Raw genomic sequence first — 72,089 nt, 5'->3', positions numbered from 1 at the left:
GAGCTGCCTCGCCGGGAGAAAACAATCCAAGACATGGAGAATCTGAAAGGACTCCGCGCTACCCTGGAGAATATTCGGAAGGGTAGGAGACCCGATGCGTCACCGGAACCTGCAGCGGCCGCGTCCGATGCATCCTACACTGTACCTGCGCCGGCGGCGACAGCAGAGGACAGCGATTCGGAGACCGAGGGCCTAGGTGACCAGATCGTCCGTCTGGAAGAGAAGTTGCGGGAGCTACGCAAGATTGCCACCGCCAGGATCCAGACGCCGCCTAAGAAGGAAGAGGTAAGGGTGCCTGTCTCCACCCGTAGGCCACCTTCTGCTACCACCGCTCCGTCGGGGCCCCCAAGAAGGCCCTCTAACCCTGTGACTTGCTGCGCAGAGTCAGTCATTCCAAAGCCCACCGGACCGCTTGCGGCGGCGGTATCTAATCCAGCACAGCCTACCATAATCATGCCTGGACCGGTGCGGTCCACAACTGTCCTTACCCCTAGGCCTATGGGGCCAATACCTATTAGGGGTCCCTTCATGCTGCAGCTGCCCCCTGATACTGTAATGTGGGCACATCCACCTGTGGAGAATTACTACAGGCCTTATTTGCCAGCAGAGCCGGGTGATTATGATAAGCCCTTGTGAATTAGCCTGCTAGGCCTTTGATTTGCTTTGCCAAGGGATTATTTTTGAAAATTTAACCCTTCCAGGACAGGAGTCCTTTGTTTTGGTCCTTTGTTGCTGCTGCCAGTTTACCCACGGCTCAGTGGTAGTGGTCACCCACTGAAATAAGAATGTCAGCAAAGCCATGTGTGTTTCCAGGACCTCCTGCCTGCTTCTACTATCCCACACCAAGTTGTGCCTGTTCCTTTGTTGCACCTTTTACCCTTAACCCCCTTTTCAGGTTGATCAGGGGTATTTCAGCATTCGTTTTTATACCATTTGAAAGTGTGGACTATCTTCCATGTGCTGACATTTTATTGTGCAACGGAATTCTAAGAAATGTGCCCAGAGATGGACTCCACTGTAAGAGAGCCTCTGTGATTTACTCACTTTAAATAAGAACGGAACCTGGGTACGGACTCATATTGGTTCCTTGAGCCTCCAAGAACTTTTAAATTGTTTACCTTGTTTTGCTGTTCTATTAAGGACAATTTACACATATGGACTATCCTGGTAGTAATGTTACGCTGCGCCAGGTCAGCGCCCCTGTTCCCTCATATGATCCTGAGAGAAGAGACCGACGCCCCTTTTCACCGGTACTTGTTCCTAAGCCAGTGGAACTGCCTGATTTGTGCATGTAATGTGCTTCTGCAAATGTAGATGTGTTTTTCCTGCTTTGCTGTTTGGTCTCTTTTTCAGGTGCAGTATCCAGCTGGGCAGGGCCCCTCCATGTTGCGCCGAGGTCGGGCAACGTTAAAGCGTGGGGGTATGTAGTGTCCCCACTAGCTAAGCGTGGGCACTACACGAGGGTCAATTGGGGTGTGCGTTACTTCTCCTCACTAGGGACAGGGATGTTATCTCTTATTGTGCATTTTATGTAATTTATAAAGTATTGTTTGTATGCAATGTTTCATCATCAGGCCTAGTCTTTGTAGTTAGACATCCCATACACTAGAGGGAGATAGAGAGCCCCTAGTATAAATATTCAGGCCCAGACAGGGGAGGGGGTTCAAGGTCAGGAGTCTGCAGAGACAAGTTAGAAGGCACCAGCCAGAGCCTTCTCCTGACATGCAGCTGGACAGCCCGGGCTGTTAGTTGTAACCAGGGGGCTAGAAGAGGGATCCTAGCCTACCTGTGGATCAAGAGAGCCTTAGTTAGCTCTGAAGACGCCCCAGTTGCAGGATAGCACCTCCTGGGAGAAATCTGCAGTTACCATCCAGCTGAGTAAGGACAATACCAGGTCAGATAAGTACCCTGATGGACAGAGATTCCATAAAGTACAGCAAGTGCTGATATTGGAGAGAATTGCGATACCAAGGATAAAAGCCAACAGTTAGGCATCCGGGCCTTGGGAGCCATCTAGCTAGAATAGCTGAAAAGGATGGAGCAGCGTAGCACTGCAAAGCATTAACCATTGTGTCCTCCAAGCATCTTGCCTGTTTATTTCCTGTCGCCATCTAAAGTCTACCTACTTGGGAGGTATTGTCTAAGGGACTGCATGACTATCATAATCTATTGTCACTGTATGAAGTAAGTTGGACTGAGTTCATCAAGTAAAGAAACGTTTGGTTTACCCACTGATTCCTCAATTATTCCACCTATCTCTACACGGTGTGCCACCGTTCAATTGGCACTGGCGTCACGTACTTTAAAGGGACCTTGCCCCAGGCACATAAAGCACCTGCAACATCCAGGGCACCTCATCCACCACCAGGCCTGGTCCCTAAATACAGAGTGTGCCCCAGAGGACTCTTGTGCCAGCCTCTCCTTCACTGCTGTATGCCTGCCCAGGGTTTCCCTACAAAACTGTGAGTAACCCTCGCTTGCCATTAACCGTGACCTCACAATCGCAATACCCTGCAGGTCTGGCGTACCGCATTACTCCAGCTACTATGGCAGTTTTAGAGACCTCTGCTTCTTTAGCGGCTTTTTCCACTTCGGCCGCGGCTCCCTTTGGCTTAACTTTGGTCTCTGTAGAACCTGGGGACTTCATGTCAACCAACATATCGGCCTTAACTTTTTCAGTCTTTGTCTTCTTGAAGTCTCCAGTCTCTTTGACCGCCTTCTCATCCTTCTCGGACATGGCACCATACACTTGCCCTGTTAACCCCTCCCCCTCTTTCTCATTGAGGCAGGAGGCACCAGGGTCTTCAGCAGACTCCTCGTCTTCTGTCATTTTCTCCAGAGGCTCACCCAGGACCCTGTTCTCATTTTGTGGAGGAGTCAGGAGATACAGCCCATTGTAATAACCCGGATCCGAAAACTGATCGTTCACCTCCTCGTACTTCTTCCCCAGCAGCCTGATGGCTATTTGGAAGGCCTTGTATCCAGAGGGGACGTCTTCCAGGCCTAGGCTACACGCTACCACGGGTCTGTGGTCTTCGGCATCCACATCAGCCCCATCATCTGGTTTAGCAGAAGCATCTTCCATCTTCTCTGCCACAGCCAGCACCACAGTGCCACCCTCTCCAGTCCCATTTTTAACAGGCTCTGGCTTCTTGACATCTTCCAGAGAACTCTCCTCTTCAGGTTTCTCACCTTCCACCTGCTGTTTGAGAGCACACTTAGATTTCTCCAACTCATCTTTTAAGCTCATGAGATTTTCAGTCTCTGCTCTGAGTTGCTTGTTCAGCCTCTCCAATTCAGCATGCTCCTCAAGCGCTTTTTCCAGGGCTTTAGCCAAGGAGAGGGCCTTGGTCTCCTTTTCCCAAGCATCAGTCTCTGTTTGGTCACGTTTTTCACCATATCGAGCCGAGATGTATTTCTCTTCAGCTAGGAGCCAGTCACACTTCTCCTGTTTCTTCGCTGGATTAGACATAACTTGCTTCTGGTGGTCCAGGTCCACCATCAGATCATCCAATCCTCGCTGAAGTTTGTTCTTGGTTTTCTCCACCTTTTTGTATGTCACACCCTGTTTCTCCAGGCGCTGAGCCACCAACTCCATGTTTTTCAGTAGTTTCTTTTCAGCTTTTTGCACAAGCTTGTGGGAAGTGCCCCGCTTTTGGGCCTCCGGTTCCAGCTGCTCCTTGCTCGGCTCTGCTGCAGCAGATGTAGGAGTATCACCATTCTCTTTCTTTGCCCTTTCTAAAATTTTCTTCAGTTGCTCTGTAAAGACAGCTAGTCCCGTCTCTAACGTTTCTAGGGAGCGTGAGGAGAGAGAGAGATCATCCTCCTGTTTGCAGTTGTACTGTCGTGTCAGGTCATCTACAACTGTCTGGATATGGGCTTCAGACCCTAGGCTGATGTCACCCGACTTAATTGTCATCTCGTCAGATATAACTGTCTGGTCGCTACTAGTAACCACCTTTGTTTCACAGGACCTTGACATGGTAGCTTCATTCTCTGGGTTGCTACCGGTCACAGCACATACGTCACCTATACCGCTCGTGTCATTATTAATTCTGACCTCTAGGGGCACCGATGAGCTAATCCCCACCTGGGACACTTCCTTAGTAACCAACCAACATTGTGGAGACTGCATTTCCACCTCTGGTACGTGCGGTACACCCTCTAGCCCTATCATATTTTCCTGCACCTTCAAACACTGAGCTGGAGCTGGGCTTTGCTCCACACTACTTATATGCATGTCTTCAAACTTTTTGATTACGTCATATCGCGCTTCATGAAACATAGCAGATGCAGAAAATAAAGTTTCATCATCATTTACATTTTTACCACCAGGGGGCGCTTCTCCCCTGACCACAACCTGCAACGGAAAAGTTATATCACTGTCACCACATATTTCATATGACATCATATTTTCCTTATGCATTTCCGCACTTTTGTCACCATCACTTTGCACTTGACCAGCACCATTGTTTCCAATGGTCAATATTCTTTCCCCATGCAGGTCAAAGTGCAGCTCCCTTAGATCCTCACTTAAAGGGACAGGTACAGGTTCTGCAGGAATTTCGTCACTATCTGCAGAAGTGTCTACCTTACCCCACAGCAACAAACCGATATCACGGCCCAACACTCCCTCATGCATGAGCGTATCTGTAACATCAAATTCATCAGTCTCTGTTCTCATTGGAGTCTCACGCTCAGGGAAAATCAGCGGATAGTCCTTATCCGCACGACTGTCCAGCACCTTTAATATTTTACCAGTCTCAGGTTTCAATATTGTGCTATCTCTTACCCGGGCTAGCATGGGATCCCGGATCCTTGTCATCCCAAAACTAGCTTTGGTCATGGGAAACTGAGGTAACACAGAAACCTTCTCCCCTGCAGGTTTCTGCGAGGGAGCGATCACAGCAGGCTTGTCCGCCTGTCCAGACACAGACTTATTACCTACCGGCCCAGCAGGTATCCCCTGCCGCCGGCTCCCTGTAACTGGGTCTGCTACATAGTTAATAACAGGAACAGTCTTACCCTTTGCAATCAACCATTCCGGTAAAGCAGTGCCAGTCTCTCCCGCGGACTCATCAAGGTTGTGGTTGCTCCTAGCAACAGCTTTACTGCACCTCCGCACTTCCTCTCTAGGACTCCGGACACAGTCGCAGGGAAGATATGCACTCCTGAGAACCGCACCGCTCTCCACCTCTTTGTCTTCCCGACGGTTGCCCTTGGCAACGGCATATCTTTGCCTTTTATCAGGAACTCCGCTCCACAACTGCCCAAACAATGGAAAGTCCTTGCCCAGTACAAATTCCACTTCCAGTGTCTCACATTTTAACAGCTCCCATTGCACAGAGCCATAGTCCGTCACAAAGGTCAGTGACACCGTAGTTTTTGTCTCTGGCCCCCTTGTTACAAAGTCCAGAATTTCAGGCAGGACCCGAGACACTTGCTGGCGGGAGTCTAGAATGACCCCCAGCGGGATTCCGCCGATCACCAACTCGCAGGATTTCTCCCACGGGCTATACCATTTTGCAGCCATTTCCACTGCTCAGTCTCTTGTACTGGGCTTCTGGCCCTTTAAATCCTGCACTGTTTGCACCACAGAAAAAAAAAAAAAATGTCCAGTTTAACACCAGCAGTCTCTGCTCTGCAAACTAGCAGGCTTCCAGCATTTTTACTTATCAGGAGGGACACCTGCCCGCATCCAACACCAATTGTAGGGGGTTCACTCTTCACCGGGGGTCATTCTCACAGATACGCCTTTAGGACACCAGGTTTAAGGTCCAAACAGTGCTTTTTTTGTTCAACACCAGCAACAATAAAATGACAAAATAATAAACACTTGCCCGTCCGGGCTCTAACTAAACATAAAGTTTCCTGACTCACCTAGGTCCCAGTTCACACCCTGTGAACTCATGCGGCTTTGTCAGCCAATGTCCCACAGCCTCCTGGCTGTACAGAGCACAGTACGCCCACTGTCTCCAGTCCAGTGTTTCTTGTGGGGGATTGGGGCTCAGTAGTCTGCCTGACTATGGCCCTGCGACCCTCCCAGGCGTCGCTGCGTCCCCCAACTCCAGGCTATCTCCCAGCCTTGTGGTCCCTCAGCCTTGCCCAGCTGAGACCACACAGACAGAGCCTGCAGGCCTCTGTCCACAGGTAACACACTACCCCCTTTCTGACACTCTGGGAGGTGCCTTATGCCAGGCTGATTACCTCCAGCTTCTCTCACCTGTGGTGGAACAGGGGTGTGGACTGCACTATCCACCCCTTCCTTGCCTCTAACCTGAGTGAGACCTGTCACTGTCTCACACTGGGTAACCTAAGGTGCCTGAGCTTTAGGTTTCCTAGTCTCTAGTAACTAGCAAAGGTGTATTCTCTGTCTGACTACCTATGTACCGTACTCCAGCCTGACTACAGACTCTTGACTTTTTGCCATCTCCCCTGACCTTAGCCTGTTTCTCGGATAGCCCTTCTGCCTCTGGCCCTGACCTCAGACTTGTCTCTCAGATACACTCGTACGCTGCCTGCCCTGACCTTGACCCTTCTCTAGACTATACCTATTGTCTGATCCTTCTGTGCTTTGCACTGCTGTCTCTGACCCATGTGGGTCAGCTGTCAAGCACACCAGGACTATCTCAAGAGGTAGCAGCCTGGTGGTTCCTTCACAGCAAAGTCAAGATCCCTGTATAGGAGCTGAAGGGTGAATACCTTAGGACTGACAGGATAACACCTTTAAGAGTTAGCCCGGTTGGTTGGTAAAGTGGGTCTAGACCCAATACCCGTAACATTTTTGTAGGAAACTGCAGCTACCGTACTTCTCTAAGCTGGTGGTAGGGTCAGCATGCATGTTTGCCTATTTCTAACTCTGTGTATGCTGCAATGTAATATGAACACAATCTCTTCGTTCACAGGCACTGTGATCTCTCCTTGATGTAATGTTTGATATTGTCTATCCCCAGGGGGTTGAGAAGCAGGATGCAGGACTTGAAGATCCTGCAAAAGGAACTTCATTACAACCGTCTGATGCAAGCATTCTGTATATGAAGAGATAAGTAGAGAATATTATCTAGAGTTCGATAGCAGTATTGGAGCATGACCAGGTCAACCAAAAGAGGAGCTGTAGCAGTAGTTGTGCAATTACTAATGTAGCCTACAAAGAAGACTACTGACAAAATTAAAGAGCAATGGTTAGGAAGGTCTTGTGGGCCCCTCTCAAGTTTTTCTTTGCTTTACCTGGATCATGTCTTAAGGAGCGTAGAGCCATACTTAAAAATGTCATAGAAGCAGAGATAATTCACCTGTTCCAGAAGATAACCTGCTGCTCATTTGTGAATCTCTATACGACCCACCATGGTCATCAGAGATGGTGGCCCTCCTTTGTTAAACCCCTGTTGATAACAGCTGGTCAACCAGGGTTTCTGAAGTCAGACTCACGTCGATCATCTGATAAGGTATACACTTTATCCGTAAATAACATCAAAAGTTAAAAAGTTAGATAGATAAAAATAACTAGTATATTCGCCTCTTTGAAACCAAGGAGTTAAAAGAAAATTGACATTTTTTTTGAGACACAAAGTGCGCCCCTTGTCTTGAGATCCTCGTTATATAAAATATCTCTGGCAACAGCCAGTTGCCATAGAGACCTTGAGAGAGCATGTTTATTAGACATCATTATGTTTTTCCTTCAATCCTTTTTATTGTTTTTTTTTCAATATTTTTTTTATTTATTTTTTTAGGATTCAAAAACTGCCAGAATAAGTATGCATTATGTATAGGAAATGGAGATAAAACGAGAGATCAAAAAAAAAAAGAAGAAAAATCACCCTGTTTACTTAATAGATGTATAATCCTCCGCTGTCACTTTGAGCCAATATTTTAAGGTACAACCGGTGATAGCTACGTTAATAGAAACACTTTTTTTTGTTGTTGTTAATGCATTTGCTCAGAGCAATTTATGGTAATTATATTTCTTTGTTTCTTTTTTATTCTGTCTTTTTTGGAAGCTGTCTAGAGGAAAAGTGAAAACAAGTTGTAAAGATGGTTCTTCCACATTACACTCAGGGCAAATTCATTTCAGTAAGGGCTGCCCTGACCTTAGGCCGTCCGTGCCCGTGATGCGGATCGCAAACAGCGGGCACCGGTGGTGTGCATTGACTTGGATGGGTCTGCAATCCGCAAGATATGGTGTGGTGAGAAACGGAGGCACGGATCGGAAGCCCAGGGGAGCACTTCCATGGGTCTTCAGGTCCGTGCCTCCACACCGCAAAAGATAGAACATGTCCTATATTGCCGTATATTGTGGAATGCGGAACCATTCAAGTCATTGGGTCTGCACCTCAATATGGGATTCACATGGCTGGATGGGCAGCACAAGCACGGGCACACACGGTCGTGTGAATGAGCCCTTAGTATGAGGAAATTAAAGGGGTTGTCCCGTCTACAGATATTGAAGACCTATCCTTAGGATAGATAAACAATATCAGAATTAGAACCCCAGCATTCCCACCAATCAGCTGTTTTGGGCAACCACCGCACCCAAAATTATACAGTGTATGGAGCCGAAGCCGAAAGCACCCTACATTTTGTAATTTCTGGCACGGGCGTACGGCAACTGCAGTACCCAGCACAGCAACACCACCGTGTATGGAGCCTTCTGCTTCCGTCTCCCTACAGCTGATCATCTGAACATCTGATATTGATGAGTATTCCTGAGGATAGTCTTCATAGTAATGCGTGTTAGCAATGATCTAGCAGTGTAAGGCCTCATGCACACGACCGTTGTTTTGGTCCGCATCCGAGCCGCCGTTTTTGCGGCTCGGGTGCGGACCCATTCACTTCAATGGGGCCTCAAAAGATGTGGACAGCACTCTGTGTGCTGTCCGCATCCGTTGCATCGTTCCGTGGCCCTGCAAAAAAAATATAGCATGTCCTATTCTTGTCCGTTTTGCGGACAAGAATAGGCATTTCTACAAAGGGCCGCCCGTTCCGTTCCGCAAATTGTGGAAGGCACATGGGCGGCTTGCGTTTTTTGCGGATCCGCGGTTTGCGGACCGCAAAAAACGGCATGGTCGTGTGCATGTAGCCTAATACTGCTGCCGATTACCCGATTACCTTGGCAATCCTGATATTTAAGCACGCTTCAAAATAATTGTTTGCCAGCAGCAGATGGTGGTGTCTAATCATGATCTGCTGCTGACAAATAATGATTGAGTATAGGGACAAGCAATGGCATTATACAGGGGAGGAGATCGCTGCATGTAATAGCAGCGGTCTCCTCCGCTAGCGAGCAGGCGATTGCCAGGAAGGAACGCTTCCCTCCCAACAATCATGAGCCACATCGTTAAATGTAATACAGCCCTAAGTCTTGGAAAAACCGTTTAAGATCTTTTAAGGCCTCCTGGTGCTCAAGGCAAAAGGGTCTGAATATACCCCACCACCCACAGTCCCCGAAGTTCAGCATAGTAGTTGTCAGATAATCCTTCATTGAATTGCCCCATTGTACTTTCTTGCACACTAATCCCATTGTCCTCTGCCCTGGTTTTCAATGCAGGGCTGGCTGACCAACCACATATTGTAGGGTCTCATGGCTCTTGCATATTCTCTCTTAGCTCCGTTCTTCATCGGTATCGCTCTCTTCAACCTGCCGACTAGTCGTGATGCGTGCCTGAACGGCAAGTGACCACTGAGGCTCAACAGTCACGTGCTACTGCTGACACATCACCACTCGGGTTTTGCAGCTTGGCCCAATTAACTTGAATGAGACTGAGCTGCTCCTAGTCCATGTGACCCATGAATGCTGCAGCGCCCACCGGAGCCCCGAGGTCTCTTTAAAAAACTGATTGTTAGCGGTGCTGGGAGTTGCACACCCACCAATCATATACTGATGACTTATCCTGAGGATAAGCCGTCAATATCTAAATCCTAGAAAAGCTTTTAAAGCGGTTATCCATGCCTGGGCCCCTCACAAAGGGTGGCACTTACCTCGCTCCCCGGGACCCACGTTGCTTCTTATGCCTGCGCGGCTGCCGTTGCATCTCCCCGTCTTGTGGATAAAAAAATCCGGTGTCGGGGGGGGCAGCCAAAGCAGGCTGCGATGGGAACGAGCTGCTAGGGAGGCCCGTTCCCGTTGCAGCCTGCTATTGGCTGCCCCCCCCCCTCATCACTGGATGTTCTCCAGCGGCGTCAGAAGTAACGGTGAGGTAAGTACACCTCTGTGAGGGGCCCAGGCATATGTGGGGCATTATAGCTTTTTGATAACCCCGATAAGTTGCAACAAATTTTATTAAAAGGGGCGCACCTTTTCTTATTTTTTGTGCAAATCATTCTCATTGTCTCCTTAGGCTGCTTTCCCATTAGCGTTTTCAATTCCGCTATTGAGATTCGTCATAGGGTCTCAATAGTGGAAGAAAACACTTCAGTTTTTTCCCATTCATTGTCAATGGGGACAAAACTGAACTGAACGAAACAAAATGCACCAAAATGCATTCCGTTCCGTTTGGTTGCAAGCAGCGTTTTTCTGTCCGCGATGTGGTGCCGAGCAAGACGGATCCGTCCTGACACACAATGTAAGTCAATGGGGACGGATCCGTTTTCTCTGACACAATAGAAAACTGATCCGTCTTAAACACCATTGAGAGTCAATGGGGGACGGATCCGTTGGCTATAGAAGACATGATACAACCGGATCCGTTCATGACGGATGCATGCGGTTGTATTATTGTAACGAAAGCGTTATTGCAGATCCACGATGGATCCGCAAAAAACGCTAATGTGAAAGTAGCCTGGGCAACTCCTTCTACTTTTTTGTGCTATGTGTAATATTTTATAATATCTTACATAAGTAAATGTATATCATGTAGTGTGTTAGACAGCGCAGTAAGGAGATGAAAGAAAAGAGGGATAACGTCTCCCATCATTAAGAAGCAGGAATGCGTGCAAAGTCGGCTTCAGAGGCTGCATTGTGGAGGCTGGAGGACATGCGGTCTGCAAAAAAAATATTGGAAATGTAAAATAAATATGTGGTTTTCTTAGCAGTTTCCAGGCAGACACAAACAATGGCTTTTGTGTGTATTACCAAAAGCCACAAATCAACACCAGGCCAAGGTACATCCTGAAAAATCCCAACCTTGGTGCGGTTTTATCTGGGAAATATTAAAGCTCTACCTTTACGGTAATAACATTTGACATCTTGCAGTGGGGCGTCTGCCCGTTATCTATGGGATAGTTGACTACTTCCAAACTCCAAATAGTAACAATGATAAGCAGATGTGAGGAGAGCTGAGTGGTGCCCACACATATACACCTTTGGTTCGGCCGCACGTGGATGTGTTTTTAGTGGGGAAAAGGGAAATACCTCTGGCGGTGGCTTTTCTATTGGGAAAACAAAAGGATCAGGGCCGGGTTGAAATTGCGCCCTTTCTTCTCTCTAGTGTTGCCAACTTTCCCAACAAAAAATACCGGCCAAGTTAAGCCACACCCAAAGGGGGTGTGGCTGTGGGGCGTGGCTTAACACGGTTGTTAAGTCGCTATATCATAATGTGGCTCCCAGTATTAATAATGACCCCATTAGTGCCCCCAGTAGTATTAATGCCTCCATTGGTGCCCTCCAGTAATATTAATGCCCCCATTAGTGCCCCCCAGTAATATTAATGCCCCCAATTAGTGCCCCTCACTAATATTAATGCCCCCATTAGTGCCCCTCAGTAATATTAATGCCTCCATTGGTGCCCCCAGTAATATTAATTCCCCCATTAGTGCCCCCCAGTAATATTAATACCCCCATTAGTGTCCCCCAGTAATATTAATGCCCCCATTAGTATCCCCCAGTAATATTAATTCCCCCATTAGTGCCTCCCAGTAATATTAATTCCCCCATTAGTGCCTCCCAGTAATATTAATGCCCCCATTAGTGTCCCCCAGTAATATTAATGCCCCATTAGTGCCCCTCAGTAATATTAATGCCCCCATTAGTGCCCCCAGTAATATTAATGCCTCTATTGGTGCCCCTCAGTAATATTAATGCCTCCATTAGTGCCCCCCAGTAATAGTAATGCCCCCATTAGTGCCCCCAGTAATATTTATGCCCCCATTAGTGCCCCTCAGTAATATTAATACCCCCATTAGCACCCCCAGTATTAATAATTGCCTCCATTAGCGCCCTCCAGAATTAATAGTGCCCCCATTAGTGCCCTCCAATAATATTATTGTCCCAATTAGTGCCTCCCAGAATTAATAATGCCCCCATTAGCTCCCCCCAGAATTGATAACGCCCCCATGAGAGCCCCCTAGTAATATTAATGCCTCTATTAGTGCCCCCGAGTAATAGTAAGGCCCCCATTAGTGTCCCCCAAAATTAATAATGCCCCCTTCTCTGCTTGTGCAAAAAAAAACAAAAAAAAACTCACCTCTTCCATTTGATCGTGCCGCGGTGAACACTGGCTGCTGACTGGATGTGCAAGAGAGGACCTGCGAAACGTCATCACGCTGGAGCGAAGGTCCTGTCCTGAGCCTCCAGTCAGCAGCAAGTATTCAACGCGGCGCCATCAAATGGAGTCAGGAGCTCCCCATACATATTAGATCATCAACTGGCTCAATCTATTTTATGGGGATCTTAAAGGGGTTGTCCCATACAAAATATACATTTTACAAACCAGCATCTGAATACTTTTGTAATTGTATGTTATTTACAATTTAGTATGATCCCTGAGTTTTTCAATAAAAACTATCTGTATAGCTCCACCTGCTGTTTGTTCTCTACCTTATTCCTCTGCCCACTTTGCTGATTTGGTCACACATGCTCAGTTTCATTCTTTAACTGCTACCAGCTGTATCTACTGTTAGAAACTGTGACAGTTACAGAGAGAGAGAGAGAGAGAGAGAGAGAGCTGCAGCAGAAAGGATATGCCCCCTGGGAAAGGACACACACCCTGAGCTGTGATAGGGAGATAGTTGCAGCACAAAGGACAACCCCCTGAAAACAGGTCATACATTCTGAGAAAGGACATAATCCCTGAGCGGGAGAGAGCTACTGCAGAAAGGACACTCCCCTGAGCTGGGATAGGAAGAGAACTGCAGCAGAAAGGAAACAACCCCTGAGAAAGGACACACCTCCTGAGAGCTGATCGGGAGAGAGCTGCAGCAGATATACCCCATGAGCGGTCAGCTTGATATAAACCTAGCAGAGCAATGAATGTGGAGATCTCTGGATCCATGTGAGGTACAGGGCTGGTTCTAGCTTTGTTATTAAATGATTGACATGTACTATATGATGTCTGATTTTCATTTTTTTTTATATTTCTCATAGGATAACCCCTTTGAGTGCACAACAATTAACCATACAGCACCATAACCAAACACGTCATATGGCTGTGATCCACCACAATGGCAGTTTATTGCATTATCGATTAATATCAGGTTAGATGTTACGGTACACAATAGTATTAGCCAGTCTTAAAAAGGACCCGTTCCCTCTCCTGACATGTCTGTTGTAGTAGCTACTTACATTCCCCATGTAATAACCATTCTGGAGCATCTATTCTTATGACTTATGTGCTGTGCCATTGCTTTATTATCTCTACTAGAGGTTATGAATGACAGACAGCAACTTGCAGTAAAGATACAGATGGGTGTTACCAGTTGGGGTGTGTCCCTGCACAGTCTGACACCAACAGCACTGATTGGAAAGAGTCAGACACACCTACTTCTGGTAATACCCAGCAGTACCTTTACTGCAGACTGCTGGCAATTTATTTGTAAACTTCAAGCAGTAATAATACAGGAACGGCACAGCAAACAACCATAAGAATAGATGCTCCAGAATAGTTATTACATGGGGGATGCAAGTAGCTACTAAAATTGACATGTCAGGAGAGGGGACAGGTCCTCTTTAAAGTGGTATCGTATCTTAGACTAAATACCAACAATGTGTGAGGTATAGGTAGCATACCTCCCCCCAGGGCCGGTACAAGGCAGGGGCCGAAGGAGCGGGTGCCCTGGGCGCTACCATTTGCGGACAGGAGGGGGGCGCAGGTGAAGTGCCAGCAGTGTACAGCTTCACTGTACCACATTAGCCAAGCGCCACTTGCTGTGCTTGCTGTGCTGAGTGCGCTCCTGCACCCGCCTACACCGTCCACACCAGCCATGTCAGCGCTGCTCCTTCTCTCCCCCTATGAATTTTGTGCCGACTGCGCTCCTGGCTCGGGCTCCCTTTCCTCCTCTGCGTTTCCTCGCCCCCCCCCCATGGAGGATTCATTTGGTTGATACCACCGGCGTGCGCCGTGTGACGTCACGCGGCTCATGCCGGAGGCGAGGTGTGAGGTGAGAGAGGGAGGACTCGCGCAGCCTACAGGGAGCTGTGTCGGCGCGTGAAGAACAAGCCACGAGGAGCCTGCCTTCACTAGCTGCTACTCACACACAGACTGTAAAAAGTAAGAAAATAATGTAATACAAATAACAAACTAATTTTTTTCTTAACTACTGTGAGGGGGCAAATAACTGGGCATAACTACTGTGAGCAGGCACATAACTGGACATAACTACTGTGAGGGGGCACATAACTGGACATAACTACTGTGAGGAGGCACATATCTGGCCATAACTACTGTGAGGGGGCACATAACTGGGCATAACTACTGTGAGGGAGCACATATCGGTGCATATTTACTATTAGGGGGCACATATCTGGCAATAGGTACTGTGAGGGGGCACATAACTGGGCATAACTATTGTGAGGGAGCACATATCGGGGCATATTTACTATTAGGGGGCAAATATCTGCCAATAGCTACTGTGAAGGGCACATAAGTGGACATAATTACTGTGTGGCATAAAGAGGGAATAGTTACTTTGTGGGGGCATTTAGGGGACTGGGTGGGATTAGGTGTTATGTTTTGGGTGGGTTGGGTGAGTTAGAGGTGTGGCCTAGTGCTGAAATAAATTGCATTATTCTTTTTCTGTGTCCTTCCTTTTTGAATTTTTCCTTGTGTTGTGACATCACTCCATTCCTGCACCGTGACATCATATGTGCATTATACTATGCTCACATGTGACATCACTGTATAATTCCAGTGCTGTAACATCACTGTTTATCGTTGTGTTTTGATGTCTTTATTATCTCTGTACTGTGACATTACGATGTGTATTATACCCATATTGTGCACTATCCCTATACTGTGACATCACTGTGTGCACTATCCGTATAATGTGACATCACTGAGTGCATTATACCCATATTGTGACATCACTGTGTGCACTATCCCTATAATGTGACATCACTGTGTGCATTATACTCATATTGTGACATCACTGTGTGCACTATCCCTATACTGTGACATACAAGTGAAGTGTTGAGAAGTTTGACAGCAGAGTAAACTGCTATAACCAGTAGCTCCAGACACTGCTGCAAGTTGAGGGACTACAGCAAAGACACCCATCACTCAAAAATTTATTAGGCCAGAATGACCTAAGTGCTAAAATTTCCGCCATCCAGCCTAGATCCATAATCCTTACTGGTACTAGAAAAGTTTTGCACTTGGATGTATTTGAAGTTTTACTTTGCACTTAAAAAATACTTTTATATGTTTAACTTTGGGCTCTTTTAATACTACATTTCCGCTACACCGGTCCCCAGGGAACAACGGCCTGTGGGAGAACACCTTGACACAACACTTCATCAGGACCACTACCACCCCCATCCTCAGCACCAGCTCCTCCGGGGATCGCTGTACAGCCTTTCTCCACTTTGGTGGCTTCGTTCTCTAGATAGGAGCGGGTCCCAGAGGTCGGACCTGCACAGATCTGACATCCTAGCAATCAATGTCCCAATGCCATCAATGTCCCAGATAGGCCAACAACTATAATGCCCTCCTCTTGGACTCTTTGAGTTGCCAAGCCCAATACTATGTTAGATTTTTGGTGAGAATTCATGTTATTGGTCAGCCTGGCTTTCACTGCAGCTCTGTCCTAGTCTGTAGGTCTTCACATGGTATGAAATAAATGACTACATTGTAAGCTCAATATTTATTTTAATACAAATATTACGAGTGAAATGAAGATCACTACAGCAGATGAGGAGAAAAAATACATTTGCAATGCTTGTTTCATGCCCTTGGCCTTACCTCCAATGGCAAAAAAGAAGGTCTCCAATAAGAAGACCAACAGTCAAACTGGGTGCTCCGACACATAATCCAGCCTATGTGTATGACGGCACCCACTTCTGAATTCTAGGCAAGTATGAAGACTTGTCTTACGTACAAGAGGCACAGTATAGTACTATGAATCCATCTTCATAGCATAAGCCCAAATCACGGTCAGTACCGAAAACTGATCTCTGTAAATGTGAGCTAATACATTTCATAAACTATATTACACAAATTAAAAACACTGGACATTTCGTTTCATACCAGAAATCCCTTTTTGCATAGGGAATGTTTCATTATCACCATAAAAAGCTACAAAAAACCCATTTCCACTGCAGAACAGAAGCCCATTTTTAGGCAACGACAAAAAAAGAAATTACGAAATCAGTTGCTGCCGCCCTCACATCTTATTTCCTTTGGTGCAGCATAGTTTATTACCTGGAAAAACCTCTTTTTTCCTGAGAGATTTTTTCCACGGTTCACTTATGCTACTCTTGTCATTGCAACCAGTTGCCAAAAAATCATAAAGTCGGCCTTTTCGTTCCAGGGCACCACCTCCATTGGAGGTCTCACAGCTCAAGCTGAGCGTGCCTCTCTTTTCTTCCGCCGGTTCCTCGTGCAAATTTGGCTTGTGTTGAGGCCTTGAATTGGTGACCAACCCCCCACAGGAAGGTCCCTGGATGCTGTTCCTGTATAAAGGAGCCTCCGCCATGGTGTAATCCATATGGTGAGAGCATCCTGGCAAAGGCAAAGAGCTACTAGACGAGCAGGAGGCTGCAATTTGCCCTGCGTTGGCATTAACGGTGAACGGAATGTTTAGATAATGGCTGCCACATTCCTGGTAAAAACAACAAGTCTGAAGGCTACTGTCATCCTTGGCAATACGAAGGCGTTTCCGATAAGGACAGTCCTGGGGCACAAACCATTCCTGGGCCGATGCGCTGCTCAGGGCACATGCTGAGAAGCACCAGTTGTTCTGCAGTAGAATCTCTCCATGAATTCTCTTCATCAGGTTGTTGATGAGGACCGATCTTCTGAGGAACACTTCAGGGTCGTCGATGAATTTTAATTTCTCCAAGGACATATAAAGTACATGGGCCCGCTCTTCAAAGATGGACACATTCTAGATCATGAAAATAGAGAAACCAAAGATGAGATTTATGGCAATGAACAGAAATTATTCACACAATATCAGCTTCTCTACGGTTCTCTCTGCTTTGCACTGATGAGAGGCGATCAACCTGAAACAGCTGTCTACAGATGAGGCACTGGCTTGGCTATAATCCTAAATTACGTCTCAGAGACTTTTTAAAAGGTCAAACATTGACTTATAGTACCTGACCTCTAGTGGCATTAGAGGCTCAACTAATGCCACCAGAGGTCAGGTACTAGAAGTCAATGTTCGACCTCTTAAACAGTCTTTTTCTTTTATTTTTGATAAGAGAGCTAAATTGCATACTTTTTTCCCATGCATTCTGAATGGAGAGAAATCCGTTCAGGATGCATCAGGATGTCTTCAGTTCAGGACCGGAACGTTTTTTGGCCGGAGAAAATACCGCAGCATGCTGCGCTTTTTGCTCCGGCCAAAAATCCTGAACACTTGCCGCATCGACGGATCCGGAATAATAGCCCATTAAAATATATTATTCCGGATCCGTCCTAACATCTTCAGTTGTTACGACGCAACGACGGATCCGGAAGTTGCGTCTGCGCCTGCGCCAGGAAGTAGGAAGGACTTGGCTGGCGCGAAAAGAGACTGATCCGGAAATCCTGAAGCCAACATCAACGTTTTTTTTCCGGATCCGTCGTACGGATCCGGTATGGGGCCGGATCCGTACGACGGATCCGGAAAAAAAACGTTGATGTTGGCTTCAGGATTTCCGGATCAGTCTCTTACCAAAAAAGCCGGAAAGACGCATCCGGAAAGAAAAAATTATGCGTTCTTACGCGTTTTTCCGGATCCGGTGTGTAATTCCGGCAAATGGAGTACACGCCGGATCCGGACAACGCAAGTGTGAAAGAGCCCTTAGCTATAATCCTAAATTATATCTCAAGACCTGTTTTGGAGTTCAAACATTGACTTATAGGAGATAGATACCTATCTGAAGGCATTAAAGGCTCAGTGTTATTTTCCTTTTGGAAAGTGAGCTAATTTCTATACTTTTTTCCCAGAGAAGCATTGCTTGGCCTGTATCCCTATTAGGCACTCCCTATAAGGATAAATAGTACACCCAAAATCATGACAAAAGCTTCTCACCCGGTTAAGCCAGTTCTCTCTCCTCTGAACTGATGAGGGGCAATCAACCTGTAGCAAACATATACCTGCAGATGAGACACTGACTTAGCTATACTCCTAAATTATGCCTCAAGGCCTGTTTAAGAGGACGAATATGGACTTATAGGATAGCTAGCTTGCATCTGGTGAAATTAGACGCTCAGCTTTTTTTTCTTTTTGATAAGAGAACTAATTTGCATAACTACTAAACAAAAAACATGCCATTACTAAACTACAGATGAGACGCTCAGTCGAATTACTGAATACAAGGTTAGAGTTAGAAGACATAGCCCAAAATGTTGAAATAAAAAAGGTTCATATAGTTTATTCTCATGTAGTGTTGCTTCAGAAGAAGGCTAAAACAACAACCCTATGAGGTACTTGCCAAATGTCTTCACTAAAGGGGAGAAAATTCCTTGATGACCACAAATAGGGCAATTGCTGAATCAATTATACATCTTCAGATATTATAGTAATATTATGTGTTGTATTATGTTATATTATATTATGGTGGCAAAACACATTAGATTTATTTCGGCTGAACCCGATGATTTTGGCAAGACTAGCCAACCCTGTGCATGGAGGTGTCCCGACCAGGGCCGGCCTTAGGTGTCCAGGCGCCCTGTGCGAGCTAACCTTGTGGCGCCCCCCCCCCCAGCCCACACACCCCAAAGGCCGGTGTAATGTCATACTTCCCTACTTCGTGAGATTTCCCTACCCTCGTCACTTCCGGTCGCACCGGACATGACGTGAGGAGGTGTGCAGCGCCGCGCAGGCGCACAACGTCAGGTTAGGGAAGTTTCACAGCAGAGTGCGCATGCGCCAGGAGTCTCGCCGGCGGTTAGGGTAGGGAAAAACTATGGGCCAGTGCGCAGGCGCAGTGATCAGATGGATGTTCTCAGCTGAACACCGGCCGACACTGCGCATGCACCGGGAGCCTCACCAGCGGTTAGGGAAGGGGAAAATTACGTACGGGCCAGTGCTTTTTCCCTACCCTAACCGCTGGTGAGGCTCCCGGTGCATGCGCAGTGTCGGCCGGTGTCCTGCTGAGAACATCCATCCGATCACCGCACCTGTGCACTGACCCATAATTTTTCCCTACCCTAACCGCCGGCGAGGCTCCCAGCGCATGCGCACTCTGCTGTGAAATTTCCCTAACCCATCGTTGTGCGCAGTGCGCCCCCCCAATATAATAAACATTGGTGGCACAGTGCGCCCCCCCAACACCCCAGTATAATAAACATTGGTGGCGCAGTGCGCCCCCCCAACACCCCAGTATAATAAACATTGGTGGCGCAGTGCGCCCCCCCAACACCCCAGTATAATAAACATTGGTGGCGCAGTGCGCCCCCCCAACACCCCAGTATAATAAACATTGCTGGCGCAGTGCGCCCCCCCAACACCCCAGTATAATAAACATTGGTGGCGCAGTGCGCCCCCCCAACACCCCAGTATAATAAACATTGGTTGCGCAGTGCGCCCCCCCCCAACCCCCCAGTATAATAAACATTGGTGGCGCAGTGCGCCCCCCCAACACCCCAGTATAATAAACATTGGCGCACTGCGCCCCCCCTCAATATAATAAACATTGGTGGCGCAGTGCGCCCCCCTCAATATAATAAACATTGGTGGCGCAGTGCGCCCCCCCTCAATATAATAAACATTGGTGGCGCAGTGCGCCCCCCCTCAATATAATAAACATTGGTGGCGCAGTGGGCAGTGCCAATGAGGGTTAAAAAATAAAAAAATAATTAACTCACCTCCTCCAATTGATCGTCTTCTGTTCTTTCTTCATGACCTGTCAAAGGACCTGTGGTGACATCACTGTGCTCATCACATGATACATCACATGATCCATCACCATGGTAATGGGTCATGTGATGAGCTCAGTGACGTCACCACAGGTCCTGAAGAAAGACCGGCAGCTACGCGATCAACTGGAGGAGGTGAGTTAATTTTTTTAAATTATTTTTTAACCCTCATTTGCACTTCCCACTGAGCCACCAATGTTTCTTATACTGGGGGGGGGGCGCACTGTGCCACCAACGTTTCTTATACTAGGGGGGGCGCACTGAGCCACCAATTATGTTTGTTTCTTATACTGGGGTGTTTGGGGGGGGGGGCGGACTGTGCCACCAACGTTTCTTATACTAGGGGGGGCGCACTGAGCCACCAATTATGTTTCTTATACTGGGGTGTTTGGGGGGGGGGCGCACTGTGCCACCAACGTTTCTTATACAAATACAGGAGGCGGGTGCCGGAATCAAATAGCCGGCACCCGACCTCTGTGACAGGGGGCTACAATTAACCCCTCAGGTACCGCACCTGAAGGGTTAACTCAACTGCAGCTGATCGCAGCTCCCTGTCACAGAGGTCTGGTGCCGGCTATTTGATTCCGGCACCCGCCTCCTGTATTTGTATTCAGGTCAGTTTTCTTCATTGGTGGCGCAGTGGCCACAGCCCCTCCCCTCCTCCTCCTGCCTCTCTTCTTATTGGCAGCGGCGGGGGCAGCAGGCAGGTCAGACAGGGGAGGGGGAGATGGAGGGGGCGCCCCGAGGGAGAACACAAGTGCAGCCTCGCCTGCCGCAGATTACATTGCGAGCTGTCGGCCGCCCAGCGCCCCTGTTACTATGGCGCCCTGTGCGGCCGCACAGCCCGCACACCCCAAAGGCCGGCCCTGGTCCCGACTAGGGATCGACCGATTATCGGAGTTACCGATATTATCGGGTGATATTCATGATTTTTAAAGTTATCGGTATCGGCATCTAACCTTGTCGATATGCCAAAAATGCATCCACTGCGCTATCACAGAACATGTTCCCTCAGCAGCAAAGGAGAGAAGGAGTCACTCTCTCCCTCCCCCTGTGCCGCGCTGCCAGTGAGGAGAGACGGGAGGAGGAGGGGCGGGTGCAATGCACCACCAATAATAATTAACGTCTTATACAAATACAGGAGGCGGTGTCCAGCCTATATGACAGGAAGCTGCGATCAGCGGCAGTTAACCCGTCAGGTGCCGCACCTGAGGGGTTAACTGCTGCCGCTGATCGCAGCTCCCTGTCAGAGGCAGGGTGCTCGCTATGTGATTCTGCGCCGACACACCCGCCTCCTGTATTAAACGTTAATTATCATTGGTGGCGCAGTGCACCCTCCCCAGTATTAAAAACATTGGTGGCGCAGTGCGCCCACCCCCCAGTATTAACCCCTTAAGGACCGGGCCATTTTTCACTTTAAGGACCAGGCCATTTTTTGCAAATCTGACATGTCACTTTATGTGGTGATAACTTTAAAATGCTTTTACTTATCCAGGCCATTCTGAGATTGTTTTCACGTCACATATTGTACTTCATGACAGTGGTAAAATTGAGTCAAAAAAAATAATTTTTTTTATTAAAAAAATTCCAAATTTACCAAAAATTTTGAAGAATTTGAAAATTTCCAAATGTCAATTTCTCTACTTTTATAATAGATAGTAATACCTCCAAAAATAGTTATTACCTTACATTCCCCATATGTCTATTTCATGTTTGGATCATTTTGTGAATGCCATTTTATTATTTGGGGACGTTACAAGGCTTAGAAGTTTAGAAGCAAATCTTGAAATTATTCCGAAAATTTCTAAAACCCACTTTTTCAGGACCAGTTCAGGTCTGAAGTCACTTTGTGAGGCTTACATAATAGAAACCACCCAAAAATGACCCCATTTTACAAACTACACCCCTCAAGGTAATAAAAACTGATTTTACAAACTTTGTTAACCCTTTAGGTGTTCCACAAGAATTAATGGAAAATAAAGATAACATTTCAAAATTTCACTTTTTTGGCAGATTTTCCATTTGAATCCATTTTTTCCAGTTACAAAACAAGGGTTAACAGCCAAACAAAACTCAATATATTTGGCCCTGATTCTGTCATTTACAGAAACACCCCATATGTGGTCATAAACTGCTAAACGGGCACACGGCAGGGCGCAGAAGGAAAGGAACACCATACGGTTTTTGGAAGGCAGATTTTGCTGGACTGTTTTTTTGACACTATGTCCTATTTGAAGCCCCTCTGATGCACGCCTAGAGTATAAACTCCAAAAAAGTTACCCCATTTTGGAAACTACGGGATAAGGTGGCAGTTTTGTTGGTACTAGTTTAGGGTACATATGATTTTTGGTTGCTCTATATAACACTTTTTGTGAGGCAAGGTAACAAGAAATAGCTGTTTTGGCACCGTTTCTATTTTTTGTTATTTATAACATTCATCTGACAGGTTAGATTATGTGGTATTATTATAGAGCAGGTTGTCACGGACGCGACAATACCAAATATGACTACTTTTTTGGGTTGTTTGTTTCAGTTTTACATAACAAAGCATTTTTGAAAAAAATAAAGATTTTTTTAGTGTCTCCAAATTCTGAAAGTTGTAGTTTTATTTGTTTTTTGGGCGACTGTCTTGTGTAGGGGCTCATTTTTTTTGGGATGAGATGACGGTTTGATTGGTACTATTTTGTGGTGCGTATGACTTTTTGATCGCTTGCTATTACACTTTTTGTGATTTAAGGTGACAAAAAATGGCTTTTTTTACACCGTTTTTATAAAAAAAAAATACGGTATTCACCTGAGGGGTTAGGTCATGTGATATTTTTATAGAGCAGGTTCTTACGGACGCGGCGATACTTAATATGTCTACTTTTTTTTTATTTATGTAAGTTTTACACAATGCTTTCATTTAAAAAAAAAATAAAATCATGTTTTAGTGTCTCCATAGTCTGAGAGCCATAGTTTTTTCAGTTTTTGGGCGATTATTTTAGGTAGGGTATGATTTTTACGGGATGAGATAAAGGTTTGACTGGCACTATTTTGGGGTGCGTATGACTTTTTGATCGCTTGCTATTACACTTTTTTTATGGTATTCATCTAAGGGGTTAGGTTATGTGATATTTTTATAGAGCAGGTTCTTACGGATGCAGCGATACCTAATATGTATACTTTTTTGATTTACTTAAGTTTTACACAATACCAGCATTTTTGAAACAAAAAAAATTATGTTTTAGTGTCTCCATATTCTGATCCATATTTATTTATTTATTTTTTTGGGCGATTATCTTAGGTAGGGGCTCATTTTGTGTGGGATGAGGTGACAGTTAGATTGGTACTATTTTGGGGGCATACACCTTTTTGTTGCACTTTTTGTTATGTAAGGTGACAAAAATTGCTTTTTTTTACGTTTTTTTTTTCTAAAAAAATTTATGGTATTTATTGGACAGGGTGGATCATGTGATATATTTATAGAGCCGGCCATTACGGACACGGCGATAGCTAATATGTATGTTTTGTGTTTTTTTCAGTTTTTTATTATAAAATAAGGGGAAAGGGGCGTTTTTTATCTTTTTTTTACTTTATTAATTTAATTACTTGATTAATTTTATTAAAAACACTTTTTTTAACTTTTTTTTTTTTTTTTAACTTTATTTCTGATGTTCACTTTTGGGGGTCTGATCCCCTCTTCAATGCATTACAATACATCTGCATTGTAATGCATTGCCTGTTAGTGTATTACACAGAGTAATACACTAACAGGTTGCCTAGGAGACCCAGCCTGATGCTGGATCTCCTCGGCTCCCGTAGAAGGCAGGTCGAGATGCTGTGCAGGGCATTGGGCAGCCACTGCACGGCATCGGGCTGCCTTCTGAAACATTGACTCCCCGCCACAGCAGCGCGGGGACTCGATGGGCTCACTCAAACACAATCTCCTTCTATGCCGCGGTCAGCGGCATAGAAGGGGTTAATCCGCCGCAATTGCTAATACGAGGGGGGGGAGTCCCAGGGCGCGGCGGTGATGTGAAATAAGTACCTGTACGCCCTATGTCCCCAAGAGGTTAAAATCGCCCCCCCCCCCACCCCCAGTATTAAAATCATTGGTGGCACAGTGCGCCTCCCCAACCCCCCCAGTATTAAAGTCATTGGTGGCAATGGCCACAGGATCCCCTCCTCTTCATTGGTGGCAGTGGCAGCTTCTGATCGGAGCCCCAGTAGTGTAATCCTGGGGCTCTGATTGGTTACCATGGCAGCCAGGACGCTACTGAAGCTCTGGCTGCCATGGTAATCTCCCTGCTGCTGTGTGTACTATGCACAGGGCAGCAGGGAGAGTGTAAGATCCTATTTACCCTAATAGAGCTCTGATCTGCCTCTGAGCGGGTGTAAATCTAAGATGGGGAAGCTATGGCTCCTGTCCCTGCCTTATAGGCAGCAGGCTACTAGACCTGATGCTTATGGGGCATTAGAATGGCACAGAAAGTCGCAATGACATCACCTTGACCTCCTGTGCCAGGTCTATAAAGGCGAAAACAAGGTCACAAACCCCTGCACTGGGATGTGGGAACTCAGGCCACAGGCCGGAAGAGGTCTGAGGCCTGCATTGTGAACAGCGGCATGGAGAGGGACTACAGGGGGAAGAGCATTATATACTACAACAGCGTGCTGCCATTATACTACAGTGGGACTATGGGGGAAGGAGGGTTAGAGCATTATATAAACTACCACTACAGGGAGCATTAAACTACAGGTCGGAGCACTACAGGGGGTCCGTTATGTGTACTAGTGGGGCATTATAACTACAGCATTGCAGCAGGGCTTTATAAATACTGGGGCTACTACATGGAGTATTATAAATACTTGGAGCTTCTACAGGGCCACTATAAGGGGGCATAATAACTACTGGGGGCCCTATAACTATTATAACTATTGGAGGCACTATAGGGGGGCCTTATAGATTGACTTTATTACTACTGGGGGCTCTTAAGAGCTGCTTTATAGAGGGGCCTTGTTACTGCTGGGGCCACTATAGTGTGGGGGGGGGGGCTTGCTTCCAATAGGGGCCCTATGGAAGCATTATTAATACTGTGGGTACTGTAGGGGCATTATTATTTTTTATTGGGCACAATATGGGGGCACTCTTGAGAACATTCTTGCTATTGGGGTGCTATTGGTGGCACTATTACTATTCAGGGCAGTCGGGGAGCACTATTAGTATAGGAGGGGGGGACTATCTGTATGTCACTGTTATTTCTTCAGTATAGTATTTAGGAGCATTGGGGAGCACAGCAGGCAGAGTATTGGGATAGCAGCAGGATAACAATGTTGGGTGACCAGGAGGAGGATGATGATGGAAAAGTGAGGAATCTAACATGTCTGTCTGCCAAATCCTGCGAGATGAGATGTGGCTGAAAGAAGTCGTCATGGTGGTCTGGTACAAATGGAGAAGATTAGGAAAGAGTATGTCTACATCAGAGGACACGTCACTGGATATAATAAGTATGTAGTGCTGTATTACCCTGTGTGTTTCATAGGGCTAAATGAAATGTCTATACACGTATGTCTTTAACAGTAGAGCTAGGAGGAAGGGGTTGAATTGAGAATTTGGCATTTGACATGTGGGGGGGGGGGGGGGGGGCAAATTTTTTCCTCAATTCAATTTATGCTATAACTGTCTAATATATAGCAGAGGTCTCCTGATCCCTACTCCTCAGGCCCAAGGCGATCAGTGACACCCCATCCTGGCACTGGCTTATTGAAGCTGTTTTTTTCATTGACTTGAATGGAGAAAACCACATATATAAGTTCTCCATTTATTCTGCATCTAGGCGAACAAGGGTTAGAGAATCCCTATTCGCCTGATAGGTAGGGGTCTCACTGCCAGTGGTAACGCCCCCCTTATTTCGGACAATTTTAGATATACCATAAGCGTCTATGGGAAGACCCTTTAAATTGAGCAAACTGTATTGAGCAAACCATTGAGTAGTTAAACGATTATAATAATTGTCACATTCAGCAAGAAGACCCATTTATCTGTCAGGTAGAAATGACAGGAACTGAAGAACTAAGTGTCAACACTTTTTACTTCACAGCAGCGTGCAGCGCAGGAGAGTTTACTGGTTATATTAAAGTTCTCCGCTACAGATATCGATAAGCGATCTTAAGGCGGGGGTCCAACACTCTGCATCTGACAGATGAGCAAGAGGGTAATATATTAGCCTGAAATACGCCTATATTAGGCAGATTTTGGCGCAACGGTTAATGGGGGTGGCGAGGGTTGAACCTCCATCGATGTGATACTGATGACCTATCCTGAGTATAGGTCATCAATTTCTGTAGCCTGGAGCTGGAAACAACTCTACCAGCACTAGTAGGGATTATGACCATCATGGAGATGTTATCCTAGTTCCTGTTATTATAGTCATATATTTCCAGGAGGAATACGAGAGGGACAGTACAAGAGGAGAGATGACAAGTCCTCTTTAAAAAAAAAAAATCCCTATAATGTGTGACATCATTAGACAGTGTCTGACTGTGCAGTGACACACTCGAAGGTAAGCCGCAATGCATAGTTGTCAATGTAGTCCTATAGTTCCAGGAGGAATAACGGAGGAACAGGACAATTCTGAGAAAAATAACACTATAGAATTGCTGTTTCATTGGAATACAAGTATTTACTAAACCAGACACGTCAGGAGAGCCAAGCAGCCATCTTTAAAGCAAATATCTGGATTTTCTAATGAAGTCCATGTGATAAAGCTCTGTTGTTAAGCCGTATATATTCACAAGAAATTCTCAAGAATCCAAAAAAAGCATCTTGTACCAAAACAGATTTATATTCGCTGCGGCTGGTGACATTACCCTGTCTCCTGTTCCTGCCTTATGCGGCCTTGGACATATTGAGGCACATGGAATAAATGACGAGTCGGCACCATTATGCCTCGTTCATGTAAGGCCTGCACTTGTAACTTCACTGAATGCGTGAACTTGAAGTGAGACGAAAGCTAAAAACCGCAGCCAGAGCCTAACAAAAAGGTTTAAAAAAAAAAAGAAAGCACAAAGACTTCTGGCAAATATAAAGAAAAGCTTGGACTCAGACGACTTTATGAAAGCTGGCGCCGTGCCAAAGATGACACATACGGTGCCATAGAGCGAGATGGAAAATTCTTTACCACGTAAGTGCTTGCAGGACTGCGGCGGAGAGAGAGGAAACATTTCCGGCCACACCAGCGCTGAGGTAATAGAAGAGATGGCCGTGGAGATCGGGGGCTTCACACAAACCCAAAACAGAAGCCTGGGATTTATCAGTGGAGTTAGAAGCAGACGCCGTACATACAGTATATACTGTATATAGATTGTTATAACCGCAGCCTGGAGAACAGCTAGACGGGCTGGGAGTGACTCAGTAAGGTCCTGGTAGGTTGTCACAGGTATCTGGAGCCATGCTGACTGCATCCCATAGCTGCTGGAGGGGACGTGGGGAGGATCCATAGAGCGAACAAGACCATCCAGGTGGTCCCACAGATGCTCATTTGGGTTCCAGTCTGGGGAATAAGGGACAGGATAGCACTTGGAAGTCTTGGTCATGCTCTTCCAACCAATGTCAGACATTTTTAGCCGTGGGACATGTCACATAATATCTCGACTGTGTATATTGTTTGTGTTGTATTGTGACTATGGACTTTTACTCTTCCAGGTTCTGCTCCTGCAAGTGTCCAGGAGGTGGACCTTCACTGCTCTGAGTGACAGCTGTAGTGGTTTCTGTGCAGCAGTGCAATGCAGAGACCACTTCACACTAAAGCTCCGCCTCCCGTGCACTAGCGGGAGCAGAACCTGGCAGAACAAAACTTCATATTCACACTGCTTCTGATAATAAAAGCTCCACAATATAATAATAATAATAAAATGTATTTATATAGCGCCACCATATTCCACAGCGCTTTGCAAATTCATAGAGTTCATGTACGAAACAAAACTAACCGGCTAATATGCAACTGAAACACTAGGAGTCAGGGCCCTGCTCACAAGAGCTTACAATCTATGAGAAAAGGTTTACTGTGTCCTGCTCTCCTCGTCCCCTACCTGCTGCCGTCAGCTGTTTAGCATGGTCCAAAAAATAGAAGTTTTCAGCTTGTTTGCCATGTTTGTTTTAGTATATACTGTACAATTATGGAACATCTTTCTTAGAAGTTTGCATTGTGCCATTCCTCTGCTATTCCTCCTAAGAAATGTATGATTACACTGACAACTGGGTGTCATAATTCCTCTTGCCATTAGAGTCTGATCTGGTAGTGTCAGACAGTGTATAGTCTGTATACATTTCCAGGAGGAATAACAGAGGGACGACATAACACAAAGGGTTGCTCTAGAACTCTTATTTTATGAAGAATACAAGTATTTGCTAAAACAGTCAAGTAAGGTGAGGGGACAAGTCCTCTTTGAATGGTCAACACTTCTGTATGATTAGTCCCTGGCTCTCGAACAATCTGCCTCTGGCGGTCCAGTTCTGTTAACGGTACTGCTTACTGACTGTTTCTCCACGGAGACTGTCAAGTTGTTATAAGTGGAGCTTAGAAAGTCTATGCTCTCATTTCCAACAATTTTCATTTTTAATTGCTCCAATCAAAATCGATCTTAAAAAAAAAAGAAACTTTGTGTCACCGGCTTCATGTGTCTCCATGGTTGCAGACTACAGCCGAACTCTATGTAGTCTGATTTCACGTCCATAGACTATCATCTGTCCCCTGCATCCGGCAACTGGGTTACCTCGTCTGACGTTGCACATTGCGATGGGAGATGTAGTCTCTGTACATATCTCCATATCTCGTAATTGTGTCACTTTAAAAAGGGGTTGGCCACCTTTTGAGGGGGATTTGGCAAACCCTCTTCCTGGCCAGACCTGCAAAAGTGTAGCATACTTACCTTTTCCTTGCCTCTAGGTCCCTGCTCCTTCGCTCCCCAGCCTCAGCTGCTTCTCTCAACATCCGCTTTGATACCGCTGCAGCCAATCGCTGGCTGCAGCAGTGACCTGCTCCTTTTGCGTCATGTCAATTGGTCATGTGACATAAGGGGGGCAGGTCACTGTTGCAGCTATCGATTAGCTGCTGCGGTGTTAAAGCGGATGTTGACAGCAGCAGACCCAAAGATGGGGAGTGAAGAAGCCGGAACCCTGTGGTGTGGAGCAGGTAAGTATTCTTCTCTTTTGAAGGTCTGGCCAGGAGAACGGCTTGTGAACCTTCCCGCCTTTCAAAAGGTGGTCAACCCCCTCAAATATAGCAACACAACAAGTAGCTATTCATAGGGCAGTACTCCAGTACAGGGGGTATCTGCAAATAGTTTGTGATGTTATGTAATGTTAGAGTATGTACACCCAGCATGGTCCAGTGCGGTTGGCAGGGACAGGGTTAATCACACTGTTCCACCCCTCTCAAGAGGGGCAGGAGTGGCCTGGTCCCACTTCCTGATGAAAAAGAGAGACGAGCCTAGTGAGTCAGGAAGGAATAAGCAAGTCTATGTGCTCCTTCTCCTTAGGCCTCAGGATTCAGAGACTAACTGATCTCTGTGAATGTTACCATTTCTGTATAGAAAGATCAAGACAGAGAGAAAGAAAAAGAACTCAGAATCTGTATGTCCAAGCATAGAAGTTAGCCAGACTTTGCTGCTTGTGAGGGACTACAGTTAAGATACCTGTCACACTTAACCACGGCCTCTAAAGACCTGTATCCCACAGTGGACACTACAGCCATATTTGCCAGTTTAGAATTGTCAACCATCGATTCAAAAGAGAGAGAGACTTTAGCAAGATAGTTTACCAAGAGTGCCATTATTTGCCATCTTGCCAGCCTCCATACAATGCTATCTGGGGAAAGAATTTGCACTGTGTCCAGATTGATCTTGGATGTACTACAAAACCCTATTTTGCACCCAATAAAAAGAGATATTGATTCTTCTACTTCTGCCTGGTTTTTTGACTCCTACCACACCACAAGCTGACCATTGCTCACTACACGCCCTGCCTTGCACGCATCCAAACACCCAACATCAGGAGCACCCCAAACTACCATCAGGCAAAAGCCCCTGAATCAGGGTGTGCCCCGAGGGAAGAAAGGGTGCACCCTCCTTACGCTGTATGGCACTAGGGAGCAACGACCTGAGGGAGACCAGCACAAGACAACATATCGTTAGAGCCACTACCACTCTTATCCTCCGCTCCGGTTCCTGAAGGGCCCACTGCAATGGTCACAACATGTAGGCACTTGCCTCCTAAGCCTAAACAAAGGCTACCCCATAATTTTCCAGGAAGATTCCTCCCCAAGGGGGAATCTTTTATCTTATTTGAGGCTCTTAGGTTATTATTATGGTTTGGGGAGTCAATTTACGTGATTTTAGATTCACTTTCTGTGAACGTCAGAATATAAGAGGCAACTGGAATCTTCCATTGTGTTCTATGTACAAGCAAATCAGGCAACATTTTGTCTCTTCTTTAAATTTTGGCTGTATTTCTTGGGAGTGATGGTCCATCCCATATCTATATGTAAGATTATATTTATGAAGTAGAATTAGTTTATTATGTAGGTTTTTTAAATAGTCCATCCAGAGTATCTTACAGTCCATAAAATCCAGTGTGTGTAGTTTCCATCCCGTCCAGACACGCCACCCACGGAGTGTCACGGGCAATGGGCAGAGCAGGAATGAGGCTGCTGTGGTCCGTCTATTATGTCAGCCTCCATGATGTCATGTTCTCTGCTCCTTACAATGGAGCATTGCTGCCAGGCAGAGTGAACGAGTCTTTTCAAGTACAGTGGACACATGGTGAGCAGGGCCCTGAGAGCGATTTTTGGCCACATATCTTTTATTGTTATTTTACTTACTTATATAGCGCTGACATATCCTGCAGCACTTTACATGCCAGTCAGTACACAATGGCTTAATGTGGGTCTCATTTTCCTGAACTTTTTTTTTCAATTTTTTTTGGACTTGCCTGGTTTTCATTAAGGCAGGGGATTACTCTCATAATATACTCACGAAGTAAAAAAGAAAATGTCATGCTATTGCTACGTTATAAATGTGAGACTCATGGCAAATACATTTTGTATAAAAAAAAATTTGCCTGCCCGCCATTCCCTGATTTAATGGAGGCCATTGTGGCACCTTAAGAGGTTTAATATAGAGCGGGCTCGGCATGCATGTGGAATCTGCATCTGCAACGTTGGGGGCTAGACTGTATCCAATGTAATGCAATCAGTTTTCTGGCCACATACAACAATCTACCCACCGCTATCTTGCTATAATCATCCGTTCCTACTTCAGAGACATATCTCTCTACCCTAACTGCCGTATTCTGGTATATGAACTCTAATATACTGTACCTGTCCAGTACCTAAACCTAAAAGTATCTAAACTTTTACAATTCCATAACATATAAACCAGATCCGCTGGTTCCATATTACATCTCGGGCAACATACGTCTGTTCTGACCCCAATGCGTTTTAAGAATATTGGTGTTTTATATACTCTGTGGATGATGAAAAGTTGGGACAGTTTCCCCTGCTCACTCAATGAAGTCAACGGAGCTGCCTCTAAAATATCTTCCCATTGACCTTGTGATATCTCCCCCAGGTCTTTCTCCCACTTTTTCATTCGAGTCAACGGATGAGAAATTAAGAATTTATCCAGTAACATTGGATAAAGCATAGATATCAAGCCTCTCTTTACACTTCCTGTAAGGATTCGTTTTTGGGCGATATCTATTTTAATTATGGTACTTCCTTTTTTCCTCACAGTATCGTACGCATGGCGTAGCTGTGAATATTGGTAAAAACTCGTTCGAGGAGTCTGGAATTTTTCCTGTATATCGGTAAATGATTTAAACTTACCGCCTTCTACTAAATCGCCAATCCTATGAATCCCTTTATTTTCCCATCCTTGAAAGCCTGACAGTGAAATGAACTCTGGAAGAAGGGAGTTGTTCCAGATCGGAGCTAGTTCACTTACTCCCGTAACGCCTCTCAGCTGCTTGACTTTCACCCATACTCTCCTTATGAGGCCTAACAAAGGGATATTGCCTTCCAGAGTACCTCTCCTCGCCCCTTACAGTATCCACATTATGTCCTTCTTTCCCATTCTTTGCTGTAGGATCTGACTAGCATATCCGCCAGTGAAAAGTCTTTCCAACCCCTTAGATGCTGACATTGTGCTGCTAGGTAGTAGATCCAAGGATTTGGTACTGCCATACCCCCCGCCGTTTTGGAGTATTGTTATGTTTCCAGTTTAATCCTTGGGCTACCTCCTCTCCATATAAGTTCTCTAAATATACTGTAGAGTAAATTTTATGAAACCTGTCCAAAGGTAACCATATTGGGGCATTATGAAGCACATACAAAAGCAGCGGCATCATCACCATCTTAAGGAGGTTCACTCTACCCACAATGGAAAGAAACAATTTACTCCATGCTTTTGTCTTCTTTCTAAATTTCGCAAGAAAGGGGGAGAGGTTTAACTCTTCAAAGCCTTTAGTCCTGGGTGAAATCTGTATTCCTAGATATTTAATATTGTTTACACAGGGGATATTATGAGCGTTGGCTATCTCAGATACCGCCTGGCCATCAATAGGCATTAGCGCTGATTTTTGCCAATTATTATTAAGGCCCGACAGACTGCCAAACTTGTCCAACAGAGACATAGCTGCCGATAGGGAAGATGTCGTATCTCCCAGAAACAGAAGAGTGTCATCAGAGTATAGTGCAATTTTATTATTTTTCTGCCCATACTGGAACCCCTTGATGTCTAGGGACCTACGCACCACCGCCGCTAAAGGCTTAATGGAGGGGGGATAGTGGGCAACCCTCTCTGGTACCCATAGCCAGCTGGATGTAGGTAGACACACTCCCATTAGCCCTAATACGTGCTCTTGGATCAGAATATAGGACTTGCACCAATTTAATGAACCGTTGTTCAAAGCCCATACAACTCAACGTACCCCAGAGGTATCCCCATTCCACACTGTCAAAGGCCTTAGCCGCGTCAAGTGACAAAACGTCCCTATCCCCACAATTATCTGCCGGGATTTGTAAGCTAGTATATACTCTGCGAATGTTGATAGCTGTAGATTTTTGGGGAATAAAGCTCATTTGGTCTGGATGTATTATGCTAAGTATAACCTTAGACAGTCTTTTCGCCAGAACCTTTGCTAACAACTTAACATCCGACGTTAGGAGGGATATTGGCCTGTATGAGTCGGGAAGTCTTGGATCCTTCCCTGGTGTCGGTATCACTACTATAAGGGCCTCCCGCATAGAAGCTGGAAGACAGCCCACCTCCAATGAATAGTTAAAGACCTTCAGTAATTCTGGCAATAAAAAGCCCTGAAACCTCTTATATGTCTCCACAGGGATACCATCCAAGCCGGGAACTTTGTCATTAGCCATATCTTTCAAGGATTACTCTAATTCCTCCATCTCAATAGGCGCCTCTAGTTGTTCCCTCTCCTCTGCTGAAAGTGTGGGTAGATTTGCTTCCCTAAGGAATTGTAATATCTCCTCCTCAGAATTGGCAGTCTTGGCATATAAAGAGGAGTAAAACCCCTGCAACACTCCCAGAATGTCTACTGTACTTGTACACGACCTCCCCTGAGAATCCAACAATTCCACAATGCATGAAGAACCCTGCTGAGCCCTGGATATTAACCGATAGTGTGTGCCCTACACTTTCACCTTCTGCAAATGTGCCTTGTTTATAAAAGGTACGTTTTCTGTCTGCGACCTTCAGAAGATGACATCTCAGTTGTTCCTGTGCCTCTTTTAATCCCCTACTGGTATCTTGGGTAGGCGTTACCCCAAACGCCCTTTTCCGCCTCCCCAGCCTCCTTATGTACCCTGACATCCTCTTCTTTAGATCTAGATTTATGTGCACTAATGGACTTAATCAGTAGCCCCCTCAGATATGCTTTCATAGCATCCCATACCACATGAGGAGGCTATGTGCCTGTATTAAAAGTAAAATATTCTTTAAGGGATACAGTCATATTTGTCAGGTCCCCCAGAATTTGCAACCAAACTGCATTGCATTTCCATATTTTCGGCCCTATTCTAGCCCTCCCAATGTCCAGCTCCGTTTTCAGTATGGAATGGTCTGAAATCGACCTGGGGAGATAATCGGAGGAATTAACAATCGGAAACATCCCATCAATCACTAGTGCTAAGTCTATTCTAGATAAGGTGCAGTATGTGGACGAGCTACAAGAGTATTTCCATACTGTCAGTTGCCTCAGTCTCCATACAGCCAGTTGCACAGTGCCGAACCTCCCAGGGATCTTCCAGATCCCTCCACCCTACATCTGTCAATCCGATCGTCTGGTGTACAGTTGTAATCTCCCACCAACATCCACCGAATTCCAGGGATATTCTGCCACATACTCAAGGATGACTCTCAGCAGGGACGACGCACACGGCGGACGAATATATAGTGCTACCAATATCATCTGAATGCCTTCAACATTGCATAGTAGACATACAAATCTTCCCTCCTCATCTAAATATTCTTTAATACATTCAAATCTAATGTTTTTATGTACTAATATACTTTCTCCCCTGGAATGCGAGGATAACACCGCATGAGCTCCATAACTTATTCAAGGCTTTTTTAACCAATGTAATGTATCCTTGGTTAGGTGCGATTCTTGTAAACAGCAGATAGCTGGCTGAAAACGCAATAGATAATTTAAAATACTATGACGCTTACGCGTGTCAGCCATACTTCTCACATTCCAGCTGAGTATCCTAGTCATGCGTGTCATAGTCTTGATATAAACCATAAAATTGATCCTCCAAATAATGTGATGATAACCCTATCCCTAGGTTGGAGTGAGTACTCACCCTCCCTTTCCCCCCAAAACCCCTCCCCTGTATAACAGATCTATTCCAACAGGAATAATTTTTAAACAGCTCTTCCATAGCGGTCTCCTTAACTCGAATGCCCACCTTTTGAAACAGCATATTTAACTTTGCAATATTTAACTGCAAGATATGAATTAGTAACTTTTCTTTAGTTGCACTTGCTGTGCACTACTCACGCTCCTGCTACAGAGGAATCAACATATTATCTATATTCGTAATCAGTGGAAGCAGCAACAGATGAAATGTCCCTCGTCACTTTGCATTTCTAAAAAAAACAGGGAAACAAAGAAAGAGACAACACATAATACATTAAGAGAGTAAGTTCCCAGAGATCATCTTCTCAGGCATCCTTATCTCGCACTCTCAATTGATTTTCATGGCAGTCCAACCAATGTGCCGCCTCTTCTGGGTCCCTTAAAGAACTTGGTAGATCCCAGCGCCACTACTCTCAGTTTGGCCGGGAATAACATAGAGTATGGAATTTGTAGGTTCCTAAGTCTCCTCTTGACGTCCAGGAACCTTGCACGCTTCTTCTGGACCTCTGTGGAATAGTCCGGGAAGATGGAAATTTTTGCTCCTTTGATGACCAGGTCCACGTTGTCTCGTGACTGCCGCAGAATGGTATCCCTGTCATTAAAGTGTAGTATTTTGGCCAGGATAGGTCTCGGTGGTCTCCCAGGAGGCAGTGGTCTTGTGGGTACCCGATGTGCCCTTTCTACATCATATAATGAGGACAGACCTTTGTCCTGAAATAGCTGGTGCAGCCATTTCTCAATATACTCTGTGGCATTTGTCCCCTCTGTTTTTTCTGGGACCCTCACTATTCTGATGTTGTTGCGGCATGATCTATTTCCCAGATCGTCTGTCTTGGCGAATAGGGCTGCCACATCTCTTGCCGTCACCTTAGCCACCACTTTGAGAGGTTTAGTATCATCTTCCATCTCTGACACTCTTTTTTCAAGCTCTGAGGTTCTTTCATTGATTTTGTGCATGTCATGCCTAATCAGGGATTTATCTTCTTTTTAGGCTGCCCACCTGGAGGTTGAGGGCTTTTAGGGTATTATTGCAGCTAGCGACTGCTTTCATAATATCTTTAAGGGTAGGCTCCTTTTCAGTGTATTTATGAGGGATTTCTTTCCCTTGAGCTTTTGTTTGGGGCAGAGGGACCTGGTTGCCATGATTTTTCTCCCCCTCTTCGTCTGTGGAGTGATCCTCCTGATCTGAGGAGAAACTGTCTCCTGTCCAAGCTGCTTGTGACCAGTCCTTGGCCCCTTCTATCACCCTGGCACATTTACTGAGGCGCACTGCCACGCTTCGACTCACAGCACCATCTTGACTGCCCTCCGTTCTGTCTGGGCGCGCGCCGCTCTTCCCCCCACTTCGGCATGACTGCCACCACCACTCTTTGTTCCAGATGGATCCGCAAACTCCTGGGACTCCTCTGGTATGGTTCGCTTTCACCAGCGATCTGTGAAACTCAGGATTCGGGCAGGAGCGGTCTGCAGCGCGTTCTACTCCATGTTGCGGTAGGCCACGCCCCCTATAACGTAGCATTAGTACATTTTCTATAGTGTGTATGGCACAATTGTATTTACTTTATTATTTGTGTTTGCAGAGTGCTGTTATATTTTGTTTGTTTTTGCGCCTTCAGCCACATGGTGATGTGCACCTGCACACTGGGATGTGCTGACTAACCCCCATTTTTTTCTTGGCAGGGGATTACTCTGCCTTAAAAAATACTGGCTAGGTACACAGGACCCATGGGTGGTGCCCAATGTTTCTGTCTGGCAGGACATTACAACCATAAGGGCCACATCACACAATTATAACATACCGCCCGATTGTAATGTTGTATGTTACATTATGATGGTGCCCATTGGTTGCAGTGCCAATTGGCTGCCAGATAGCTGAGTGCGCTCGCTCGGCACTTTTCATAACACCTATAGAAATGAATGGAGAACACACTGCGCATGTGCGGTGCTCTTTCCTTCACGTTGTAGAGTTATGTCCCAGAGGTGGGACCAGCACCTCTCTGTCTCAGATGAGACAACCCCTTTAATATGCTGCTCTATGTAGGAAGAGAATATTAAAACTTCCAGTAACCAATATGTTTAAATTTGGTGTATTTTTGAGCCGAGCGCTCTACCTCCCTTCCCCTCCAGAGAGGTGATTGACAGGCTTCGATGTATATGTACCTCACACAGAGACTTCAATAACCTCTGGCTGCTCCAGTGTGTGCACTTGTGTGCAGAGGGTATAGCTCAGTCAGAGCCAGTGCTCAGGTAGGAAATCAGTCAGAATGGAGAACCAGAGACACAAGTTATAGCCTCCTGGTTCTGGTTCAGATTACTGGCAGCAGAACTTGCCAGATACTGGAGCAGCTGATGGCAAGCAGAGCTTAAAAGAGCAGAGGGGTGTACGAGCCAAAAGACACATCCTCGGGTCAGACATCTCCGGAAAGGGGCACCTTGTGCATTCAGAAGCTAAGCTATTCTGAAGTTGAGTTTCTATAATCATGATCACTGTTGTGATCCAAGCCTATTCTATACAGTTTCAATCCGTTCACTGCCTACTCTTCAGTTAAGAAAGAGTAAATTACAACCCGTTCTAAGCCTGTTTGCCGCCTGTCCGTCTGTGCCTTCCATTGGGCAGCACACATCATTTAATTTTATCTAAATAATTATAGTTATTTCTTTATTTTATCTTATGATTTCCATCCATCGATCCTGTCAAGATCAGAGTTAAGCAAAATAAAAATACGGAGGGTTTAACTACAAAGATAATTCCATGGAGAGCTCCCAGTTAATAGACACTACTGGGTCCAATTACTGGTTTTGATTCAATGCTATTCTTTTTCATTTACAAACGATCTGACTGTAGTCCCTGAGGGAGGCAGTAAGGAAACCAAACATTGGCAGTCATCCTTGCCAATGTTTTGCCCCCTTGTGAATATGATGCCATCTATATTTGACTTTGTCTGGCAGATGCGACAGGACACATGTGCCGCAAGCCGCGAAGGATGGGAGTGGCTTTGGCAATCCTCACACCAATGCTCCCTAGGGCCAGGGCCCTTGGGGCACACCCTTATATTGGGGCGTCTGCCTGTTAGTAGTTAGGGTGCCCTTGGTGTTGTGGGTTTGGTGCAGGTTCAAGGCAGGAGATGTAGGTGCTGTGGCCGGCAAATGGTGCTGGAGTCAGACCCCAGGCCAGTTGTCGAAAAGAAACAAGTCTCTATTTACTAAAGTGCAGAATGGGAGTTGTAGTACATCCAACAGTATAGTTTCATGGCAAGTCAACGTGCAGTCTCTTCCAAGAGCTGTATATAGGAAAATGGCAACAATGATGATAAGAGAAGTAGTCGACCCTGAGCTCCTTCTAGACACGTTGCAACCTTTCCAAGATGATCACAGGCATGCAAAACTCTCAAAAATAAGCACTGCAGTTCCCATGGCAGAATGCAAATCCTACAAACGGTTGGCCAATCCGTTATATAAGTGTGAAAGGTGTCGTTAACTGTTAATCCTTCCACGAGCAGCAAAGTCTATAGCCATAATGAATTTGCTAACACTCACAGCCTTGTGATCCTAGACAGTCTTTGGATATCCGTTCCTCCTTCCCTCAGAGAGTCTATCCTTCACAGGAATGATGTTTCTCCTGGAGAAATAGCCTCTTTCCTTGCCTACAGCTTCGCACACGCTCCTAGGCATCTGCTTCTCTCACAAGCAAAGCCGAAAACAAAACTACATCTGCCCTAAACGGCAGCCAGAGCTGAACTGAAGATGTAATACTAACTAGAAAGCAATTTTCCCTCAGAGGGGAAAGCTAGTTCCCTCTGCTGAGTCAGGGCCTAATTAATTAAACAGTGCCACCTATAGTCAGCTTTTGGAAATACATAAAAAGCCTAGTATGCCACATATATCATTTTAGTAATGTACCAAATTAACACTTTCACAGTTCTGAGGTACTACACATGATGTCACTAATTGAATGTATGCCAGACGCAAATGTCAAATTAAGAATCAGTGACCCACCCGGGGTTTAGAAGAGCATCCCTGAGGGCATGACTAACACCAAATATCCACCAGTGGATGAATGATCGTAATAATGATTGTTCGTTCCCTTTGGCCCTTTTGGCACTTTAAAGGTGCTTTAAACAAATGCTGATTGACTTGTATTTTTTTGATCGCGCTCTTAACCTGGCACTTGTGATGTAAGAGGAATACATTGACAACTGGTGATTACGATTGCTCATGTGTCTCCTTATATTTGGACACTTGTCAGTGTGTAGGGACACGCACACCATGTAACACCTGAATAGCTGGTGTCCAAAGAGTGGGAACCACTCCTGCAGATCGACTTGGTTCTAGTTCATAAAAAAGGGGGTTCTGAACTATATGACATTCATGTGCCCAAATAGGGCTGATGGGCAGGAGTTGACTTTATAAGACAAACCATTTAAAAGGGATGTCCAGGATTTTACTATATCCCTCTGCACCCCCGCCGATGTTTCACAGTCACTAAAACTGGTACTGATGACATAAAAAAATGGGGAGACATTAGTAAGTGAGCCCCAAGATTAAAACAAAAAACAAAAAAACAAAAAAAATTGTAAACTGCAGCTGCTCTAGTCTTCCTGGTGTCACCCGTACATCGTCTTGGTGGTGGTGGGGCGTATACTGATAAAAGCTAAAATGGAGCAGAAACGTTAACAACAGGTGTATTCAATTAAATGCTTCTGCAAAAATAGAAACACACATGGCGGAAAACAAAGCCAAGAAGATAAGGGGGGATACAACACGCAACGTGATCATGTGATAACAGGGTTAGAGAGAACATTCAAGGGGTGGGGGTCCAAATGAGTTGAGTATCTATCTATCTATCTATCTATCTATCTATCTATCTATCTATCTATCTATCATCTATCTCATATTTATCTGACTGTTATCTATCTATGTATCTCATATCTGTCATCTACTGTATCTCATATCTATCTGTCTAATATATCTATCTATCTATATATCCCTATATTATCTATCTATCTATCTATCTATCTATTTCCCTTCTTCCTTCCTTCCTCCCCTCTCCAGTATGACAGCACACAATATGGCATCTTTTATCAGCATCATAACAATAGCAGAAGGAGGCGTAATACACACATAAGACGCGGTGGCAGTGATGTAACAGAATAAGTAAAACAGATGAAACGTACTTTATGACTACAGCTGTTGAGCGGCAGATGATAATCCTCTTCTACATATTTCCTTTTAAAGTAAGTGCTCTTGGAAGCTGTTTTTGGATGTGAAACTCCCCTGTAATGTGATTCTGTGGTAATAAATCAGATATGACAGATGACATGCAGTTCGCCTGAGGTTCTCCAAACAAAATCACGTTTTTTTTCCTAACACACAACAGAATATATCATGGCACTCATTGATCTTGTATTTCACATCTTAAAGTGTAAAACTGTAACAGAGAAATATGGCAAGGGATGGGGGGGGGGCACACCAAATAAATGGCAACGGTATTAATATGTAACCATACACACCCCGCGCGTATCGCCATCACTGATGGACCCCCGAGGAAGCTAGCTCTGACTGGCGATACGCGTGGGGCGCATTTACCTGCACACCATGTCCGCCTACCTTTTTACTTGATAAGTATTCTGCATTTTTTGATGCCTTATTCATGAAGTATGTACTACCTTGGCGGCGTTTGTATGTTTCTATTTAGAACTTGGTGGCTGTAGGTATGTGTGTTGGACATATAGGTATGTGTGTTGGACATATTTTTGGTCCACACGCAATGATGTCATTGTATACAATGATTTTAAAATTTCTTTGGGCTTTGTGTGTTTTTGAATAAATTATATTTTTTAACAAGAGGTGCAGCCTTTGTATGCAGTATTTCTTTCTCTTAGCGTGTAAAGTGTAAAACTGTGTGGGAAGAACACAATGGAAATGTCAATCATCCCGTGTCACCACGCTGGCATTATCCCACATTTGCATATCTACTGATCAATGGAGATAATTAATAAAAAATGAAGTCTTTTGGAATTTCCAACCATATTTTCTTGGATATTCTTCTCCGTATTAGTCATGACACCTTTTTTTCAGATCCATAAGGGTTTCTGCAATTAGCAAAACATGGCTGCGTTCTTCCAGAAACAGCGCCACACCTATCTAACTGGTTGCATGTGGTATTGCAGGTCAACCCCGATTCGCTTCAGTAGAGTTGATCTGCAATACCAGACTCAACCCATGGACAGAAGGGGTCTTATTTTTAGAAGAAAGTAGCCAAGTATTGGGGGTTTAAAGGAGTTCTTTAAAGGTGCTCTTCAATTAGTCTTTTTTACTGAATGCTATCCTGATATTGATGATATTTAAAGGTTATGTGTCATCAGAAAATGACCTGTTTTTGAAATCACGTTTTTACGTTAAACATATATTTTTTTGAATTTTTGTTGAGTTTTTCTTTACATTTTCCTTATCACTAGATTTAAAAAATGTAATTCTGCAATTTAATAGGACTAATAATAGGTCAAAATGTCCTGTTCTCTTCAGGTAACTTTTCAGTATCCATTATTATTGTCACCACAGGCAGGATTAGAATGACAAGTAACACCTCTATACAGATAACACAGGATCCACCTTTCACAATAGGTGATATCACAGCTTATCTGCAGCAGAGTTAACAGTCAACGTGTTAACTAGTTGTGATAACTCTCCATGTGTGTGTGTTAACTCTGCTACATCTGCACAGGTCGCAGAGCACGCCTAGAAAACTCTCTCATAGAAGTTTATGCGGTCAGCGTCTGACCATTGTGTCTATGGTCCATGTAGCTGCTCTCAAAGAAGAGGAAGTCTTAACATATTTTAGGCTGAGTGGCCAGTGTGAGAAGGTTTAGTTTTAGTTTTTTCTTTTTTTAATATAAATAGTGGCATGAAAAAAATGACCAAAAAGAAAATATGTTTAACATAAAAACGGGAATTAAACCATAAGTCATTTTCTGATCACACATTCCCTTTAAAGGGTAACATCAGGGTGATGTCAGAAGTTCTTGTAAGTGGGGACCTCAGCACATGGACAGTTTTTATCAGCTAGGCGAATACAGTACAGTCTATGAACGAGGCCAGCATTCTACAGAATATTTTATTGAAGCCCCCTTCTCCTTATGTTGTACTATTCATTGCCCAAATAACTAAATGATACACCTATACAGTGCCCCACTAACATTACTATAAGGTGTCCAAGTAACCTTGCTGAATTATAAACTAGGGATGCTCCAAGTGCTCAGTTCAACAGATGCTCTGGGTTCCTGGGTCATCAGAAGCTCCAGGTGACCAGGTCATCAGATGCTCCAGGTGCCCATGTTATCCGAATCTCTGGGTGCCAAGGTCATCAAAAGCTCCAGGATCCCAGGTGATCAAATGCTCCAGGTGCCCAAATCATCAGATGTTCCAGGTGCCCAGGTCATCAAAAGCTCTGGGTGACCATGTCATCAGAACCTGTGGGTGCCCAGGTCATCAGAAGATCTAGGTGTCCATGTCATCAGAAGCTCTGGGTGCCCATGTCATAAGAAGCTCTAGGTGCCCAGGTAATCAGAACCACTGGGTGCCCAGGTCATAAGAAGCTACAGGTGCCTAAGTCATCAAAAGCTCCGGCTGCCCAGGTCATCAGAAGCTCCAGGTGCCTCCCTCAGCAGTTATACACTCGTTCAGGTCACATACCTCTAAGACTGGCTCTGTCTATGGCTTTAACTGTCCTAAGTGAAGCCAATAAAGTGCCCTAAGGCTGCCAACAGGGCATTGAAGTGTCCTATGTGATTAATGACGTTCCTGGAGCATGAACCCCACCAGTGGGAAGGCCTGGCATGTTTCTATGGTCATAAATTCTTGAAAACTGTTTAAAAGGGTTTCCAGAATTAGAAAAACTTGGCTGCCTTCCTCCAAAAACAGCACCACATCTGTACATGGTTTGTGTCAGGTATTGCAGCTTGGCTCTACTGAAGTGAATAGGGCTGAGCGGCAATACCACATACAACCAGTGGACAGATGTGGCACTATTTTTGGAAAAAAGCCTGACATTTTTTTTCTAATACTGGACAACCACTTTAAGAATGTATGAGCTGGAAAAGGACAAAAAAGAAAGCAGGTTGCACCGCTTGTGGTCAGAAGGCTGCAGCCTATTTCCCTTGCCCATGTGCATCTGTGTGAATCTGCTCCCCATCTGCACAAATACTTCAACACTACAAAACTGGATGGGGGGAATTTGGCAGGCGATCATACTCCATGTCTCCTCTGGGAGAGTGAAGGAGATGGGGGAACAAGCACATAGCTATCTTCTCCTGAATGTGGGAATGGGAATGTTGATGGGATATATGAACCGGCACATGGAAGAGGGTTCTTTTTTTCATTTCTGGGACTTGTATAGAGTATAGACCCCCTTGTATAGAGGTTATTCTGGTAATATGGCAATTCATCAGTATTTAACATTTTCCCTCCCCAAAAAAACAACCTCCTGAAGGAAGAAATGCTCCTTAAAGTGGCATGGTATTTTCAGTAAACTTTTGATATGTCATAAAGACTTATCAAAAGTTTAGATCACCGTTGGTCTAAGCACTGAGACCCCCACAGATCTCTGGAATGAGTTGAGAGAAAATTGCTCGCTTAGCACACTCTCCCTCCTCGCTGCACGAGACGGGGCCCATAGACTTTCCATTGAGTCCGTCTCGCTTCCTGTCCTGCAGCGAGGAGAGAGAATGCACTAAGCGGGAACTTCTCTCCCCTCGTTCTAGAGATTGTGGGGGTCTCAGTGCTCAGACCCCCCCACTGATCTGAACTTTTGACTTGTCCCCTAGAACAAATCAAAAGTCTACTGAAAGTACAGCGCTACTTTAAAGAGATTTTTTTTTTATAGGTGAGGAAATTATCTGGAGAAAAGGTGTTTCATGGTCCCTTTATGTTGCAGCCTGTACATCGGGTGGAATGGAGATTAGGGAGCCCCTGTTCTTAAAAAAGGTGGGGGTCCCAGAGATTGGAGTCACACCTATGAGGCTGTGCCTTAAAGGGGTATTCCCATCTCAGACACTGATGGCATTTTGCTAGGATATGCCTCCAATGTCTGATCGGTGCAGGTCCAATCTCCGGGAACCGCTCCTATATCCAGGACAGGACCCCCGAAGCAAAGGAGAGCGCACTGTAAAGCGCAGCCACCCTCCACATTTTTTTCTTTAGTTAATCCATCTATGTTCTATTATACTATTCTGTTCTTTTTATATGATTTAAACCCTGCCGTGGTTGGGGATGGAGGAGATTAGAAGATGGTTATAGACTTGAATGACTCAATTGGACTTTTCATAACTGGTGCAGTTTTTGTTTTACTGCAACTTTGCAAATTTCCATGTAACAGACTACAAACAAACCATATTTAGTCTGATCCTGCAGCCTTATCCTATTCCATCAGCCTCCTACGATAAGCCAGCAGTTGTGGACCCACTATGTCACTTGAACATATTTGGCTTACAGCTACTAGGGTGTTATCTAAGTGGTACCCCTGGTTTTCACCATTTCACCCTATACGGGGATCTGGTCTTCACTGCAGAGGAACCACCAGGCAACTACCTCTTGGAGTAGTCTCAGTTCAGTGACAGCTGAGCCGGGTGGATCAAGAGACACCAAGGTCAGGGCAGGCAGAGCGCCTTCAATCCAGTAAACAGGCCAAGGCTCAGGACAAGGTGAAACAAGGGCACTTAATGCAACTTTGCAGGGACTAGCAAGGGGAAGGTGCTTATATCACCCAGGGAGAGCAGCCATCGGCTGTGGACAGATTGGGCCATGTCGCGGAGAGCACACACCCTAAGGAACAGCAGGAAGGAGATGAGGAGGCCTAGCAGGCAGCGGTCTGAGCTCTCTGGCGACTGTACCCCCTAGGAAAAGAGGAATGCTAGTGGGCATGGGCCACCAACATGCCTGGACAGCAGGAGGTGTGAGTGTTCGTGCGGCCATGCCTGCCTGGGGAGGAGAGACACCAGCGGGCACGGACTGCTGGCATAACAGGTACTTCTTCTGAAGACACATTTGATATGTTAGTAAGGCGTAGGGAGTAGATAGAAGAGAATATGACTGCAGGATCAGACTACACAGTTCATCTGTAGTCATGGAGACAAATAAGTCTTTATAGGGGCTGCAGATACAAAACAGTAGGAGATCATTACATGAGGCTATTTGCAAAGTTTCTTTATCTTTTATTTTAGCAATGGTTATAAAAGTAGGATTAGACTTTAGAAGGGTTGCCCACCATCAAATTGTTTTTTAACTTCAACTCCCTCCCCACCTTACCTGTGAAAGGAAGCCTACTTACCCGCTCATTGCCACTCTGTTCCTTCCTAGGCAGTCTTCACTGCACTTCAGTCCCCACATGTAAACCTCCAGGACAGACACAGAGTCACATTAGCCGCTGCAGCCAACAACTGGTCTCAGTGGTGACATGTCAACAATCGACATGTGACCCGGTCGTTGGCTGTAGGGGCCACGTGACCCTGTCTGTGCCAGAAGTTTACATGCTGGGCATGAAGTGCAGGGAAGACAGCCCGAGACAGGTAAGTATTCTTCCCTTCGGTGGGGAGAGGGTGAAATTTAAAAAAAACTATTCAATTGTGGACAATCCCTTTAATGAAGAACATATTTCTATCAGAAGGTCCAGCTCATCCTGGTGGGATCTTCTAACAATCCTATAATTGTTGTAATTGCACCCGTCTGATGCTCATGTGATAAGCGGCACAATGCATGACTTGTAGCTTCCTATCTTCTCAAGTGCAGCAGTCAACCTCCTGAGCGGCCTTTATATGTACTGGGCCTTACTGATTGTCAGCGAAGAGCTCTGTAAGCCTAGCGTCCTGTGACAGGCGGCCTTCATAGAGAAACGAATGTGTATGTTACGTTACAGCTAATCTAAAGGTATCAAAGCAAATCGGTGTTACCCATAATATTGTTAGAAATGTCCAGATATACAATGTATACCGTGTAATGTGTAACTCATACATGCTGCACTACTGAACGACAGTTACATAGTACATGCCATCCATTCCTGTCACCGACGTCCTGTTGTCGTTTGTGTCTGTGATTTCTGTCTGGGAGGAGGTTCTGTATCCGGTATCAGGATCCGACCTTATATCTAGAATTATCTATGGAAAGGAGGTGAACAGCACCAGCAGCTTATCTGCGTCTCATCTATGTTTGTCTATAGGACGGAGATGTCAACTAGGTGTGTCTGGTGACAGGATGGATAGATCAATAGATAGAAGGAGATAGATAGATAGATGGATAGATAGATAGATAGATAGATAGATAACAGATATATAGATATAAATTAAATAGATAGATATTAGATTGATTGATTGATAGATAGATAATAGACAGATAGATAGATAGATAGATAGATAGATAGATAGATAGATAGATAGATAGATATGAGATAGATAGATAATAAATAGATAGATAGACGGATAGATAGATAGATAGATAGATACCTGTAGATATAAAATAGATAGATAGATAGATATGAGATAGATAGATAGATAGATAGATACCTGTAGATATAAAATAGATAGATAGATAGATAGATAGATAGATATGAAATAGATAGATAGATATTGGATGGATAGATAGATAATAGATAGATAGATGATAGATAGATAGATAGATAGATAGATAGATAGATAGATAGATATAAAATAGATAGATAGATATGAGATAGATAGATAATAGATAGATAGATGATAGATAGATAGATATAAAATAGATAGATAGATATGAGATAGATAGAATGATAACAGATATATAGATATAAATTAAATAGATAGATATTAGATTGATTGATTGATTGATTGATTGATTGATTGATAGATAGATAATAGACAGACAGATAGATAGATAGATAATAAATAGATAGATAGATAGACGGATAGATAGATAGATAGATAGATAGATAGATAGATACCTGTAGATATAAAATAGATAGATAGATAGATAGATATGAGATAGATAGATAGATAGATAGATAGATATTGGATGGATAGATAGATAATAGATAGATAGATGATAGATAGATAGATAGATAGATAGATAGATAGATATAAAATAGATAGATAGATATGAGATAGATAGATAGATAGATAGATAGATAGATAGATAGATAGATAGATAGATAGATAGATAGATAGATAGATAGATACTGGTTAGACTGGGAGCTTAAAGTGGCCCTGGAAAAAAAATACCAAAAATGGCTCAGTTTTGTAGTTGGGTCCAAACTGATGGAAGGCAGAACCAGCAGGACTATATTGCAGCACATTATATAATCCCAACAGAGGCAAATATCACAGTGCAGCACAAAATACATCCCCAAAACCTTCCACTGGCCGGTAGTGAGGAGGGTCCTGGGCATCGGCCCACCGGGAAATTTCCCTGTAGATTGATAGATAATTGGATAGCTATTTACTAAGGTGCCACAAGCAGTGCCCACACCTCCACACCTCCCTGATAAGAAGCACAGTATGTACGGGCACTTGTACCCTATGCGGTATATATGACTATTATAAGACACCCGGCCATTTGCTGTTTATTCTCTCTTTGGCCTTATTTTAGGGCTCATGGGTGAACCCTCCGTATGATGGAAGCCAGGAACAGGACTTCCTTCAGGAAGGGATTTTTATCTCTACAAGCCATGGATGATGAGAAAGTAGTGCGCTGGAAGGACATGGCCAGGGCACCTTGTGGCTTTGTGGCTGCACTGGAACTATCACTCTCAGTATGTGTCATGGTTTGATTCCAGCCCATAGCACTTGTTGATGAAGGAGACACCTACCTGGAGAAGAGTCGCACACTTTGTACTCCTGGTGCTGGGCATGGAGGGCGGTGGGGGGGCTGCCTGCCTTGCCCGGGTGGTCGGTCTCCCACACTGCCCTGTACTCTGCAATCTCCGCTGGGCCTTCTGAGGTAATGGGGTTGCAGAATCTGTTCATGGACAGAACCACAGTCATCTCTTATAGCCAGCAATCTGTGGATAGAAAACAATATGCGGGTATCAGGCCAGCTGGCATCCAGCAGAAGAACATTACCACTGCCCTCTGCGGCCTCAGGGTGGAAAACGGTGGATGTAGCAGAGCTGAATGGCTGCACATAATGCACCTCAGTGATCTCCAACCTATAACTCTTCAGCTGTGGCAAAACTACAACCCCCAGCATTGCTTGTGCATTGAGTGAACTGACCCCTGCTACATTGACAGTACCTGTCCAAAGGGGATGAATAGCTTTTGCACAGCAGTGTCTTCTCATGAGTCTCCAACCTTCGCTTACATTGCAGAACTACAACTCCCAGCATTGACTGTGCATTGCTATAATTCTGTCTGCGACCTCTGTAGTAATTGTGTACAGCAGCACCTTCTTAATGCATCCAGTACAGTGTAGTTCAATGGTCTCCAATCTGTGACTACGACCCTCAACATTGCTTGCTACATCTGCAGTACTTGTCCATTCACTCTACCAAAGAGGAGGAATAGCTTTCGCACAGCGGCGCCTTCGCGTTACGTGCACAGTGCATCAGAGATGGCCGCCCTGAGACTTTTCTTCTCTTGCAGAACTACAACTCCCAGCCTTGCCTGTGCATTGTGATAATTCTGCATGCTGACTCGGTAGTCTTTCTCCACTACTAACAAGCTTTTGTATACAACAGTACCTTCTTATTACATTGCAGTATAAGGCCTCTTTCACACGACCGTGTGGCTACTTCAGTGTTTTGCGGTCTTTTTTCACGGATCCGTTGTTCCGTTTTTTTGTTTCCATTTTTCCATATGGCATATACAGTATACAGTAATTACATAGAAAAAATTGGGCTGGGCATAAACGGAACAATGGATGGTTCCGCAAAAACGGAACGGATTCGGAAGACGTACGGATGCATTTCCGTATGTGTTCTGTTTTTTTTGCGGACCCATTGACTTAAATGGAGCCACGGAGCGTGATTTGCAGGCAATAATAGGACGTGTTCTATCTTTCTCAACGGAACGGAAAAAACGGAAATAAGGAAACGGAATGCATACGGAGCACATTCAGGTTTTTTTGCGGAACCATTGAAATGAATGGTCCCGTATGCGGAACACAAAAAACGGCCCGCAAAACGGAAAAAAAAAACGGTAGTGTGAAAGAGGCCTAATACAGATCAGAAGTCTCCAGTCTGTGGCTTTTCAGCTATTTGCACAACTACCACTCTCAGCATTGCTTGTCTGCAGTACTTGTCCTTTGTATGTAACAGTACCTTCTCTGATCAGTGGTCCCCACGCAGTGTTCTTCAGCCTTTGCAAATATACAACTCTCAGCATTGTCATGTACTATGATAACGTAGCTTTGTTACTGTACATCTACAGCATAGGTTGTCCCCAGCCCGGCCACAGATGTAGTAATCCTCCATGATCCCATAAAACACCATAATTAGCTTTTATACAGCAGTGCTGTCCTATTACATTCCTATAGTGCGTCGTGATCATTTACTCAGACTTGATTCATCTGTATTACTTGTCCATTGACTTTACAGATGAGGATGACCAGACACTATACAACAGTACCTACATATTCCGTGGATCCGGGGTCTCCGACATGTGGCTCTTCAGAAACACTGCAACTCCCAACATTGCTACGTTACTTGTCCATTGGCTGAGGATGACTAGCCTTTATACAACAGTACCTTCTTATTACACATACTATGGGTCAGTCATCTCCAACATGTGGCTCTTCAGTTATTGCAAAACTACAACTCCCAACATTGCTATGTTACTTGTCTATTTACTGAGGAGGACTAGCTTTTGTACAACAGTGCCTTTTATTACATATCCAAAGATCTTCAGGAGTTGCAAAACTACAACTCCCACCATTGCTTGCTACATCTGTGCATTTACTCTACTGACCATGATGACTAGTCTTTATCCAACAGTATCTTCCTATGATATATACTGCGGATCAGAGATCTCCAACCTGTGACTCTTGCAAAACTACAACTCCCAGCATTGCTATATTACATGTCCATTGACTCAGGATGACTAGCTTTTATACAACAGTGCCTTCTTATAATATATACTGCGGATCAGAGATCTCCAACCCGTGACTCTTGCAAAACTACAACTCCCAGCATGGCTTGTGCATGAAGATAACTTGGACAAGGACATTACCTCTACCGAAGAGGATGACTAGCTTTCATACAACAGTACCTTCTCATTACTTTACATATACTACGGATCAGAGATCTCCAACCTGGGACTCTTGCAAAACTACAACTCCCAGCATGGCTTGCACATGGTGTTCACTTAGCCCCCGCTACACCTGTAGTCCTTGTCCACTTACGTTACCAAAGAAGATGACTAGCTTTCCTACAACAGTACCTTCTTATAATATATACTGTGGATCAAAGATCTCCAGGACCAAGATGCTAAAACATATACGTCTCCCCAGGATCTTATGTTCTCCTACTTGTCATTGACCTTTTAGGTTTGTTTACCTAGTATACTAGTAATACCCTTAAAGAACAACTCGATGGTGACAGTAGTAGCAGCACTACCTGCGTTTGGCTAATCTCCGTTCATATTGCCCACTAACCTCTCACAGTATCCAGGTAAAATAATGAGATCTTCCCCCGGATCGGTCACCAAGTCCAACTGTTGAAAAAAAAAATCCCTGCGGAATAATCCCAGAAATCCGTTCTCTTCCCGGTGCGGAGACAGAACTGGATTTACTTAAACGTCCGCTCTCTTTCCATTTGGTCACTTGTATGTCATCTTATCCGAGCAGCCAGGGACCCGCTCCCTCCATCCGTCTCTATATGAGAACCAGAGAGTGATGCTCTTGGTAGTTTCCACTCGGACTCCAAAAAAAAATAAAAAAAATAAAAAAAATAAAAAAAAATGGATCTGCCTCCAGTCAAAACATTGTGAGATTAAGACAGAAAATTGGCTTCGGTTTCAAGACGTGAGTTCCAATCCCACAGGAGCCAAGCACAATATGAAGAGAGCAGGCGGAATATTAAACAGGAGCAGGGGTTTGGGAGGCAGTCATCCGACTCACAGCCTCCTTCTCCCCATATCTCCCTCTCTCATTACATTCGCCTATTGTGCTGCACACCCCTCCTCGCCCCCCTCTCATCCTCACCTTCCTTTACACCAAGCCTCATTACGTCTCGCTGGCTTGCCGCGCATCTCTACAACAAATCATTGCAACGCAAGACGACAAAGTCTTCCTCAAGGCGAGCGCTCTCAGAATGCTTACTCTCTCATTTCTAACTTTCTTTTTCTGGATCCACCACTTAAAGGGAACCTGTCACGTTAAACATTGAGGAGGGAATTTATCATAAGACGCCGGTGCCGGTCTTTCATATCCCCTGCACTGCCGAATAGAGGCGCCTAATTTATGAGACGGTGCACGCCTCAACTTAAACTAGGCTCATCCTCCGACAGTCCGCGCCCCTAGACTGCTCGAGGCTGCCATACATTTCGGGCTTTTACGCCAGAAAAAAAAAGATACATGCCGGTAGTGGGGATGTTCAGTTCTGCAGGACAAGCTGAGCAGATTGATATATAGTTTTGTGGCCAAAAAATTCAGTACAACTTGTAGTTTATTCATCCAAAGCCATGCTTAGGAGTCCAGTGGGCGATCCTACTCATCAACTGACTACTATCTATGTATACAAATTCCTTATAGGTCCATCCACTGGGCTCCTAAGCATAGAAAGCACAGGGATTTAAAGGGGTTGTCCACAAAAAATATTCTACCGTTTTCAAACCAGCACCTGGATCTGAAATACTTTTGTAATTGCATGTAATTAGAAATTTAGCATAGCCACTGAGTTATCCAATAAAATGTATCTGTATAGCGCCATCTGCTGTTTTTTTTTCTTATTATTATTTCTTTGACCTGCTCACTGAGAAGGCCGCACATGCTCAGTTTCATCCTTCAACTGCCTCCTGAGCTGTGATAGGGAGAGCTGAGACACGCCCCCTGAGCTGTGATAGGGAGAGCTGAGACACGCCCTCTGAGCTGTGATAGGGAGAGCTGAGACACGCCCCCCTTTACTGCAGCAGAAATGACACTCCCCTTGAGCTGCCAGCTTGATATAAATCCTGTAGAGCAATGAATGGGGAGATCTCTGGATCCATGTGAGGTACAGGGCTGGTTCTAGCTTTGGTAGAAAAAGATTGTCATGTACTATGTGATGTCTGATTTTCATATTCTACATTAGTCATGGGAGAACCCCTTTAAGTCAATGAGATAAAGATTATACTGAATTTTGTCCCACAAAACTATACATCAATCTGCTCAGCTCCTCCTCCTCTATAATCCTCCATGTTGAACGTGACAGGTTCCCTTTAACCAAGGCATATCTAGGTTGTCCATTCTCCCCTGTATCTAAGTATACAAGCCAGGGAAGAGTGGCTTGTTGCATCTTTCCATTGTACTCTGTGCCTGGGGCCAAATCTTAACAGCCCCCAGCTCCCCTCCCCACACACCCACCCCTCTAATAATGATTACAGTGAGTGAGATCGCTTTGTCTACTATCATCTGCACCCTGGCCCTACCCATTTATTGTGCTGTTCTCCTCTTTAGTGTCAGGAGCGCCCCTTTAAATATAATGGCCCACTGCGGGTACAACCACCGCAACCCCCATTACTGCTCCACTACTTTGCCTTTAATAACAAGAATCTCCTGGACTCTGCAGAAACATTATACTAAAGCTGGCAATCTTATACAGACCTCCATTTACGATGGCATTACAGAATATAAAGTCTACAAACAAATAGGGGTTGTCTGGGACTACAAAAAAGGGCGCCACTAACTTACTAAAGGTGCAATATTGGTGCCCTCAATCGTTGAGGATCGTTAAGCTATTTAGTCAATATAGGTTTTGGTCGTTACAGAATTCCAATAAATTAAAGGGGTCACACCATCTTCTTAGAGAGAGCACCAAGGTCCAGCTTCACCAACCCCAAAGGATCAGCTTTTATTGCTCAGGGAAGCTGTTTTTGGACTCTAAAGTCTGAACGTTTTATGGACATCTATCCCTATTGCTGCTATGCAAAGCCATCAACTTCCTACTTTATTGCACTTAAATGGGTTAACTTGGATTATGATTTATGTTGTTGTATACATTTGCACTTTTTTTATATTGTTCAACTGCGTTTTATATGTTTATTGTTATATATCCTATTAATTTGCACTGTTATTGCACTGTATTTGCACTACACTGTGTAAAGGTTTAATGCACAACCAGCTGATACAGCGAGACTTTGGGACCTTCCAGTCTGTACACTGAGAAGCTAGTCATTTTCCACAGTTACCATAAGGGACTATGCAAGTTTTAGAGGGAAAACATAAGAGTCTGTAAATACAGATCAGTGTTTAGTAGGAGAAACTCTTTCAGACCTCACAAGTGACCAGAAGGAGACACTGAGACGGGCATACCCTGCTTGACAATTGAGCCACAGACCCTGGGCCACCAGCCCTTTGGCTAAAGTACCAGCCTTCTGAGAGAGAGAGGGACAACTAGCTCAGGCCTTTCCTCAGCACAAAATCTTCTTCTGCCAGGATGGAGACTGGAGAAGACAACTCAGTGCCTCGTCTGTATTGCTTTGCATTTGAGTTCCTCCAGTAAAGAAGTACACTGGTTTAATGCAGACCTTGACTTATTTCCCATTGCAGTGCACCATGCCTTACCATCCCTTCCAAAGAGAAGCAACATGTGGTGACACCTCAACGGTGTCCGGGGGACACAGTGTAAAGTTAGGGGTCACCACAAAGCTGGCCCCTGCAGAGGCAACTATGTAATATATGGTCCTGTTTAGTCCATCAGTGCAGGAGCCACTCTTTCCATTTCTGGCTCTACCTCATTAAGGGTTTCCAGAGCAGGGAGTCTTGTTCTTCACGCCCTATATGCCCTTAAATATCATATGATAGGACAACCCCTATAATGAGTGGACAGCAACCAGTGCTGGTGACACCCCCAAAGCCTGGGCACACTGGGCGTGGGGGCCCATGGCAAACTGGTTAAGCATATACAGGGATGAGGGCTAGGCAATGTAGGCAACTGCTTAGGGCTCCATTGAGGGAATGGAACACAATTTATGAGTTTTAAAAACTAGACTATACCAAGAGAGCTTGTTTGCTAACCGGAGAGTCTGGTAGACTGGAGATACACTGTGACTTCTGTTGCCCATGGTCCCACAAACGCCAAGGGCCAGCCACAATTGTGTCCCATTTCATAATTTCAGATATTTGCCAGGTAGCATTTTCCAGTGAAGGATCAGCATATGTTATTTTTTTTAATAATGTTCTTCGTTTATTGTCCTCTGGCTTTCTTCATTATATAATCACTCTACAAAAGCCACAGTCTGGAGACTCTTACGATGCCTCAGCATCGTGATCACCAATATAAGGCGGTAATTGACTTCACCCTCATTAATGTGGGAAACAATGGGGTCATTGATTCACCAGCGGAGGTGACATCACAAAACTGTATTTGTAGATGATATTTATATGGAATTGTCTATGGATATGAGTGATCACGTGAGTGTTGGCAGTGAGGAGATACGATCAATGCTGAGAGATGGGCAAGAAAATAGGATTTTGCATTTGTATGACCAGAGTATGAACAGGGGCAGACTGGGAACTTAAAGTGGCCCTAGAAAAATAATAAAAAAGTGGCCCCGTTTTGTAGTTGGGTCCAAATTGATGGAAGGGAAGGCCAGCAGTGCCATATTGCAGCACATTATACCACCCAACAGAGCCAAATACCACAGTCCATCACAAAATACTGCCAGCAGCAGCAGCACAAAATACACAAAAAACCTTCCACTGGCCGGCTGTGAGGAGGGCTCAGACGGCCCCTGTGCACTGGCCCACTGGGAAACTTCCCTTTAAGGTCTATGGCCAATCCGTCCATTAGTATGAGTATTTTATTAAAGGGGTCTTCTGGCACAGACATTCCATAGCCCCGTTAGGGCTTGAATCGCCAATTAAGGAGTTGTAACATGACAGTATAGCTGAGAAGACTTCTTCTGCAAGAGAAGTGAAACGGGAATATATTTTCTGCTGTCAGAGGGGGAAGGAGACTGATTGTGTCCAGAGTCCTCTCCAACAGAATAGAAATAACAGCAGAGCAGCACCAAGGGGGAGACATGGAAGCAAAATATGATGAAAGAGGAAATGTTATGCTAGAAACAGGGCAGATCGACAGCAATTAACAATTCTTTAAAAATAGGTTTTATAAACCAGAAAAAAAACTTTAAAGGGGTCGTCCGAATCATAGTCCCAGATCCCAGAGCGACCAGCCCCGGAAACCGAATCAAAATGATCTGACATGTCACAGAGACACATGAGAAGATCGGACTGTTGAAGTCTGTGATCTCCCTTATCACTGATTTCCAGAATGAAAGGATCGGCCTCCGTAAAGTGCTTAAAGGGGTCGTCCGAGAGAATGAAAAGCCTCCCAACTGGCTAACATAACATATCTTCTGCTCATCCCTTTCCCTGCCACCATGATCTGCAGTGCTGGTCTGAACCTCCCGCCACCGCTTGTTTACAATAGTGCCAGTATATGGTATGTGACCGCTGCAGCCAGTCACTGTCCTCAGCGATAGACCGCTCTAATGCGGATCTGTGACATATCAGAAGATCATTTTGATTAGATTTCAAAGATTTAAAAGGGATTGGCTGATACTGATTATCTGGGATCCACACCTATGTCAGGAACAAGGATCCACCTACCCTCATCCCCACCGATGAGACAACCTTCAGCTGAGATGAGACCCACTGCTCTGAGACGTTTATTGCATATCCCTGCTCATACCCCTTTAAGGCATATGAATGTCTTAAAGGAGGGATCTCCTTCTTGGGGCTAAAAGGAAGAGGCGGTAACAAAGAGTGGCTTGTGCTCTGCCAGATCCGGCCTTACCATATCAGCCATTCATTTAAAAGGCCAGCATGAATTAGGACATTTCCTCGGAGGCGGCAGCTCCAGGAGGAGTACATGGGCGGCTGCAGCTTTCCCCAGTAATACTGATCAGCTTATTACCAGGCTAGACTCTAATGACCTATAATTTTAATTGTTTTCCCTAGATTTACACTTTATTGTTTCATTTGATGCATTTTTTTTATTTTCATTTTTTTTTTTTTTGCCATAACAGTAAACATATCTGATCAATAGATTGTTCCATCAAAACCTATACAACTGAACGAACAGTGCCACCTAGAGGCTACAAAGAGTAGTACATATAAGAACCTTCTTCAGTCCCTTAAAGGACCTCTGTCAGCAGATTTGTACCTATGACACTGGCTGACCCGTTACATGTGCACTTGGCATCTGAAGGCATCTGTGTTGGTCTCATGTTCATATGTGCTGCAGCACCTTTTCATTGACAGGACCAGGCAGTGTAAATGTGATCACAACTGGCCCTGTCAAAGTGGAGAGAGGGCTGCAGTTGCAGAGAGAGCAGAGCCTCTAGGTGCAACAGCAACGTCCCCGTTGCTCCTAGAGGCTAATTTGCATATATATTTAAATTTCATTTCACATATGAACATGGGACCAACACAGATGCAGCAGATCAGCCAGTTTCATACTTTACAAATCTGCTGACAGATGCCCTTTAAATTGGGCTGAGCTGCAATACTGCACACAGCCCATGGACAAGAGTGGCGCTATTTCTGGATGACAGCAGCCAGGCTTCTCTAATCTTATGCAAAGAGGTAATTGCAATAATTGCTATGTACAGATGAAGGTAAAATCGTCATTGAACATCGATTGGACAGTCGCTCTGTAGGCGAATGGATGCTTTATTTATATTTTATGCTCCTTATACAAGTTTTCCTTCTAGGGGAATTAAAAACCCAAGGTAGGATTCCATGGGAGTGAGTCAGATGAATTGGCAGCGGCATCCAGAAATTGAGGCCAGCTTTGCAGGAGCCCTCAGAAGAATGGGTCTCCTTATTGCCAGACGGTCTTCTCAGAGGGATTAGTGGGGGTTTAGTCTGTGTGCTGTATGCGTGTGAGAACCGCACTCACATAGAGCGGGATGAGAGCCAAGCAGCACTGTATGTCCGGAAAATAAACCCTTTCACCGCAACAGAGTCGTGTAACCCTCAGAGCCCCCGTGGCGGGAGGTGAAGCAGTTACATTACTGGTAAAGGAGAGCGGAATACAAATGGCAAACGGTGCATAAAGAAACGGTGACACTGATGAGCCTCGGGCAAGAATGCACATGGACATATACAGGGCATAGGTGTAACTACCAGGGCAGCAGACATGTGGCATCATTAAGTTTTTTTTCCTAGGCAGTCACACTGTACAGGCGTTATTTATGTGCTGTGACATCATAGTGTGTGATATCTCAGTACTGTGACATCACTGTGTTTATTATCCCTGTACTGTGACATCACTGTGTTTATTATCTCTGTACTGTGACATCACTGTGTTTATTATCCCTGTACTGTGACATCACTGTGTTTATTATCCCTGTACTGTGACATCACTGTGTTTATTATTCCTGTGCTGTGACATCACTGTGTTTATTATCCCTGTACTGTGACATCACTGTGTTTATTATCTCTGTACTGTGACATCACTGTGTTTATTATCCCTGTACTGTGACATCACTGTGTTTATTATCCCTGTACTGTGACATCACTGTGTTTATTATCCCTGTGCTGTGACATCTCTGTGTTTATTATCCCTGTACTGTGACATCACTGTGTTTATTATCTCTGTACTGTGACATCACTGTGTTTATTATCCCTGTACTGTGACATCATCACTGTGTTTATTATGTCTGTACTGTGACATCCCTGTGTTTATTATCCCTGTACTGTGACATCACTGTGTTTATTATCCCTGTACTGTGACATCACTATGTTTATTATCTCTGTACTGTGACATCATCACTGTGTTTATTATCCCTGTACTATGACATCACTGTGTTTATTATCTCTGTACTGTGACATCACTGTGTTTATTATCCATGTACTGTGATATCACTGTGTTTATTATCCCTGTACTGTGACATCACTATGTTTATTATCTCTGTACTGTGACATCATCACTGTGTTTATTATCCCTGTACTATGACATCACTGTGTTTATTATCCCTGTACTGTGACATCATCACTGTGTTTATTATCCATGTACTGTGACATCACTGTGTTTATTATCCCTGTACTGTGACATCACTGTGTTTATTATCTCTGTAATGTGACATTACTGTGTTTATTACCTCTGTACTGTGACATCACTGTGTTTATTATCTCTGTACTGTGGCATCACTGTGTTTATTATCTCTGTACTGTGACATCACTGTGTTTATTATCCATGTACTGTGACATCACTGTGTTTATTATCCCTGTAATGTGACATCACTGTGTTTATTATCCTTGTACTGTGACATCACTGTGTTTATTATCCATGTACTGTGACATCACTGTGTTTATTATCCCTGTACTGTGACATCACTGTGTTTATTACCTCTGTACTGTGACATCACTGTGTTTATTATTCCTGTACTGTGACATCACTGTGTTTATTATCCATGTACTGTGACATCACTGTGTTTATTATCCCTGTAATGTGACATCACTGTGTTTATTATCCTTGTACTGTGACATCACTGTGTTTAATGTACTGTGACATCACTGTGTTTATTATCCCTGTACTGTGACATCACTGTGTTTATTATGCATGTACAGTGACATCACTGTGTTTATTATCCCTGTACTGTGACATCACTGTGTTTATTACCTCTGTACTGTGACATCACTGTGTTTATTATCCCTGTACTGTGACATCACTGTGTTTATTATCCTTGTACTGTGACATCACTGTGTTTATTATCCATGTACTGTGACATCACTGTGTTTATTATCCCTGTGCTGTGACATCACTGTGTTTATTATCTCTGTACTGTGACATCACTGTGTTTATTATCTATGTACTGTGACATCACTGTGTTTATTATCCCTGTACTGTGACATCACTGTGTTTATTATCCCTGTACTGTGACATCACTGTGTTTATTATATCTGTACTGTGACATCATTGTGTTTATTATCCCTGTACTGTGACATCACTGTGTTTATTATCTCTGTACTGTGACATCACTGTGTTTATTATCCCTGTACTGTGACATCACTGTGTTTATTATCCCTGTACTGTGACATCACTGTGTTTATTATCCCTGTACTGTGACATCACTGTGTTTATTATCCCTGTACTGTGACATCACTGTGTTTATTATCCATGTACTGTGACATCACTGTGTTTATTATCTCTGTACTGTGACATCACTGTGTTTATTATTCCTGTACTGTGACATCACTGTGTTTATTATCTCTGTACTGTGACATCACTGTGTTTATTATCCCTGTACTGTGACATCACTGTGTTTATTATCCCTGTACTGTGACATCATCACTGTGTTTATTATCCCTGTACTATGACATCACTGTGTTTATTATCCCTGTACTGTGACATCACTGTGTTTATTATCCCTGTACTGTGATATCACTGTGTTTATTATTCCTGTACTGTGACATCACTGTGTTTATTATCCCTGTACTGTGACATCACTGTGTTTATTATCTCTGTACTGTGACATCACTGTGTTTATTATCCCTGTACTGTGACATCACTGTGTTTATTATCCCTGTACTGTGATATCACTGTGTTTATTATTCCTGTACTGTGACATCACTGTGTTTATTATCCCTGTACTGTGACATCACTGTGTTTATTATCCCTGTGCTGTGACATCACTGTGTTTATTATCCCTGTACTGTGACATCACTGTGTTTATTATCCCTGTACTGTGACATCACTGTGTTTATTATCCCTGTACTGTGACATCACTGTGTTTATTAACCCTGTACTGTGACATCACTGTGTTTGTTATCTCTGTACTGTGACATCACTGTGTTTATTATCCCTGTACTGTGACATCACTGTGTTTATTATCCCTGTACTGTGACATCACTGTGTTTATTATCTCTGTACTGTGACATCACTGTGTTTATTATCCCTGTACTGTGACATCATTGTGTTTATTATCTCTGTACTGTGACATCACTGTGTTTATTATCTCTGTACTGTGACATCACTGTGTTTATTATCCCTGTACTGTGACATCACTGTGTTTATTATCCCTGTACTGTGACATCATCACTGTGTTTATTATCCCTGTACTATGACATCACTGTGTTTATTATCCCTGTACTGTGACATCACTGTGTTTATTATCCATGTACTGTGATATCACTGTGTTTATTATCCCTGTACTGTGATATCAATGTGTTTATTATCCCTGTACTCTGACATCACTGTGTTTATTATCCCTGTACTGTGACATCACTGTGTTTATTATCTCTGTACTGTGACATCACTGTGTTTATTATCCCTGTACTGTGACATCACTGTGTTTATTATCCCTGTACTGTGATATCAATGTGTTTATTATCCCTGTACTCTGACATCACTGTGTTTATTATCCCTGTACTGTGACATCACTGTGTTTATTATCCCTGTAACTTGCTGCTGTATATGGTCATGGTGGAGTCTGTCTCCATTCCTGGAGTCCCCACAATTTCTTGTTATGGACCTGATACAGGAGATACTACAAGTAACCATAGTACACCATATGATACACTATAAAACACTCTATAACATGATTACCAAAAAATACTGGCCACGCGATGGCTAAAAGAACATTATCAAATCACTTCTTAACCCTTTCATGACTAAAGGTCATTGATGCCCCAGTGTCCAGGTCAAAATTTACAAATCTGACATGCGTCACTTTAAGTGGTAATAGCTTTGGAACACTTTTACTTATCCACGCCATTCTGAGATTGTTTTCTCGTGACACATTGTACTTCATGACAGTCATAAATTTGAGTCAATATATATCTCCTTTTTTTAAAAAAAAAATCCCAAATTTACCAAAAAATTGTAAAAATTTGCAATTTTCAAAATTTCAATTTCTCTGCTTCTAAAACAGAAAGTGATACCTCATAAAATATTTATTACATAACATTCCCCATATGTCTACTTTATGTTGGCATCATTTTGGAAATGTTATTTTATTTTTTTAGGACGTTAGAAGGCTTAGAAGTTTAGAAGCAATTCTTAAATTCTAAGAAAATTTCCAAAACCCACTTTTTAAGGACTAGTTCAGGTCTGAAGTCACTTTGTGGGGCCTACATAGTGGATAACCCCATAAATGACCCCATTGTAGAAACTACACCCCTCAAGGTATTCAAAACCAATTTTACAAACATTATTAACCCTTTAGGTGTTCCACAAGAATTAAAGGAAAATGGAGATGAAATTTCTAAATTTCACTTTTTTAGCAGATTTTCTATTTTATTACATTTTTTTCTTTAACACATTAAGGGTTAACAGCCAAACAAAACTCAATATTTATTACTCTGATTCTGCGGTTTACAGAAACACCCCACATGTGGTCGTAAACTGATGTAAGGGCGCACGGCAGGGCGCAGAAGGGAAGGAGCGCCGCATGGTTTTTGGAAGGCAGATTTTGCTGGATTGGTTTTCTGAACGCCATATGTTTTTTATTTTTCTACCAATTGTCTTGTTCAGGGGCTCATTTTTTGCAGAAAGAGTTGAGGTTTTTATTGGTACCATTTTTGGGTACATAGGATTTTTTGATCATTCATTATTACACTTTATGGGACAAGGTGGCCAAAAAATTGGCTGTTTTGGAACAGTTTTTTTTTTTATTTTTATTTTTTACAGCGTTCATCTGAGGGGTTAGGTCATGTGACAGTTTTATAGAGCAGATTGTTACGGATGTGGCAATACCTAATATGTATACTTTTTCTTATTTATTTAAGTTTTACACAATAATAGCATTTCTGAAACCAAAAAAATGATGTTTTAGTGTCTCCATAGTCTGAGAGCCATAGCTTATTTATTTTTTTTGGGCGATTGTCTTAAATATGGGCTCATTTTTTGCGGGATGAGGTAACGGTTTGATTGGTACTATTTTGGGGTATATTCGCCTTTTTTGATCGCTTGGTGTTGCACTTTTTGTGATGTAAGGTGACAAAAATGGCTTATTTTTTTTACACCGTTTTTATTTTTATTTTTTATGGTGTTTATTGGACGGGGTTGATGATGTGATATATTTATAGAGATGGTCGTTACGGACGCGGTGACACCTAATATGTGTGGTTTTCTGTTTGTTTTTTGTTTGTTTTTATAGGAAAAGGAAATTTATTTTTTGCATTTTTATTTATTTATTTTTACTTTTATTATTTTCACATTTTTTTTTATCAGTTCCCTCTTGGATCTTGAAGATCCAGTGGGGCTGATGGTTGTACTATACTTTGCAATGCTCTTGCATTGCAAAGTATAATACAATCAGATGCCTGTAGGTGGCAGCACTGGACGCCTATACCATGGCAACCGGACGCCTTTGCAAAGCGTCCGGTTGCCATGGCAACCATCGGGCGCTGCGATCGCAGCAGCCCTGATGATTGAGAGAGAGGGGGCCCCCTCCCTCTATTCCCCCCATGGATGCCGCTACTGCGGCATCTATGGGGTTACAGCAGTGTCAGCATAGAGCTGACACACGCTGCTGATGGCGGCGGCTCAGGAATGGAGCCGCCGCCATCACACACACAAGGGGGACCGCATCGGGGGCAGGGGGCAGCGCTGGAAACGGGGGAGGAGGGGCAGCATTTTACTTACAGATCGGGGCAGGAGGGGGCGGACCGCTTCGGTGGGGGGCAGGATAAGATGATGGACAAGAAGGGGGCACAGATCGGTGCAGGAGGGGGCGGACCGCATCGGGGGCAGGACAAGAACAAGGAGGGGGCACAGATCGGGGCAGGACCGCATCGGGGGCAGGACATGAACAAGGAGGGGGCACAGATCGGGGGCTTCAGGACACATTACCGATTTCAGGCTCTGATCTGCAGAGCGCAGATCAGAGCCTGAAACCGGCATTTTAACACTGCCACGATCCGATTGGTTAGTCTGCACAGACTAACCAATCGGATCGATTGCCGGCAAGGGGCCACTCTGATTGGCCCCTTGCCGGCATTACCGCACTGTATGCTGTCCGTGACAGCAGCAGGACAGGGTCAGAAGCTTAAATCCAAGCGCTTTGCAGCACTTGGATTAAAGAGCTGCCAGAACGTGCATATACGTGGTAGCTGCACGGGGCATGTGCAGCTATCACGTATATATACAGATTGCAGTGGTGAAAGGGTTAAAGTCAGTGGACAATGAGACTAGTAGTAGAGCCTGATTTAGAGTGTATATATATATACAGTATGTTCATGAAATATCGGCACCTCAGTCATCCAATATAAAACATGTGCGTCCCCTCTGCTGGTCCTTTCCTGTAGATGCAGATCTGTGTAACATATGGTGACAGTTAATGACATAGGAAGGCAATGAGCAGGAAATCTGCGATCACCTAAAACCAATGGTCTCCCTGCCCGTTTTTGAGCTAATTAAACACCAGCCTATAAGGAAGGTTCTATAGGATCTCATACAACACATACTTAATGGAATTAAGGACAGCACTGCGAGGAGCACAGAAGGAGCTCAACGACTGAAATGATCTATTTTGCATATAAACCGATAGACAACATTTGGTTCGTGAATGTGTTTGCTTATGGTATTGCCGGTTTATGGGCACTCAGTTACGCAACCTGCTGCTTAATGTGTCCATTCATTGCAAGCATGAAGGTTATCCTATGCTCTAACCTGTATAATGTCCACAACCAGCAAGGGTACAGTAAATGGAAATATTGGGGGTTGTAGTTGTCTAGTATTGAGCAGATAAAGCGCATGAGTGACAACACTGCACAGAATAGCTTTTTTTTTTTACACTATTAAATGATCTTAAAGGCTATGTACATCTTCAGAGGCAAATTATTTTTAAGATTGTATTTTACTCATTTTGGGCTAAAAATCATTTTTTCAATTGGTCTTTATTAAAAATATTGAGCTGTTCTGTCACAAAGGGTTAACTGTTTTTCAAGCTGTGTGACTGGTACTTTTTGCTTTCACTTTGTGCCATTCGTCTAACAAACCTTATCTGTAAATTACTAAGAAGTCATAAACACTTATTTAAGCCACATTGTTATCAGTAAGATAAGAACTGAGGTTTAATGAGTGTTTATAATGTCAGAGAGCAGAGATAAGGAGCCATCAGATTAGCTGGCTGACAGAAAAAGGGAGAAAATACAGATCCCCCTATTAGAGCATCTCAGCCCTGTACAGAGAAAAGGGCTCCATATTTATAATAAAGACCAATTAAAAAAAATTAATTTAGCTCAAAATGAGTACAATGCAATAATTTAAAAAATTGCCCCCAAAGGTGTACATAGTCTTTAAAGTATTTCCCTACCATAAATATAAATGGCAGATACATAGGATCAAGGGGAGGACCCACATTTGTGACCTACATAACATCCAGGGTTAAGCTACCACATACCTCCCAAGGTTTGCATCCCCATTCATTGGATACTTTAAAGCCCCCCCCCCCCCCTCCAATCCATAAGGGAACGTCCACCAAATGGTATAGGAAATGTCCACTTTTATGTGACAAATCTCATGACAAATGGGACAGACGGGAGGCATGCTACCAGGGTGTCAGACATAGCACTGGAGCGGTGGATCAATGTGAATGATGGAAAAAACAGAAAGCGAGTGACCACTGAGATACCAATAAAACTACAGGAGACCATCAGGACCATAAAAATGATAATTTCTTGAATTCCATTTTGACTGTGCCATTTGCAAATACAGTAGGTCCCCACTCAGTTTTAATATAGTGCACTATATTGGCCAGTACATACTGACTAAAGCAGGAGGTGGCGCCATGTCCAATGATTATGTGGCGGAGATAAGCTCTGTTCTTGCTGGTTGTCCCTCCTGATGTCATGGAGGAGCAGAGTGATGTCATACACTTGTCTAATGTTTCCCTTACAGCACATAGCATACAATTCTAGGATTGTCTTCTCAGCATAGCAGTATGCATATTCTCTAGGAGTTCTATCATTCACTACATGCTAGAAAATACATCAGAGGTAAGAAGGGTTCCTGCTACAACAGCTCCTCCATCCCTCTTTTCCTCTCGTTCTTCTTCATATTACATCTCTCACTTCTCGCGCGCACACACACACAACACCTGAACACACAGTGGAGATTACGAAGCTAAATACGCCAGAATTCTGGTTTATGGGGTGTGTCAAAGCGTGAAGGGGAAGTTAGTGGGATTAAAGATGTCTCAACGTATGCTAAAGTTCACCCATATTTTGGCGCAAAGTAGGCCAACCAATATGGTTAAAGTTAGACAAAGGTGTTCAAAGATGGACCAAATTTATCATCTGGGATGAGCAGTTTTCATAAACTGGTCAAGGTTTGCAATGTTAACAGGATTAGTAAACCGCTCGTCACACCGTCTGTGTAGCAGGTACGTGTATGGACATACCACCCAACTTTTCAGATGGTCAAAGAAGGACACTTACACCTCATTGTGAGGGTCTTTTTTCTGGATGTCCAGCCCCTGGGACAACTTTTTTTCTTAGCTGAAAAATAATCTGATTCGGTCCAATTTGCACCAAATAATGAAACAATATACAGTATATGTTCTAATATACAGGTAGGAACCAGACAGAGCAGTTCAGTAGGTTTATTAATGCACATTTATTTCATGGGTTTAAAAAGAGGGATATTTAAGGAGCAAAGGGGGACAGAGGGACGCTTGGGAGACATGTATGTGATTCAGTGTCTTTGGAGTACAGTCATGTCACACAGTCTACTGTATGTAACAGGTTGGTGTAAGTGATTTGATGATGATGTCACAGAATGAGTACAGTGATGTCGCATAGTCTATGTAGCAAGTTAGTGTATGTGATTCGATGATGATGTCACAGGAGTACAGTGATGTCACACAGTCTATGGTCCATACAGTATGTGTGATTGGATGATGATGTCCCACAGGAGTACAGTGATGTCACACAGTCTATGGTGCCATACAGTGTGTGTGGTTGGTTGATGATGTCCCACAGGAGTACAGTGATGTCACACAGTCTATGGTGCCATACAGTATGTGTGATTGGATGATGATGTCCCACAGGAGTACAGTGGTGTCACACAGTCTATGGTGCCATACAGTGTGTGTGATTCTATGATGATGTCACAGGAGTACAGTGATGTCACACAGTCTATGGTGCCATACAGTGTGTGTGATTTTCTGATGATGTCACAGGAGTACAGTGATGTCACACAGTCTATGGTGCCATACAGTGTGTGTGATTCTATGATGATGTCAGAGGAGTACAGTGATGTCACACAGTCTATGGTGCCATACAGTGTGTGTGATTCTATGATGATGTCACAGGAGTACAGTGATGTCACACAGTCTATGGTGCCATACAGTGTGTGTGATTCTATGATGATGTCACAGGAGTACAGTGATGTCACACAGTCTATGGTGCCATACAGTATGTGTGATTGGATGATGATGTTACAGGAGTACAGTGATGTCACACAGTCTATGGTCCATACAGTATGTGTGATTGGATAATGATGTCCCACAGGAGTACAGTGATGTCACACAGTCTATGGTGCCATACAGTGTGTGTGATTCTATGATGATGTCACAGGAGTACAGTGATATCACACAGTCTATGGTGCCATACAGTGTTTGTGGTTGGATGATGATGTCCCACAGGAGTACAGTGATGTCACACAGTCTATGCTGATATACAGTATGTGTGATTGGATGATGATGTCACAAAAGAGTACAGTGATGTCACAGTCTATGTACCAAGGTAATGTATGTGATTTGCTGATGTCGCAGAAGGTGCACAATGATGTAACATTCTATGTAGCAGGTTAGTGTATGTCATTGGATGATGATGTCACATAAGGATACTGTGATGTCACACAATCTATATCACAGTACAATGTGCATGACTGGATGATGTCACACAGGAGTACAGTGATGTCACATTCTATGCAGTTGGTCACATCTCACCAGATAGACAGTCTATACACACAGATATCATAATGTAAGCTGATACTGATGCTCCATGCCCTGTGGGATCGCAGCCACTTCGGAAAGCAGGAATAAAACATCCCTCATCACAAGGATAAAGAATACAATATTTTGAGATGTTTTTATTTTCTGCCTCTCAGATACAGCACCCGTCTTCATCCAGTGAAGGACATCTTGAGAGGAAGAAATCAACCCTAATATGGACTCTGACAAGGGGTTTCCGAAATGTCAGCTCTAACTACATGGGTAAAGTGCAATACACATCTATAAGGACTTTCTGACCTTTTGGGCTAGTGGCTATGTTGCATAACAAAAAAAGAAAACATTTAATTTTTTTAAAGTAAAGGCAAACCTAATAAAGTATTAAAAATCTTATTAAGGGCTCATGCAGACAAACGTATTTTCTTTCCGTGTCCGTTCCATTTTTTTTTTTTTGCGGATCGTATGCGGAACCATTCATTTCAATGGGGCTCCAAAAAAACAAAACAAAACAAAGTTACTCTGTGTGCATTCCGTTTCCATATTTCCGTTCCGCAAAAAAAAACAGAACATGTCCTATTACTGTCTGCATTACGGGGACAAGGATAGTACTGTTCTATTAGGGGCTAGCTGTTCCGTTCCGCAAAATACAGAATGCACACGGACGTCATGCGTATTTTTTACGGATCCGTTTTTTTTTTTGCGGCCCGCAAGATACATACGGTCGTGTCATGAGCCCTAATCCTGTTCCAACACCTAGTCCTGATCAGAAAATCTATCAGCGATACATATCATCAGTATATCTGTGTCAATAATAAATAAATAATAAATACATGAATAATAAATAAACATCTCAAGACTAAAAAATAAAAATTGACTAAAATCCATGGGAAGGGTCTGATCGTTGCAGCCTATAAAACCCAAAATTTGGAATAAAAAAAAAGGATAATTTGACCACTTCTGTCACGTAGGAAGAAACATACGAGTAGTTACAGTAGAATCACTGTAGCAATTTAAAAAAAAGTTAATATTCCACCCCCCCCCTCCATCCCCAATTTTTAATTGTGTACCCCGCTCCAGCTCCCATCGGCAGAGCAAATGAATCTAATGCATCAATCTGAGCGTCCTCCCGGGTGCCCTAGAGAAGGCGCACATAGGCGCAGGCTTGTCAACCTCTCCCATCAGTACCCCCATCCCTGCGGCTGGGAGGGGTAGTCATGTAGCGGTTATCCCTCAGGTATGTCATAAACACTAAAATATTCATCCGCTCCACCTAAAGTGACCTTTCTGGCAGCTCTGCAGACTGCCGGGAACAGACTGCTCCTACCTCCAGCCCGGGGCTATGTTCTGACCTGATCATCGCACAAGCACAGACACGATCCCTGGATACACAATCATATGCTCTCCCTTCCATACCAGACGATTAGTATTCCAAACAGCAATTACCACTATTATTATGTTAACCCCCTGCACGCAAGAGCTCTCCGCTGCTTTTCACCCCTTTGTCACCGGATCCGGCTGTGTTTAGAGACCCACCGGCTAATTATCTCCGGTAAAATCACCAGTAGCGCATATGTATCCATATGTCGCACTCCGTAATACGTTGGGAAAAACACTGGAAAAATCAATATCTGCCATTTTTGGGCGAAATTTATGACACCTTCCCCCCCCCCCCCCCCTAATATTTTTTGCAAGAGACAGGTGAGATTTCTTGCCGCTTTTTGAGAAATAGGGCGCGCAGAGAGTAGGCACTGGAAACAATGCTCCAGTCGTATAATGGTACTGATCCACGGCCTCGTGAGTTATCGTACGCCGGTCCCTGCGTCAAGCGCGATATTGTCATCCCCAGACCAGGACCGAGGACTGTAGTAAAGTTTTGGGGGATGCACGGGTTGCTCCGAGGCATCTCCGTCTGCAAGAAAACACAATGCCCAAATTCTGCCGCCCACTCCGTGCGCATTTGCTTACCAGAGCCGTGTCCTGGCCGCGTCCTGAGCGACGGATGACTGGATACCAGAGCGTAAATCCCCAGTCCTTTGCTGGCATCTGTGAGCCCCTGGCTGCTGCTGCTGCGCTGCTGTGTGCACTGTGACTTGCAGCAGACGTTATGGTAATGAAATGATGGCTTATAGTCTAGCAGCGAGCGTGTGAAACCAGTAAATCCTGTTTTACATTTCCCTCTGGATCTCACAGTGTGCCCCCAGGGTTAGAAAGGAAATATGACAACCTTGTGTCTTAACCGTGCACTAAGCTTCCTACACTCCCTCCTCCAGACCAAGGAGGTGTGACTGCTGGCACCTGGTGGCATGACAAGGCACTACCCAGACCCATGCCGCCTGCTGACAGAGAGGTGGCACCAGCAATCCTATCACTTTCTCATCATGACGGAGGCTGCATCTTGATTGATTGGAATTATCTGCTAAGCTAGGGTTCAAAGAGGGAGCAGAGCGGAATTTGTCATACAGTATGCCATACCGGTCTCTCTCTTGTCCTGTACTTGGGGCGCTGATAAATTGTATCAAACTGTAGCTGTTTGAGCAGGACCTGAATGAAGACAGTTAAAGGGCATCTGTCAGCAGTTCTGTCCCTATGACACTTGCTGACTTCTGTTACATGTGCCCTTGGCAGCTGAAGGCATCTGTGTTGGTCCCATGTTCATATGTGTCCGCATTGCTGAGAAAAATGATGTTTTAATAGATGCAAATGAGCCTCTAGGAGCAACGGGGGCGTTACCATTACACCTAAAGGATCTGCTCTCTCTGCACTCTGATTGACAGGACCAGGTGTGATAATGTTTCCACTGTCTTATTTCAGAAGATCTTGGAGAGTAGGTAAGTAGGTATCTACACACCGACCGAACACCATCCCTGACCCAAACTGAGCTAGTGCTGGGATTTTATAAGCGAAATAGAGTTCCCCTCCATCTGCATTTTTAGACATACTGCTGCATGATAACACTGCTATGTACTTATCGCACAATTATTGTTAATTGCCCAATTAAAGTAATGAAGGGGTTAATGGTAAAGCGCCTAGTGTTCCAATACACCCGGCCGGCACCCCCATAGAACTGCCTGTTCTTGTCCGCGGACCGGAAGTTCGGGGCCGCGCTCCGGAAATGCGAATGCGGACAGCACACTGTGTGCTGTCCGCATCCATTCCTGCCCCATAGAGAATGAATGGGTCCGCACCCGTTCCGGATAATTGCGGAACGGGTGCGGACATATTCTACGGACGTGTGAATGGACCCTAATGGAAAGGTTCCTAGTCATCAAGGGCAGTGAATTGGTTAATCCAAATGTTTTTGGTGGTCTAGGGTAGTTAAGTAGTTAATTAAAAAGTTCCTGGTGGTCTAGGGCAGTGAAGTATTTAATGGAAAAGTTCTTAGTGGTCTAGGGCAGTGAAGTGGTAAAGTCCTTAGTGATTCAGGACAGCAGCTAATGAAAAAGTTCCAGGTGGTCTAGAACAGTGAAGCAGTTAAAGGAAACATTCTTGGTGGTCTAGGGCAGTGAAAACTTACATGTTCAATTCTCAGTCCTTGCCTGTCCTTCGAAGCCCTCCAAGAAAACAGGGCTCTGGGCAGTTGCCCAGTTTTCCAGCCCCAAAACTGACCTTGGATGGTGACATGTTTCTGCCCCCTGCAGCTTTAACAGGTCATTGTAAAGGACTCTGATACAATGAGGACCCTGTCCTGGTGCGAGGTCCCCTTTAAATATTTCTCTTTGTTATAGTGGTGTACTTCTATGTGCACAAACCGCGCATCTGTATACAACATTCTCATTATGTGAGGATATGTGAAGATGAGCAATCCACCATCCCTCGGTGTAATGTGTTTAATATGGATGGGGCTTGCCAGTGACCATCCATCTGTTAGTCTGTCTTCCAGCCAAGAGGGCATCTGTCGCTGCTGATGTTCGTCGTGTTTGGCAGTAATGACCCAGCAGTGATGTTCTGCGTGTCCTGTGCAGAGCATCGCTGGTTCCATATAATTAATTACCCGGCTCTTCCTTGTAATCAGTCTTGTAGAATAATCTGAGCTTCTGATTCCTTCATGCTACATGAGCTCTGCTGCATCTTATGCCCAGTCACACCAGTTATACATGTGTTCTCCTGACGTCAAATTCACTTACTCCAGTCGTGTGTGTCTGGGGGGGGGGGGGCAGTCTCCGAATCTCCCACATCACTGACCAGAGGTGGCACTCACCTTGCCTTTTTCTCTAGGCCACTCCGCCATCTTTACTCGGACCTCTATCCAGAAGCTGTGACTCGGACTCACTTCAGCGTTCCAATCCCAGGGTGCAAACAACCACCTTTTTGGCGGGAAGACAACCCTTTTATAACAGCTCCCTGTTGGGGGTGGTAGGTCACTCGTTGTCCCTCACAATCTCTGAATCTCCCACACCACTGACCAGAGGTGGCACTCACCTTGCCTTTTTCTCTAGGCCACTCCGCCATATTTACTCGGACCTCTATCCAGAAGCTGTGACTCGGACTCACTTCAGAGTTCCTCTACCAGGGTGCAAACAACCACCTTTTTGGCGGGAAGACAGCCCTTTTATAACAGCTCCCTGTTGGAGGGCGAAGGGGGGGGGTTCCTCATGGTCTCTGAATCTCTCACACCACTGACCAGAGGTGACGCTCACTTGTGCCTGTTTCTCTAGGCCACTCCGCCATCTTTCCTCGGACCTCTATCTGATACCAGGGAGCCAACAACAACAATTTTGGTGGGAAGACAGCCCTTTATAACAGCTCCCTTGATGCTCCGCCTTCCAGTGATGTCATTGCTTACAGTTTGTGACCGCTAGCAGCCCCCCTGCCCCTTTACCGCCATCTTGTTTTACAAGCAGCATTTCTCAAACATTTCCTCCTCCCCCACCCCCAGCAGTCCATCTTGGGGAA

The 72,089-nt window shown here is 44.4% G+C and overlaps 1 protein-coding gene across 3 annotated transcripts; it reads right to left on the bottom strand.

The window, feature by feature from the left end:
- Window positions 1–16,419: 16,419 nt before the first annotated feature.
- SERTAD4 (SERTA domain containing 4) lies at window positions 16,420–69,412 on the bottom strand. 3 transcript variants are annotated; one of them, XM_040430372.1, is made up of 4 exons: window positions 69,162–69,412; window positions 47,963–48,154; window positions 40,311–40,423; window positions 16,420–17,253 (listed from the first exon to the last, which is right to left on the bottom strand). In XM_040430372.1, the coding sequence occupies exons 2-4, from the start codon at window positions 48,135–48,137 to the stop codon at window positions 16,531–16,533; spliced, it is 1,011 nt and encodes a 336-aa protein (XP_040286306.1). In that variant the 5' UTR covers window positions 48,138–48,154; window positions 69,162–69,412; the 3' UTR covers window positions 16,420–16,530. The 3 variants fall into 3 exon arrangements, with proteins under 3 accessions (XP_040286306.1, XP_040286308.1, XP_040286307.1); XM_040430374.1 differs by lacking the exon at window positions 69,162–69,412 and adding an exon at window positions 51,292–51,511; XM_040430373.1 differs by lacking the exon at window positions 69,162–69,412 and adding an exon at window positions 50,743–51,267.
- Between the last annotated feature and the right edge of the window lie 2,677 nt (window positions 69,413–72,089).

The sequence above is a fragment of the Bufo bufo genome, chromosome 4 (genome assembly GCF_905171765.1).
Source record: "Bufo bufo chromosome 4, aBufBuf1.1, whole genome shotgun sequence".
Lineage (NCBI taxonomy): Eukaryota > Metazoa > Chordata > Amphibia > Anura > Bufonidae > Bufo > Bufo bufo.
The sequence above is the reverse complement of the archived record's forward strand: the minus strand, read 5'-3'. Positions and strand labels throughout refer to the sequence as shown.

Bases quoted from the DNA above. Each gene is read 5' to 3' on its own strand.
- SERTAD4 (XM_040430372.1), bottom strand. From the start codon at position 48,137: ATGACTGTGGTTCTGTCCATGAACAGATTCTGCAACCCCATTACCTCA. The intron at 40,424-47,962 runs GTAGGTGTCTCC...TTATTACCACAG, and splicing joins AGTGTGCGACTCTTCTCCAG to AATCACATTACAGGGGAGTT. The intron at 17,254-40,310 runs GTACGTTTCATC...TTCATGATCTAG, and splicing joins TCAACAGCTGTAGTCATAAA to AATGTGTCCATCTTTGAAGA.